A 72,089-nucleotide genomic window follows, 5' to 3' on the forward strand; every position below is an offset into this window, starting at 1 on the left:
TCCTACACATCGATGATTGGGTGACTTGCAGGATAAATGCATGGTTTATTCATGTTTTTTAAATTGTTATTTGTTTCAAGAGCTTTCTGTGGTCACAAAATTGGGATTTAGAATTCGAAACAAGAGCATGTCTTCTTGGCAACAATAGTAAGATTAAACGAGAACTTACCAGTTTGAAGTTTGATCTTTATTTTATGAGGAGTAACGTGAAGAACCCCACTAGGGCGCATGCGTGTCATTCTTCAAAGGAGCGGTGTGAAATCACAGATAATTGTAATGACTAAACATAGTAAGATTACAGAAGAGATACCAGTTGAGTATATGATCAAGGGTGGGAGCGGAGGGCACGTATTCCCTCAACGTTACTCCTCATAAAATAAAGATCAAACTTCAAACTGGTAAGTTCTTACTATTTTACTTCGGAGTCACGTGAGTGACTACGTGAAGATTTTAAAGCTCTGTGATTTCATGCCTTGGAAACGAGTCCATGCATCACATCTGCCTTGATTATGGGGAGAATAGTGTTAACATCATTAGATATCAATATGATATTGAAACAACGAAAATTTTATTAACACCAAATCATAGCCCCTATTTATGGGGTAAAATCATATATTAAAGAACTTAAAAGTGTTTCTGCAAATGTTCCAGGTTCAATGACTGGTTTATTATAAAATCGTTGGAACGTTCTTTCCGTTGACCATCCTGCAGTCTTGAGGATTTGGTCCATTGGAACATCCAACTGTATTGCTGCTGATGTAGCTGCAGCCCTGGTGGAGTGAGATTTAAAAATGTTAGTATCTACTCCCGCCTTTATTAGGACCTGTTTTAGCCATCTTGAGATGGTCTGGACTGTCACTTTTTTGTGTGGCTGTTTGTGGCTGATTAACAGTGCCATTTCTTTGCCTCTGATGTTCCATATATAATAGTAAGTGAGTTACTATACAGAGACGATCATCCGTCGGGTAGGCCCGGAACTCTATATTTTGCCCTGCTGATCCCTGTCTGTTCTGTTTAATTAATTCATGGATATGAAAAGTCAAATTCCCAGATGAAATAGTCAAGTTGTCCAGCCTTAGTTTTTGTAGTGACTGGACCCTCTGTGCCGTGACCAAAGCCATCAGCATGACCGTTTTCATCGTTAGTGTCTGTAGGGACAGAGCTGTAGGTGGAGACCAGTTTCTCAACACTATGGTCAATATTATGCTCACATCCCAAATTTGGGTGTACCTGGTTCTTGGGGGATTAGTATTGAAAAAGCCCCTCATGAGTTTGGTTACCAGGGGGTGTGTCCCTACAGAATGCCGCTCTGTTCCTTGCCACAGGTAGTTTGACAGAGCACTTCTGGTGCAGTTGATGGCACTATAGCTGAGGCCCTCATCATAGTGGAGGCTTGCCAGAAATTCCAGAACAGACGGAATGTTGTTTGATCTGTGGTTGAGGTTATTGTCGTGACAGTACTTCCCCCATTTCTTGATGTGCACCAAGTACTGTTTTTTGGTGGACTGTCTGTGGGCCGATGCAATCATATCCATTGTTTGGTCCGTCAGTCCCAGGTGTTGTAGTGGCGCTTTCAAATTCTACAAATTAATAGGTTTGTATGATTATGACAGGGGTGACTTTCCTGTGTTACCGGATGGACCAGTAAACATGGTCTATGATGGATGGTGATGCATGGTTCTAATACCATGTCTAGTATCACCAGGAACCATGGTTGAGTAGGCCAATCGGGTACTATCAAAATACCAGACGCAGAGTCTTGTTGTATTTTTCTTAATACCTGACTGATGAGGCAGAAAGGAGGGAATGCATAAATAAACAATTTCCCCCAATGCAGCGAAAATACATCTGTTGCTGCTGCCCCAGGGTCTGGTTCCCATGAGACATAATTTGATAACTGGTGATTGAGCCTGGATGCAAAAAGATCGATATCTGGTGTTCCATACCGTGCTGTAATTTCAGCAAATACATTTTTATCCAACATCCATTCAGTGTTTTCATTGAATTTGCGTGACCTGGTGTCTGCCACTAAATTTAGTTTACCTGGTAAGTAGGTAGCTGATATCCAAATATTTCTCTGGATACACCATTGCCAAATTGTGTTGGCCAGATTGTCACATGATGTTGATTTATTTCCACCCATATGGTTGATATATGCTACCACGGTGGTGTTGTCAATTTGTAGTCTAACATGCTGGAGATTTAACCCAGAACAATATGACTTAAGGCCATGGAATGCACTTCACATTTCCAGGTAGTTTATGCCCAGTGTTTTTAATAATGATGCCTCCTGTGCATTCCATCTCCCTCCACAGCTGGAGATGGAATTGGTAGCTCCCCAACCAAGTGCACTGGCATCAGTTTGTAGTATCATAGACGGGTTGCTGATAATTAGTGGATTGGAACAATACTTGATGTTGTGTTTCCACCATTTTAGTTCCAATATGGCCTCTGTTGGTAGCTTCATTGGTCTGTCAAAATGGCCACCATTAATTTTGAGTGCTCTCTGTAAATTTCGATAGTGTAAAGGTCCAAATTGTGTGGCTGGAAATGCAGCCACTATTTTCCCAATTATTCTAGCTACCAGTCTAATGGATGGTTTGGTGATGTCAATGATTTTGCTGCAAGCCTCTTTTAAGGCAATAACCTTTTCTTTCGGCCAAGTCACTAACATGAGAACTGAGTTAATGGTGAACACCAGATAATCCATTTTTGTTGAAGGCGTTAATTTAGACTTAACTGGATGGATGATAAATCCCAGTTCTTCAAACAATTGTTTTGTGGCTGTTACTGCTTGTTTAGTCAATTCCAAAGTTTTGCCAACAATAAATATGTCATCTAGATATGCCATTACCATGTGTTTTTCTTTTCGCAGTAACGCTAGGGCTGGTTTCTAAATTTTTGTGAATAACCTGGGGGCTGATGTCAGCGCATTAGGTAGTGCCCTGTATTGCCACAGCGGACCCATCCAGTTGGATTTTAAATAACTTCTGTGGTCACCTCTTATGGGTACTGTCAAATCGATGATGATGCAGCAACCACCATCTTTCTTGTTTTTTATAAAGATATTGGACACGAATTCCTGTGATTCGTGTTGGGTGTGTTCAATTACTCCTTTTTTATATAGCCGCTGTAGTTCAGCATGTGCTTTAGATTTCTCTATGCCTGTGAGCACGAACATTCGGTTCGGTACATGCTGTACTGGAGGGTTATGTTTTTGTATAAATTCTATGGTATAACCCTGGATACTGCTTAGAATGTAAGTGTCGGTAGTTATCTTATTCCATGCATCCAAATAATATCGTAATCTCCCACCAACTTTCATGCTCCCTTTAATTCTTAAGGAACCAGACCCACCTACCTCCATGGTTACCAGTGGTAGGTGTGTTATTTCTTCGGCATCCTTCTTGGACGTTGAGGTGCCGTTGTCTGGGTCTGTTGTTGGGTTTGTGTTGAAGGCTTGCGCATTTTCCAGGACGGTCGGTTTGGGCCATGGCCTAAAAAAGACCGATGTTGGGTGTTCCTGCTTGCTCCGGTTTGTATTTGCCTACTGGGGGGTCCGTAGGGGTGATATTTTTGGCCGTAGTAGCTTTTGGTTGTTGCTTTTATGAGCCCAAGTGTTTTTGCCTCTTCATCAAGTTCTTTGACTTGTTTTGGTAGATCGCCTCCAAATAGTAGAATTGGCGGTTTGGAGGTTCCAGGTTTACAGAGGCCGGCAAATTTGGGGTCTAAAGCTGGTTGGATAGCACTTTTCCTGATGTTGTTCAACTCATATTGTGAGTTGCAGAGTAAAGCCAGTGCATCTTGTTGGTCTTGGGTCATGTTTTGCTCCTTCAATGTGCGGGCAAAAGCTGTAATTCCTGCCGTTAGGACTTTTAGGACTTTCTGAATTTTCAAGTCCTTGGTTCTAATTGATGTCCCCACATGTTTCCAGATGCACTGGTTTACACTGGGAACATTTCGCGACGTGCAGTTCCCTGGAGGTAAATGTCGTGCCATGGTGTCTGAAAGTGCCAGTGCCTGCAGTTGGTTAAATGACATATAGTCAATGCTTGCCGCTATTTTCAGCTCCAGGTCTTGGCCAGTTTGGTCTGGTTGTATAAACTGGGACACAATGTCCAGCATGTTTTCTGTCAACCCAGGCATACTGGGGGTATGTTATTCACTGCCCTCTTCAGGGTCAGCCCAGAATTGACCCTCTGTGCTCTCCTCTGATGAGGGAGAGACACTGTGCAGCCCCACAAGGGGTACTGCTGTGGGGGTTACTAATTGCCCACTGTGGCTAGCCTCCATCTCCCGGAGCCTGCCACTTTGGAGTATTTCCTCCAGCAGCCGCTCCAACTGGCTCTTATGCTCTCGGGCATAGGCCACTCGCGGCTGTTCCTGATCCTGCAGCCACTCCAACCGGCTCCAATGCTCACGGGCACTGGCCGCTCGCGGCTGCTCCCCATCCTGCAGCCGCTCCAACCGGCCCCGGTGCTCACGGGCACTGGCCGCTCGCTGCTGCTCAAAGTCAGACTCATCGGAGTCTGGCATTCGGTCCGTTTTTTGCTTTGCTTCGAAGTCTGGCACAGCTGTTCCCATTTCGGGAGATTGGTGTGCCGTCGGCTGCTGCTGTTGCTGCTGGCTGTCCGCAACTCCGCGGTTCTCCCCCGCCAGCTTTTTCGCAGCCTTCTATCTCGTGGATCTGTCCATCTTTCCACCTGCAAGGTAAGTGGGAAAACGCAGAGTCTCCTTACCTGCTGTTCCCGGCTTTTAAATTCTGCCGCTAAAGGGGAATGTCCTTCCCCCTGCTGTGACTCGTTGCAATGCGTGTAGCGATATGACACGCATGCGTCCTAGCGGGGTTCTTCACGTAGTCACTCACGTGACTCCGAAGTATAATTGCCTTTGAGATGGAAATCCAGATTAAAGTCACTGTCAGATGATGCTTCTGACCTCTATTTGAATGCAAAGTTAAACTTAAGCCTCACTAACAAAGCGTCTGAAGAAGGATCTCGACCTAAAACGTCACGTTCTCCATGCTGATTAGAGGGATAATTATCAGTTACCCTCCAACCCACATGTCTGTGGGTTGAAGGAGAATCAGGGTGGAAAAGAGCAGCACAATGGCGCAGCTGGTAGTGCTGCTGACACACGGTGCCTGAGACCCAGGTTCAATCCCGACCTCAGATGCTGTCTAGACACTTTCTTTCTGGGACAGTGTGGGATTCCTACGGGTACTCTGGTTTCCTCGCACATCCCCAATTGGCCTCTGCAAATTGCACCTCGCGTTGAAGGAGCGGTGTAACATAGAACTGGTCAGCATGACAAGGTGGCTTCTATCCATGTTGTATCTTTTCATCAATTCAATCAATCAGAAATGACGGCTTGTGAGAGAAAATGGGTTACAGGGATATAAGTAGAGAAATGGGACAAAAAATGTGTAAAAAATGTGACAAATGCTAGAACGGTCCCGACCTGAAATGAAAACTGATTTTTTCATTCCACATATGTGGCCTGACCTGCTTTGAGGGTTAATTGACGTCTGTAAATTGCCCCTACAGTGTAGGATAGAACTAATGTATGGATAATCACTGTTTGGTACGATACATGGCCGATGGAACTGTTGCCACGATACATCTCTAAACTAAACTAAACTAAACGGTCCTCCACTCTCCCCTCAACTATTCACTAAGCAAAATGTGCTTTTTGATGGAGCCCTGAGTGTTATATCAAAGAATATGGAAAAGAGAACATTCAACTGTGCAGCACAAGAACAGACTCTTTGGACATGATGCCAAGGCCATCACTTATACATAATTCATGTCCCTCCATTCCTTGCATATCAATAGGCCTATCCAAAAATATTTTAAATGCCACTAACACACCTGCTTCAACTACCAACCCCTACAGCACTTAAACATTACCCCTCTCACCTCAACGCAATGCCCTCTAGTATTTGATATTTCCATCCTGGGATAAAGATTCTGACTGTCGATCCTATCTATGCTTTTCATATTTATATATACGTACTTCTATCAAGTCTCCCCTCAAACTCTGGCGTTCCAGAGAAAACAATCCATATCTGTCCAACCTCTCCCTGTATTTAATACCAATCCAGGCAACATTCTGTTGTTTCTATCCGTCAATTTATTCACCTCTGCAAACACTTATTTAACTTCTATTTATATAGCATAAGGGACATCTAATTAGGAATGGTGTTTGGATTGGTTGCTTGCTTGAGATAAAAGGTTTCAGACACCATAGAACCATTTTCCACAAACGGTCAGCAGCCCAAGCTAACAAGGAGTGAGAATTTGGCAAATGAGAGGGTTGAGGATAATATGAATGACGTTATCAACAGCAAAAGACTAGCAGAGTTAGTTAGTGAAATTGTTGCAATACAAATTAAACCTGATGAGAAAAGCAGTGGCAGTGGTTCAATTAATGTCCAAAATCTAATTTCCCTGATTGAAATACTAAATTACAAAGTCCAGACATGAATTAATGCAATTCAAAGAAAGTGACCTTTAGCAAATGTAACTGCCTACAAATTGTTTAACCCTTGGTATTACGGTGCCAACGCTGATTTTAGGGATCCTGAAAGTCCTGAAACGTTAGTTTTGGTTAATTTGATACAAGCAGACACCACACATACAAACCATACCACGCGCACATTTTTAGTTTGTGCATTTTCTAATGTATTTTCTTCAAACAATTGCAGTACAGACTTGGCTGTTTAATGACCAGAGAAAATAGATAACGACAGCAAAGTATACAAATAATGGTTAAATATTTAAAAAGAAGAAGGATTAGAAATGAAGTTGGGTGGATTTATTTCAAAGGTTAATAGAGATTTAAAATGTTATCAGCGACTGTATGTTATAAATGGGAAATAAGGTGCACTGCTGGGGAAATGTAGACCTAATACTGCCATATGAATGCTCGGAGTTTGTTACATCTCATCCTGTTGCCAGAGAGATAATCGGTATATGCTCTTAGCATTTGCATTAGTTAATCAGCTTGTACTGTAGTAAATGTCACAAATGCCTTTTGATATTACCTGATCTCATAATTTTTTTGTAAATTGGAAAACTTGTGCAGGGGAATGAAACATTTGATTTTCGATACCCAGGGGTAAATTCTATGTCATCAGAAAGCTGGGGGTAGAGGGATCCAATGTTTAGATTATAGACACAAAATGCAGGAGTAACTCAGCAGGACATCTCTGGAGAGAAGGAATGGGTGACGTTTCGGGTCGAGACCTTTCATCAGACTGATCATGTTTAGATTAGTTTAGCGATACATGAAAACGTCCCTTTCAACCCACCAAGTCCGTGCCGACCAGCGATCACCCATACACTAGTTCTGTCCTACACAAGGGCAATTTACAGAAGCCAATTAACCTACAAACCTACATGTTTTTGCAATGTGGGAGAAAACCTGAGCACCCGGAAAAAATCCATGTGGTCAAAGAGAGAATGTGCAAACTCCGTACAGACAGCACCTGTAGTCAGGATCAAACCCAGTTCCCTTGCACTGTGAGGCAGCAACTCTACCATTGCACCACTGTGCCGCACTAGCTTAGACCAAACCCAGAAGTAAATGCAGCATCCTTGCCTGTGACTTCTCAATCTACCAACTCCGGACCACCTGGATTTAAAAACACCAAGGAAGGTCATCGTTATTTCAAGAAGCCTAAAACTACTTTCCACACATGTAAAAGCTGTAGTCAGTGATTCCATCCTTCATTCACCTCCCACGGCATGAGATTTACGCATTTTCTATGTTGCAATTGGGTAATTGAGTTGATGTGAACCCAAGCTATTTATGAAATGATCTTGCTGGAAAATGTTCAGGAAACATGAGGCTTCATTACATGAGATTTAAGTTTTCTCAGATCATTGCACATATTCAAGAAGGAATTTAACATTTTTTTTCTAAGTGATGGAGCATGCATGAATGTGGAGCAGGGACTGAATTTGGATGATCAGCCATGATCACGTTGAATGGTGGTGTCGACTGGAAGTCAAGTGACCTATTTCTCTATATTTCTATGTTAAAATTAATCCGGGATTTAAACCCGCATAATCGCAGACACTAACTAACTCGTTTTATGCCTGTTTCTTGTTGGAAGCCATGTGCAATACACTAATACTAATGCTACCACAGACCACATACAGTGTTATTGACTAAGACGGACTTTCTTCATAATTGGATTTTAAAATTAATATTTTCATTGAGAGCATTTATGATTGCTTCATGATGTTATATGTCTTTGTTCCAATCTTTGTTTATATTCCATATGTTTAAAATACAGTCCTAATTTTAAACATTTTTTTATCTTTCCTTTTAATTTGGAGAGGTTTCTTTAATGTAATTAGATGCACGGTCAGTTTGTTGACATCGCAATTGCTGTATCCTTGAGATGACAGCAAACAGCAAATAATATGGGAAAAGGAAAATGGGCAAATCCATGGACTTTCCTAAAGTACATCGGCCTTCTGCAAAATCTGACGTATTATTTTGTGAAGAACCAAGTTGAGTTTTCAGCTTTGACGTCTAAGCGATTGCCTTAAAACAAGAAACTCAAAGCAGGATGTATTGGTGTGTGAGGAAAGAGGACAAATACTTGTTTGAATGTTGCCTTGTAGGATGGGTCAGTGAGAAGGTCCTCCTTACTGCCAAAGACACCAGGAGATATATATGGAGGTGGTCACTCAGAACCTAGACCCAGTTAGAATCCACTGAGGTGCCAAATCAAGAGGAGATGGATTATCCACTAGATCAGGAGAGCTGGTTGATTCACCCTACACTCTTTCATGGCTGTGAGAACTTGCAGATAGACATCTTCAATCCATGCACTTCAGCTTTCCATCCATCCAGCTACCACTGACACTCAAAATCACCTTCAACAACGATCCATTCAACTCTTGCTATTAGTTCAACTCATTGGTCCTTTCTTTCCCTCCTACCGCAGATGAGCATAGAACTTCAGAGAAGCAGTGAATGAGAGGTGGTTCTCCGAATATCTCACAAAGGCAGAGATGCTGCGTTAATACTTTTAATTAAATGTTAGAGGATGAGGATCTGAGCATTATTGGTATTGGTATTGATATTAGTTAATTATTGTCACAGGTATCCAGACACAGTTAAAACTTTGTTGCTATTCCATTCCTTCAACAGATGTTGCCTGCACTGAGGTCCTCCAGCACTTTGTGTTTAACTCAAGAGCATATAGTACTTTGTTATTACACAGGTGATAGGCTTCCTTTGACATTTTTGCTGTGAGGTTTGTGTTCACTAAAATGATTTGTTCTTGTGATTCTAGCCTAGCTGAAAAATGAAGCCACTAAACGATAGAGAATTACACGTCGATATCTCAGTGAATGACAAAGATGCAGGACATCTTTCAATCATTGTCTGTGTTTATAGATCGGGTGGTGCCACCACTGTGGCTGCCTCGCCAACAGTCTGTTCATCCACTTCTCTGTTTTTATTATTTTAAGTATGTCTGAATGTTTGTTTTAATGTTTCTTGGTATGTCTTATGTGGGGGGTGGGGGGGGGGGTGGGGTGGGGGGATCGGGGGGAAACTTTTTCCAGGCACTTACCTCGACGGAGATGCGATTTTTCTCCGTGTCGCATCTCCATCCCCCCTGCGGCCTAACAGCATGGATTGGTGCGGCCTTTCCTGGAGTCCGGCCCGGAGCTGCGAGCCGCGAGCGCAGCGCAGCGCAGACTTACCATCACGGAGCCTGGGATCCATTGCCGAGGATCACCAGTGAAGGAGCTCTGACCGCGGGGCTGTGGACTTTAACACCATGAAGCAGCGGTCTCTGGTAAGAAGAGGCCGACTCGGGACTCCAGTGATCCAATACGTCCCAACGCCGGAGTTTCGATCATCCTGACGAGCGGGCTTGAACAGCGGAACGGCAAGTGCGGTCGGTTCAGCCCCGACCAAGGGTGAACCAAGGAAAAAGATGAACGGACTTTATTGCCTTCCATCACAGTGAGGAATGTTGATTCCACTGTGGTGGATGTATATGTTAAACTTTATTTTATGTGCTGTATGTATTTTTGTTTTCCACTTAGTATGGCTGTATGGTCATTCAAATATCGGCCCTTCGAGCCAGCACCGCCATTCAATATGATCAGGGATGATCATCCAAAATCAGTGCCCCGGTCCTGCTTTTTCCCCATATCCCTTGATTCCTTTAGCCCTAAGAGCTAAATCTAACTCTCTTAGTTAGATTTAGTTTAGTAATCTAACTCCCTTGGCCCACCGAGTCTGTGCCGACCAATAATCCCCATACACAAACAATATTATACATACTAGGTACAATTTATAATTTTCCTGAAGCCATGTATCCTACCATCCTATATATCTTTGGATTGTGGGAGGAAACCGGAGCACCTGACGAAAACCCACGCGATCACAGGGAGAATGTACAAATTCCATACAGAAGGCACCCCTGGTCAGGATCAGACCTGAGTCTCTGGCTCTGGAAGGCACTGAATCTACCGCTGCGCCACCATGCTGCTCTAGACTGTTGCTTTGATATGAAAAATACAGACTTTAAACTTGTTTATTTGCTGAGAAATAAGTCAGCAAATTAATTTTATTATGTTCATTAACATTATAACGTTATAAACATAATGTAACAAAGTATTATCAACATTATTAACATCACAATATTATAACTGGGCTATTAAGTGATTGGAAAGATGAAGATCATAAAAAGCTTGTGTTAATTATGGTTTTAATTGCACTGTAAAACAATAATGGAAAACTAATATTTATGAATAGTGCAAAAGATAATGCTTTGTCTTTGAGAGTGAAGGACAGCAAATGATGAAGTAGTGGTTGGAGGGTTGAGGCCTCAAGAGAGGAAGAGTAAACAGAATGGAGGAAGTGGGAAGCTGTGGAGGTGAGTTGAGGAGGGATTGGAATATAGATGGAGAGGGAGTTGTTGAGTAGAGGGGTCGGTGTGGAGTGATGACTAGTGTGGATGAAAGGAGAACAGGAGGAAAAGGGGAGAAAACGGAAAGTTAAATGTAGGAGAACAGGGTGACAAAGCAGGGATGGAGTGGATGTGGAAGAGGGAGAAGGTGGGCAGAAGAGGGATTGGGTCAGAGGTAGCGGAGCGGAGGGACATTTGTGGAACAGCGGTGGGGAGAGGACAAGGGAAGGCAGAGACCAGGGGAAGTGGAGTATTGACACAGGCTTGGGGAAGCAAATGGAAGCAAGTGAGAAGTGGAAGACCTTGAAGTCAGTGGGCAGAAAGTGAGCAGAAATCCAAAAGCACCTAGTTGAGAATCCAAGCATGGAATTTGAAGAGTCCTTGCTTTAGCACCCTGTATCTCATCACCATTTATTTTCTCTCTCACGCTCGCCCTCCTTGTTCAACCTCTCTCCCTCTCTCTCAATTGCTATGGCTTTGTGAGGGAAGACTGTGGTTGGGGTTGGGGAGGGGGCAGCGGTGGGGCACACTGTGCTGGATAGGTTTTAGACTTTAGAGATAGAGCATGCAAACATGCCCTTCAGCTCACTGAGTCCGCATCCATCACCGATTATCCCGTGCAGTAGCACTATCCTACACACTAGAGACAGTTTACAGACGGCGATTAACTTACAAACCTGTATGTCTTTGGAAAGTAGGCCGAAACCAGAGCACCTGGAGGTAACTACACACAGATAGCACCCATGGTCAGGATCGAACCCGCGTCTCTGCCGCTGTAAGGCAGCAACCCTACCACTGTGCTACTGTGCATCCCCTTAATTCCCATTGTAGTTCCCCAGGTGGTTTGTATGTTACAGCCATAAGAGTACAAAGCTATTAATAAAATTGTCCACAGAAATAAACGCAACCTGTACGGCTTAGCAAGTGTGTGCTGCCAAGTTTGCTGGTGATGGTAAATTGCCTACCCGCAATGTAAATTAATGGTAAAAAGTAATAAAGGGAAGATGATGAGAGAGAATAAACTGCAGCGACACAAAGGCATAAAGAGAGGGAGAATGGGGCTGCTAGGATTGCTTTCCAGAGAGCTCGCATAGTCCTGATGGGCCAAATGGCCTCTGTCCATATTGTTATACTTAAACATTGCACTAATTGCCAATTCTTATTGTCACTAGTAAGAAGCACGTGCTACAAGCACTTCCCCTTTAACTGAAATGTTAATGAGCCCTTTTTAGATATGCTAAATAGGTTTCAAAGATGAAGTCAGAGGTTAGTGTTTTGCAGCAGAAATGCAGAGTGGGGAGTAATGAATCACTCCTTGGCATGAGAATCTGGTGGTTGAATACCAAAGACATTCGAACTACAGGTGCTGGAATCTTGAATATAACACAAAGTGCTGGAGTAACCCAGTGGGTCAGGTGATGTCTGTAGATGGAATGGATTGGCGATGTTTCAGGTTGGGACCCTTCTTCAGACAAACACAGGCGGAAACACAAAAGGTAGTCAATCTCCACTTTACTTCCTCATCTGAGCATAACATTCAGTGAAAAAATATATAGTTCGACAGATGCAGGTAAAATAATGAGTGAGAGTTCACATGACAGAACCTGCATGTTGGTGATGTTGGCCTGGGAGAACTGACATTAGTTTGCTTATATACATGTATCATGTATTTTGTGTTTTATGACTGTTGGCAGATCAATTTCCTTTCTGGGATAAATAAAGTCCTATCATATCGTATCGTATCGTTACCGTTCCAGTGAGTGTGGAGAACTTTGCAGAGAGAGTGGGGGTGGTATTTTTCGAGATGCTTCATGCAGGGATTCTCACAAGCTTCTTGGAAGCAGAGACCACTGCCGCTCACTACCAGACCATGCGTTTTGAACCACTACATAAACTTACATGTTCACGTATCAAAATTCAACCTTAGTGGTAACATAGGTCTTAGATAGATGACAGAATGAAAACATTTAGTTACTGGATGAAATCACTAGAGCGGAGCTGAAATTTATTTGGGAATAAATTTAACATGCGGACGTATTAAGAGAGACATTCCATTGCAAAGGTTGTTTTCAGGCCTCTGAAATGAGGAATGCTCAACAATTGAACAAGGAATTATGTGGTGAGAGCCAGCATGGGTTTTGACCTTCATATTGTGCAATTGTAGCTCTTTCCCTGCTGAGTAAATTAATTAAAGATGTAAATACAGCTCAGTTACTCAGAACCAAACCAAAAAGACGAACTGCCGGGTGCCTATCACCACATTAGAATTTATTAGTAATAACTGATTGATATTCACAACCAAAAAAGGACATAAGATAATTAAAGATCCATTCATTTAAAGTATTATCAGGAATTCATCATTAATGCAATCATTTGCAATCAAATTCAATTATAATACTGAAGACCAAACTCAATTATAATGAAATGTAAATATTTTTAATTAGTTTTGAAAATAGTTAATACATATTAATCTTTTAGAATCTTATTTATTCATTCCTTTTGCTCCTCTATCTGCTCCTTTTATTTGCTCCCGACAGTTTAATTTTCACACTTTGTCTCAAGTTGTCATATTCCTGCTGATTCTATATTTTATCTTTGCACTTTGCTATCCTTCTGTCTCTTTTCTTCACCCCCCACTTCCCTCTGCCTCCCACACCTCTGTACTACCTCCTTTGCCCATCACAGATCAGTGGTGGCATTCCAAATACCGAGTCTAATAATCGTGTGTTCAAGTTACCAGAGCCTTCATCACAGGTCGGCACTGCCTCACAGCCCGAGAACCAGGTTTGATCCTGAATATGGGTGCTGTCTGCGCAGAGTTCGACCGCATGGGCTTCTCGTGGGTGCTCCGGTTTCCTCCCACATTCCACAGACGTACAGGTTTGTGGGTTAATTTGCTATGGTAAATTGCCCCTATGGTGTAAGATGCAAAGGTGGGATAACATAGTGGGTTGCAAAGGGATGTTTCCACCAGTGGGACAGTCCAGGACTTGAGGTCATAGCCTCAGAATTAAAGGACATTCTTTTAGGAAGGAGAATTTTAGTCAGAGGGTGGTGAATCTGTGGAATTATTTGCCACAGAAGGCTGTTGAGGCCAAGTCAATTATATATTTCAGGCAGAGATAGATAGATTCTTGATCAATACAGATGTCCGAGGTTCTGGGGAGAAGGCAGGGGAATGAGGTTAGGAGGGAGAGATAGATCAGCCATGATTGAATGGCGGAGTAGACTTGATGGGCTGAATGGCCTAATTCTACTCCTATCACTTATGACCTTATTACCTTATAACATGGAACTAATCCAACCTAACATCAGTGCATCCTGCTGAGTGAGATATGGTCTTTTACATTAACCATTTCACCGAGACCAAGCGCAGGCTTGCTGATCGTTTTGCTGAACACCTCAGCTCAGACCGCCTAAACTAGGGGTACCCAACCTTTTTCTTCCCGTTTACCCTTGGCAACTTTAATAGCACATAACAATGTTATTTCACTTATTTATGGCCAACTAATGATACTGGAATACCAGAACCAAACACACATTCAACAGGGCTGCCAACATTGGGTGAGAGTTGGGAGTGAGAAATTGCGAGAGGCCAAGCCCGAGGGAGCATAGCGACCGGGGGCAGGGTGGGGGGCGGGGGGTTGGAGGGAGGGGTGGGAGGAGGGTGCCCCCCCCTCCCATTAGTACGGAACTTTTGCATTTTTGCAGCTTGAAATTGTGCAATATGGTGCATACTGTAGCGAGTCTTTTAACCTACACTTGATTGCAATATATATGCTTTAAATTTGATTAGCTATGAATAAGGTTAGAGTAAATTACATTCCTAATAACATTCCACAGTAGAGCCCAGGCTCCGATCAACAGGTGCAGCACACGAATGGTCTTAGTAGATTAATTATGGAAATCAAATTATAATCAAGCACTTTGCCCATGTTGACCAACCTGGGTCTCACTGCACACCTGGTATTACTCCTGACCCTGACTCCAGTTGCATACATCTCGCATTCCTGACCCTGAGTCCAGCCTTACACCTGGCTCCCTATTCTACCCTGATCATAGCTGCTTACCTGGTCCCAGCTTTGACTGCACATCTAGTACTATTCCAGACCTTGACTCTGGATGCAAACTTGGCCTTGCTCCTAGCACCTTTGCACTGACAATATATCTGGCCCACACATAAAGCCCCATAACTGACCCCCTGGACTTAACCTATTATGTTCAAGTCCACAGGTGCTTATCTAATGCGGTAATCTTTTATGGGGCACTTCACAGACCAAATTATGGATAACAAAATTTGCTACATTTATTGGGTTCCTTGTTATCTAACATGCTAGTTACTTTGTCAAAAAAGTCATCAGTTGGTTGAACACAATTCCCATCCATAAAATTATACTCACTCAGCTGTATAAGTATTCTGTTACCATTTCTTTCATTTTGATAACAAACTGTCCTGAAGTCATTTTCACCCCCAATAATTTCAGTATTTTGCTGTCTTCCTCTCAGTTGGGACTTTTCCGAAATGCAAAGTTCAATAACTATATATTTAAGCAATATTATTCTATTAAATGTGATCTTGAGAGTACATAATATTTTCTGTGGTATTCATAACACAACAATGATAAAAAGATCTTTGTTTTGATTGCACCTACCAACATGCATACATGATTACATTACAGTTAATATGTACCAAGGGTAAAGTTTTGTTCCAATGCTCCCCATTCCCAATTACTTCGACATTGAAGTGATTGAAATCCAAGTGAAGTTTAAATGACATCATAAAAGTAAAACCTCCGGAATGGATGATATTCATTACGTGGTTGGTTGGGGTCAGTATCAGTACAATTACTATATTAAACTTTGAATCTTCAGATGTCCTGGTTCAAGCTAAAACTAAACACAAATAATAATCTCCTCACACATTCCCCTGCAAATATCTCTGTTACTCCTTTAAAATATGCCCCTTCTTTGAACAAGCACTTAAACATCACATCTGAATCAGTTTCCATCTGATTACACTCCTTGAGGATTATCATCTACGTGTTCAATTAATAAAACAACGAGATTGTGAACATTTCTATTCAACCTGTCAAAGGAATTTGTGGGGGGGGGGGAGTTAGAAATGGTCAGTGAGATAAACAAACATAATAATTGAGTGACAAATGACAATAGTGCTACCTTCCCAATATTTAACTGAAGGAAATAATGGGTTATCAAGGCTGTATGTTGTGACAGACAGCCTGACACCTTGCATGTCATTTAATATTACACTTATCCCATCCCCCTGGATATTCTGGATTAATGAATGAAGGTTTTGTAAACTACAGGTGCACAACCTTTTATCCGAAAGCCTTGGGACCAGACACTTTTCGTAATTCAGAATTTGTCGGCCTTCGGAATGGAATTTTTTTAGCGTAGATTTTAATGGCTGGCTCAGTGGTAGAGTGCTCAGTTCATATCCGCAAGGTCGCGAGTTTGCGCCTTGATCCCAGCAGTTACTCGGTCGCGAGTTTGAGTCTTCAATGTCGTTTTTTCTTGCAGAATAAATGTCTGTATGAAATGCAGTGTGTTGAATGAATTCCTGAATTTGTAAATGTGCCCGCAGCATTGAATCACCTCTCGCACTCATGTCACCCTAGCGGGGCTACATGCCCTTAGGCGGCCTAGCTCGGGGATTCTTGAATCCCCGAGCTAGGTCGCGAGTTTGCGCCTCGATCCTGGCAGTTACTCGGTCGCGAGTTTGAGTCTTCAATGTAGTTTTTTCTTGCAGAATAAATGTTTGTATGAAATGCAGTGTAGGAGAGGTGTACTGACTGTGTGGGCAGAACTTTGGAAGTGATTGCCCACCAGTCTAAAAAGCCGCTGTGTCTCCCTGTCCCTGGGATAGCAGGGGGCGATCAAACAGCACAATACCCCCCTCCCCCTCCAACTCCAGAGGAATTCGCTCCCCGATGGGCCGCTATGGCGACAAGTGGCAGTTTGCCCACAGCCCGAGCTGCGCCCCCTCATCCGCCACCCCAAGAACAAGACGTACCTTGCACACCATCAGCTTCTGCCCCTACGTGTTCCTCTGGAGTTGGAGCGGGGCTGGGCTGGAGTTGCTGCTGGCTGTGGGTCTCTGGGATTTCCGTGCTTGCAGTGGGCCTGGGGGTCGGTGTCCCGTTGGTCCTGACGTCTCCGGCCATCCCCCTGGACTGGAGCTGAGACTGGGAACTGTACCGCCCTTGCCCCCTCCCTCTGCAACTGCAAACAACCCCACTCTCCTGCAAGGGCGGTACAGTTCCCGGAGGATGGCAGGTGGCCGGAGACGTCAGGACCAACAGGAACCCGCTCCCCGATGGGCCCCTACGACGCCCCGAGCTGCGCCCCGTCATCCGCAACCCAGGTTCCTCTGTAGTTGGAGCGGGGCTGGGCTGGGCTGCTGTTGGCTGTGGGTCTCTGGGATCTCCGTGCTTGCAGTGGGCCTGGGGGTCGGTGTTCCATTGGTCCTGACGTCTCCGGTGACTGGCACTGACCTGCTGGTATCGCCGACGTGAAGACAGTGCAAAGCCCCCGCGCAGGTGCAATGAGCGGGGAGCTGGAGAGGGGAGGGAAGGGGTCACACACATGGCCAGGAAGCAGAGGGGTGTAGGTGAGGTGAAACTTAAGGGAGTGACAATCTGCTGCTGCCTGCCCGCTGAGTTAAAAAGTTCCCACGCAAGACTCACGATACACTGTGTACCGTGAGTCTACCGTGGGAACTTTTTAACTCAGCGAGCAGGCAGCAGCATATTGTCAATTATTAACCCTCCCGCGCAATATACCCTCACCTTCTCTTTTATGAATGGGGATTTAGTTCCCCTTTCTTCGAGGACCGACCGGAGGTTCCGCTGTCACCTCTGCGGGCCGCCCTCGGTGAACGTTTTCAAGGACCTTTCTTCAAGGACCGAAAAAATGTCCGCTATTCGGAGGTTTTCGTTATTTGGATCTTCGGATAAAAGGTTGTGCACCTGTAATTACAAATCAGGCTTATTACAATCAATAACATTAGCCAACTCCGAAACATTAAGCGCTGAGCATTGGGATCCAGACATCACGGATAACTGGCCTCAGTTCCCCGCTCACATCTGGCAGTGTTCTCCGTGGAGCGTTTTTGAAAGGGGGGAGGCTGAGCAATCACTGATCACTGGCCTTGGGGGTACCCGGTGAGGGAGTGGAGCAACCGAGTGGGGAGAGGGTGTGGAAGAAGGGTGTCCCCCCTCCCAGGGTAGGAACTTTTTGAAATTTGATGTATTAAAATCATGTTTTAATGCATTGTAGAAGTATGATTTCAATGTTTTTTGTATGAAGTATTTTTAAGAGGTATTTTTAAGGGCCTGTTTTCACACTGTATCACTCTATGACTACATTATACCTCCACCATGCATGAATGCTTCAAAATCAAGTGATCGAGTTTTATTGCCATATACTCAAGCATAGAAACATAGAAAATAGGTGCAGGAATAGGCCATCGGCCCTTCGAGCCAGCACTACCATTCAATATGATCATGGCTATTCATTTAAAATCTGTACCTCTTTCCTGTTTTTTCCCCATATCCCTTGATTTTGTTAGCCCCAAGAACTAAATGTAACTCTCTCTTGAAAACATCCAGTGAATTGGCCTGCACTGCCTTCTGTGGCAGAGAATTCCACAGATTCACAACTGTGTGAAGAAAGCTTGTCCTCATCTCAGTCCTAACTGCCCCCCCCCCTCCCCGCCCCACCTTTATTCTTAAACTGTGACCCCTGGTTCTGAACTCCCCCAACATCGGGAAAATCTTTCCTGCAGTTGCAGTAAGTGAAAATCTAGCAGGCAAGCAGGATGCTTTCTCCAACCACCCCCATTTGAAGTCCACTATCTTCCACCGTTTCTACCCATTGCTTGGTACTTACTTCCGGCAGCCACTGGTTGTCCTCCAGGATGCACCGAGTCACAGCCTGATCCATGCCGGTCACCTGGGCGAATTTGGCACAGAGACTCTCACGGCAGCTGCGCAACGCTTCTACGCCTCCGACGGCCCGGAACTCTTGCACTGAGGCTGCTCCATGGTCGGAGCTGCAGTGAGCGACTCGCCAGCCCGGCAAACACTCGCCAACCCCGCTCCCCGTCCGCATCTGTCCCCATAGCTGCTTCTGCTTCAAACAGCCATGGCCCATGCAGTTGATATGAGTTTTGAAATTTTCGTTGATCACAGAATTTCTCACAACAGAGCGAGAGAAATTTGTGATCAGCGTGAGAAATTGGCGAAATGCGTGATTCTCACGCTCAATGCATGGGAGTTGGCAGCCGTGCCTCTCTATCCCCTTTTTTTTTCCTTTTCAAAAACTTTATTCGATACAAACATATAATACAACACATCAAAACATAATCAGAAATTACAGTATAACAGATAATCATTATAGTACAACAGTGCATTCATTGTTTACAATACTCTCAAACCCACGCAGTGACCAGTGCCCACGAAAGGCCTCCAAAGTCCCCAGTGGACACCGCGTGTTCCCTCTCCAGGAACACACGCGCACGGACATAGGCCCGAAAGAGGGGCAGGCAGCCGACCCCAGCCTGACCATCGACCGCCCGCTGCCTGGCCACAGAGTTAGTCCCCCTCTCTCTCTCTCTCTCTCTCTCTCTCTCTCTCCCTCTCTCTCTCCTCCTCTCTCTCCCCCACTATCTCCCCTCTCTCTCCCCCTCTCTCTTCCTCCCTCTCTCTCTCTCTCTCCTCTTCTCTCTCTCCCCTCCGTCCGCTCTCCCTCGTCTCTCGTAGCTCTCTCTCCGCCTCTCTCCTCTCCCTCTCGTTCTTCCCTCTCTCTCCTCTCTCGTCTCCATCTCCCATACCTCTCTCTCTCATCGTCTCCTCCGTCTCTCTCTCATCCGTGTCCTCTCCTCCGTCGGTTCGTCTCCGCTCGTCTCGCCGGCCCATCATCTCCCCTCGTCTCTGGGCTCTCCTTCTCCTCTCTCGTCCCCTTCATCCACCCCCTCATCCCGTGCCTCTCCATCCGGTCGTCTCTCTCATCTCACCTCCATCTCCTGTCCTTCTCTCTCCCTCTCTCTCCACCCTCTCTCCTCGTCTCTGCTCGCCCCCCCCTCTCCTCCTCTCTCTTTCCTCTCTCTTCCCCTTCTCTCCCTCCCCTCTCTCCCCCTCCTCTCTCTCCTCCCCTCTCCCTCGCCCGCTCTCTCCTCTCTCCCCTCTCCATTCCCTCTCCATCCCGCCCTCTCCTCCTCTCTCTCTCGCCCTCTCTCCCTCGTCTCTCTCCTTCAACTCCCCTCTCTCCTCTCCCTCTCTCTCCTCTCTCCCCTCTATCTGTCCTCTCCCCCAGTCTTTCCCCTCTCTCTCTCTCCTCTCCCTCTGTCTCTCCTCTAACCTCCTCTCTCTCCCGTCTCCCCCTCTCACTCTCTCCCCTTCCCTATCTCTTCTCTCTCCCCCACCCCCCTCTCTCTCTCTCTCAACCTCCCTTTGAGAGTCTGTCCCTTCGGCACAGAGACTCTCGCAGCAGCGGCACAACGCTTCCGACGCCTCCGACGCCCGGGACTCTTGCAGTGCTCCATGGCCGGAGCTGCAGCGAGCGATTCGCTAGCCCCGCAAACACTCGACGGCCCCGGCTCCCCGCATCTGTCCCCGCCCGCTGCTTCCATCCCTCCCTCAGCCCCGGCTCTCCAACACCCGCGGACCATGCCGTTTATCTGAGTTTTTAAATTTTTGTTGATCACAGAATTTCTCACCACAGAGCGTGAGAAATGTCTGGTCAGCGTGAGGGCGTGAGAGTTTGCCTGAGGGCGTGATTCTCACGCTCAAAGCGTGAGAGTTGGCAGCCCTGCATTCAATGAGAAAAAATACGTACAAATCCAGAATCAACAAATTTACCCGCTGGGTAGGCAAAATTAACCCCCTGGAGGTTGGGAACCCTTGGCCTAAACCTACCTGATCTCCTGGTTGCTAAACACTTTAATTCCCCCTCCCATTCCCACACTGACATTTCTGTCCTGGGCCTCCTCCATTGTCAAAGTGAGGCCTATTGCAAATTGGAGAAACATCTCACATTTTGCTTGGGCAGCTTGCATTCCAGCGGTATGATTTTGACTTATCTATCTCTAAGTATGCCTTGGTTTCGGTCTCTCTCCATCCCTCCCCCTTCCCAGTTCTCCGACCAGTCTGACTGTCCTCCTGATTACATTTTATCTCTGTCTACTTTGTTGTCACCTTCTCCTAGTTAACAATGGTCTATTCTCCAATTTCCTTGATATTCATCGCTTTTGATTTCTTACACTTCATTATCTCTGTAACTTACTCCCCCCTGATGCTCAGTCTGAAGAAGTGTCTGGACCCGAAACATCACTCATTCCTTCTGTCCAGAGATGCTGCCTCTCCCACTGAGTTACCCCGGAATTTTGTGTCTATTTTTCTTCCTCTCCACAGGATTAAACAGTTCCTAACCATAATTCGTAAAAATAACACTGGGATTGCTTTGTCAGTATCCTTGACATTGTCTATGCTTCAATCAATGCCAGCTAAACATATTATTTATTTCTGTTCCGATGACCTTGCTGAGGACATTTTAGCTGCTGTGTTTCTTAATATTACAACAATGATTACACTTCAGGGGTACTTCAACCTGTTGTGAACTGCTTTATTAAGTCCTGGGGTTCTGAAAGAATCAATATAAATGATTTATTTTTTCTTTCGCTCTACTTTAAAACAAATCAATAATCTCATACAGGCATCTAAATTTCCCGTGTACACAAAGTTTGAGTTTGTGAGTAGGTTGAAAAGGTTGCTAAACTGCCTGAATAGAGCAAAGGTATGTGGTCTGCTTTTATTTCATTTAATTTAGGGATACAAAATGGCCGTTCTGAGTCCTCACCGACCATTGATCACTCGTACACTATCTTATCCAACTTTTGCATCCTGCACACTGGGGACAAGTTACAGAAGCCAGGTCTTTGGAATGTGGGAGGAAAGTGGAACACCCAGAGAAAACTCACACGGTCTCAAAGAGAATGTGTAAACTCCGCAAAGACAGCACCGGCAGTCAGCTTCGAAGCCGGGTCGCTGGCACTGTAAGGCAACAACTTTACCACTGCACTACTGTACCACCCACATCTTCACGATGTTCGATATGAAGAGTACCTTATTCATGCAGAATTCACTCTTTTTAAAGTGAAGGGATATTTTAAATCAGTTCATGACAACCTCCAGACATGTACGTGGCAACTGAAGCCAAAGGTTGGGCTTGGCAACATCAAGACATTCATTTTCTGTCACTCGACTAAAAGACACTAAAAAGGAGCCTTGTGAGAAGAGGGATATAATTTCAAAGGGAACCTTCAATCAAACAAATCACAACCATAAATGATTTAGAGCGAGATTAGGCAACATAATCCATGACTGTTTTGTTACTTAATGCATTCAGGAAGCCTGGAGAGACAGTAATCATCTTGACCTTGACTTTAAGATGATCCAAAAAGAAACAGAAATCATGACAGCCCTGGATGATAAAGATCACAGGATGCTGAAGTTCTTTTGAATTTTTTGAAGTACTTTTTTGAAATAATTTTTTGAAGTAAACAGCAATGCAATGCATTAGATGTAGTGGCCGTTTGCTCATGAGTCATTTGATACTATTCCGCAGAATAGAAGAATCATGAACGAGGTCAGGCTATGAGGTATTAGAACATAGAATATACAACAGTACAGCACAGGAACTGTCCCTTCAGCCCCAATGTCTTTGCCAAACATGACGTCAGGTTTACCTCCTTTGCCATACCCTACATATCCATGCACCCATTCAAAATCCTCTTAAATACTCCTATTGCATCTGCTTCTACTACTACCACCTGGCTGTGGCTTCCAGGCACCTACCACTCTCTTTGTATCAAACTTGCCCCACACATCTCCTTAAAACTTCCCCTTCTAAATTAAATGCGATGCCCTCTAAATGCTATGCCCTGTATGCTCACCTCTCAGTTGGACTGAGTGGTGAGCATAAGGAAATAGAGAAACCAGATGGCAGTGACACAGTGGCACAGCGGTAGAGTTGCTGGCTTACAACGCAAGATATCCTGGTTCGATCCTGACTACGGGTGCTTGCCTGTACGGAGTTTGTACGTTCTCCCCGTGATGTGCGTGGGTTTTGTCCAGGCCCCAGTTAGCTCCGGTTTCTTCTCACAATCCAAAGATATACAGGATTGTAGGCAAATTGGCTTGATATATTAATAAATTATTCCTAGTGTAAGTAGGATAGTGTTAGTGTGCCAGGATCGTTGGTCAGCGCAGACTCAGTGGGCCGAAGGGCCTGATTCTGTGCTGTATCTCTAAACTAAACTAAACTAAACTAAACTAAACTAAGATGAGCTGAATGACCTCTTGCATTGTATATACTATGTAGTTGTTTGCATCCTGAATCCCATGAATGTGTCATAAGATTTTTAACTACAGTTTGAACAATGAAACCTATGGAGGAGTTACATGACTATTTCACTATAATTTACTGGAAGTTGTTCATAGTGTTAATAATTTTAAAAACCTGGTAAAGATGCACACTCCGCAACTCCTTGCTGAGTGCAATTATATTCACATTTAAAATATCACAGTATGTTGCATGTACCATTGCTAAGCTTCATACATTTCCTACCCCATTGATATTATACCATTCTGATATAAATCTGACACAGAAGCATATTTATTATCACATGTTGATCAATCATGATTCTTTTATTCTGCGGAATAGTATCAAATGACTCATGAGCAAATGGCCACTACATCTAATCACATGTTGATCAATCAATCACTGAATCCCCAAAGTATTCATCTATTGATGTCTTCGGCAGGATTGGCTGGAGAATAATTTCCTCTGTTTAATATTTAATGTGCATATGATGACTTAAATTACTTCACTGGAGACGGTTATATCAGTTGTACACTGCGATCTTTAAATGTTTGTTTATGCTTTCATTTGTGCAAATGACATAGCATGAAATTACTGTTAATGTATTGACAGTTGCTTAATAATAAGTAGACATGTTAACTGACCTTCTGAATGTGATTTGCTGCCATATTAAATTCCTTGCTGTGTGCGTAAGTGTAGCAACCTACAACTTATAGATGACAAAATGATAGGATATTGAGTTAATGTACAGTCCTTGCAAACCACTCAAGTTGTTTGTCCTTCTGCATAAATAGTCAGATTGGGTCTCAATATTTCCAACTGTACTGGCAATTCTCTGCTAAACCAGGTTTGTCAAGGAAGACTCTCTCTAACTTCTACAGGTGCACAGTAGAGAGCATGATGACCGGTTGCATCGTGGCTTGGTTCGGCAATTTGAGCGCCCTGGAGAGGAAAAGACTACAAAAAGTAGTAAACACTGCCCAGTCCATCATCGGCTCTGACCTTCCTTCCATCGAGGGGATTTATCGCAGTCGCTGCCTCAAAAAGGCTGGCAGTATCATCAAAGGCCCACACCATCCTGGCCACACACTCATCTCCCTGCTACCTTCAGGTAGAAGGTACAGGAGCCTGAAGACTGCAACAACCAGGTTCAGGAATAGCTACTTCCCCACAGCCATCAGGCTATTAAACCTGGCTCGGACAAAACTCTGATTATTAATAACCACTTTCTGCTATTTGCACTTTATCAGTTTATTTATTCATGTGTGTATATATTTATATCATGGTATATTGACACATTTGTCTGTTTTGTAGTAAATGCCTACTATTTTCTGTGTGCTTAAGCAAAGCAAGAATTTCATTGTCCTATGCAGGGACACATGACAATAAACTCACTTGAACTTGAACTTGAACTTGATACGCTGTGTGTCTGTGAGTCTTAACCTACCTACCCATCCCTTTTCTTGGTCTAATGATGCACTATACACTTCTAGAAATCACCTGCAAACACACTCACAGACACAGAACCATAGGTACATGGATACACATGCTGCCAGAGGAGATAAGTGAGGCAGTTAGGTGCAATGTTTAAGAAATATTAAGATAGGTACATGGATAGGATAGGTTTAGAGGTATATGGGCTAAACACAGGCAGGACTGGTGTAGTTGGGACATGTTGGTAAGTGTGGGCAAGTTGGGCGGAAGGACTTGCTTCCACTCTATGACTCTATGTGTGCATTCACATGCGCACACACAATTGTATGGTTACAATAACACACTCACAATTCTCCATATATCTGGTGGATCATAATTTACTTTTGTAATATTGGGACTTCATGTTATGTAATGGATAACCATTATGCTGGTAATAAAGTCATCACTAATTCAACGTAGAAGCAGGCCATTTGGCACGCCATATTAATGCCAATCTTTTTGCCTATCTGCACTCATTCTAATTGCCAGCACTAGTCTGTACCCTTCTATCACTTGCCTATTTATGTGCTTGTCAAAATATAAATTTAGTGATCATATTTGACGCCACCATCTCCTCCAGCAGCGAATTCCAGAAATTAATAACTTTCTGTGTAAAATACATTTCCTTCAACTTTCTTTTGAAATTCCTTAAATCTATGGCCTCTTTCTGAACCCCAAATATGGGAGCAAATAGTGATGACTCTCTACCCTATTTATGCTTCTATTAACCTTATATACCTCTACCAGGTCACCTCTTAGCCCCGTTCACTCCAGGAAAAACAAACCTAGCCATCCAAACTCTCCTCCTAACTAAAGTCCAATTCAGGCACCATTTGGGTAAATCTCCTCTGCTTCTTCTCAGTGCATCCATATTCTTCCTACAGTTTAGTTTCGATATACAGCGTGGAATCAGGCTCTTCAGCCCATCGAGTCCACTCCAACCGACAATCACCTGTACATTAGTTCTGACGTACATATTCGGGACAATTTTTACAGAAGCCAATTAACATACAAAAACTGAATGTGGAGGAAACCAGAGCACCCGGAGAATACCCAGGTTGTCAGAGGGAAAATATACAAACTCCGTACAGACAGCACTCATTGTCTGGATTGAACCCAGGTCTTTGGCCCTGCAAGGTAGCAACTCTGCTGTTGCACCACTGTGCCGCCCTTTAGTGTTGGACATGAAATGCACACAATATCAAACTGCAGTCTAACCAATGTTTTGTAAAGATGCAGTATAATGTACGAACATTTATATTCTATTTCCAACCCATGAACGCAAGCATGCCATTTGCTTTTTTGACCGCCCTACCTACGTACTGCCACTCTTGGGGAACTATGGACTTGAACCTCAAATGTTCATCCTTAGTACCATGCCGTTTACACTATATGTCTTATCACTATTATCAAAATGCATGATCTCACATTTGCCAAGGTTAAATTCCATTTGCCAATGACCTGTGCATCTTTTCCACTGACATAGATCATGCTGAACCCTTGGACCCTTCCTCACTATCCACAGCGAAACCAACATTTGTGCCATCCACAAACTTATCGAACGTAGCTCCTGCATACACTTCTACGTTGTTGATAATACAACCAACAAAGGTTGCAGGACCTGAACCACTTTACTGCACTTACCTTCTGCCTCCTATTACCAAACCAGTTTTGGATCTCTCATCCCCTTCTTGCCCTCTTCCTCCACCCTAGTCGTTTTACCAGTTCCATAGTTCTACACATTGTTTCTTTTGAGATTGCACCTTCCCTAGCCAACAATGGACCTACCAGGCACCACCCTGCCTGAGGTTATTTGTGGCCAGCCCTGATTGTACCTGGTCTTATTTCGCCTCTAGATCTTCACCTCCCCCCCATTCCTCCCCCTCCCCTCCTTTCAGTCTAAAGAAGGGACCTGACCCGAAACGTCACCCATGCTTTTTCTCCAGAGATGCTGCCTGACCCGCTGAGAAACTCCAGCACTTTGTGTCCACTTTCAGTACAAACTAGCATCTGCAATTAATTGTTTCTACATGTGGATCCAATTAGCTCGCTCACCTTGGATTCCATATACCTTGAACTTTTGGAGCAACCTACTGTGCAGTTAGAGGGTCGCTCCAAAAATGGGCATATAGTTGCCTGAAGATAAGAGGTTCTTGATTATGCTACAATTGCCTTAAATTAATGATGAGATGTGTCCATGTGCATGTCCGCAAGGTGTTCTGGAAGCATATAGCAATTCAGTAAACCCTTTGTAAAAGTGTATAGATGCCATTCATTTTTGCTTTTCTCAAACCATTCACCCTCTTCCACAAGATGGATGATATTTAAGCACATTCTCATTAATGAGATATATTGGCTATAGGTTTCAATCCTTTATTGATATGATCATGTATTTATGTGATGTTAATGGGAACATTAAATACATCAGTTCTAAATCTATGGTTTAAACAACATAGTCAGCCAAGAACAAAAAAATAATAATGGACTTTCTCTCAGGCTTCAAGTAAGAGAAAATGAGCAATTTGTCTTTTTAAGTGTTTTATGATGTTATTAATTTTGACATGGTTTCAGTTACATTTCTGGATGTGCCGTGATAGTGTTTGAGAATTGTTTTAGGAAAAGCAGCAATTGGAACCAGCCACACAAACTTTGTTCAGAAATTTTAGTGATTGAGGAGGAACATTAACGAGATGGATATGACTCAACATCGAATGGGATTCTCTTGAAGGTGTTCAGCCATTACACTCTTTGGCACGGCTATTAATGTTGACCAAACCCATCCTCAAAATGTATGCTCGGAAATTACGCGATGGTTGAATATTTCATTTGGAGTGTGTAAGAAGGAACTGCAGAAGCTGGTTTAAACCGAAGATAGGCACCAAATGCTGGAGTATCTCAGCGGGACAGGCAGCATCCCTGGAGTGAAGGAATGGGTGACGTTTCAGGTCGAGACCCTTCTTCAGACTTCAGATTGGTGTCTCCAGAGATGCTGCCTGGCCTGCTGAGTTACTCCAGCATTTTGCGTCTATATTTGATTTAGAGTCATAGATAGAGTCATAGAATAATACTTCATGGAATCTGGACCATCGACCCAACTTGCCCATGCCAACTGAGATGCCCCATCTACACTAGTCTCACCTGCCTGCATTAGGCCCATATCCTGCTAAACCTTCCTACCCGTATACCTATCCAAATGTCCTTTAAATGTTGTCTACTACCTGCCTCAACTATACCATCTGGCAGCTCGTTCCATATACCCACCACCTTCTGTGTGGAAAAAGTTGCCCCTCTTTTTCCACTCACCTTATACCAATGACCTCTGGTTTGTGATTCCTCCACCCTGGGTAAAAGACTCTGTGCTCCTACCCTATCTATTCCAATCTATTTGGTCAAACATTTGTCAAAAATATTCAGATAATGGGAACAGATGTTCTTTATTGAAATTAATATCAATGCTCCAGAGGCAGGTGGAAAAGCCCACATGCATCTGGGGGTTTTTCCCAACTTGAGTGACACTACACATTTATTTTGTGAGGCAGTTCAACAAGCTAATCACTCATAAAATGCAATTTCCAAGACATTACAGAGGCATGACATGCTAGGATGAAAAATTGATTATCCTGTACACCTCCAGCACTATTTACAGCATCACTTTTCACTTGCAAAGGAATGGACAATATCTCATGTGGCCAAAGTACACCCTGGTGTGTGGGCAGAACTAGAGCGGGCAGAATGATCCCAGCTATTTCCAGCCTAGTTTACCTCAATCTGAACGTTTGAACATCGGCTCTTCTGTTTGGAAATACCAACGTGCCTAACAAGCCGAGGGGGATCGAGCGTGTTGTGGATATAAGTTTATGTTCATAAGTCATAGGAGGCCATTCAGCCCATCGGATCTACTCCGCCATTCAATCATGGCTGATCTATCTTTTCCTCTCAACTGCATCCTACTGCCTTCTCCCCATAACTACATCCTTGCTAATCAAGTATCTGCCAATTTCCTCCTTAAATATACCCCATGGCTTGGCCTCCACAGCCGCAGATTCACCACCCTCTGACTAAAGAAATTCCTCATCATCTCTTTTCTGATGGTACGTCCTTTTATTTTGAGGTTGTGCCCTCTGTTCCTAGACTCTCCCACTAGTGGAAACATACTCGGCACATCCACTCTATCCAGGCCATTCACTATTCACTAAGTTCCAATGAGGTCCCCCCTCTGGAAGGGAAATATTCAACTAAACTAATTGTCTTTTTGTCCCCTGATGTCTTGCTCCAATGAACGCCCCTGGATCTGTGAAGTCTAACACTGAGATGGATGAATAGGACCAGGAGGATTAACAAGAGCCCAAGAGAAACTCCACTGTGTTCTGGATGGGTGATGGCCGATACAATGAGGATGTTGCCTCACTTCTATATTGCTGCTGTTGTGGTCACCATACTCTGGGAAGGATACTATTGCACAGAAGAAGGTGCCGAGGAGATTCACAATGATGTGCCTTGGATGTAATGATTACTTCATGAAGAGATACTGGATAGGCTGTTTTTTTATGCTTGGAGCAAAGGAGGCTAAGAGGGAACCCGATAGAATTATATACATTTATAAGAGACATAGATAGTGTGTATGGTAAAAACCTTTAGCGCATGGCAGAGATGTCTCAGACCAGAGGGCATGGGTTAAGGTGAGATGTAAGAGATTTTGCGTGGATCTAAGACGGCCTTTTCACTGCCAGCAGCATCAGAGAATTGCTCAGCTCAGTTGAGTCAGAGAAGTTGGTGGGGTGAGGTGGGGGGTCAAGAATATATTAGTGCAGTAGAGATGTGAATCATCTGTAAATATATGGAAGATAGACACAAAATGCTGGAGTAACATAGCGGGACAGACAGCATCTCTGGAGAGAAGGAATGGGTGACGTTTCAGGACGAGACGCTAGCATTTTGTGTCTACTCCAGGATTGTGTGTCTATCTTCGATTTAAACCAGCATCTGCAGTTCATGCCTACACCAGTAAACATATGGAGTTTGACATTGTATTTATGGACAATATCTCTGACAGATAGCCTGTCAATGAGGAGCAGGGGAGCCCAATGATAGCTATTTAGAAAGATGCAGAGATAACAGTACAGGAGGAGAGACAGAAGTCATGGAAATGATTATCTACAACGAGGCAGAGCAGATGAATGCAGTCCAATCCAGCTGGGTAACTGCGCAAGTAACGCATGTCTGAGGTGTCAGAGATAAGGCCAACAATGATGTTTAGAGAGCAACCTAAAGATTTGGATGAAAGTAATTTCTGCCAATAATTTTCCCCATAAGCTTCAAAAGAAGAAAAGACAAAAGAAAGAAAAATATACCTGAAGTGAAAAATCACTCATATTCAAGTCAATTGCCACCAGGGATATCAATGTGTTGTCATGAGAATGTCAGGTATGGGATACTTCAGTCATAAAATGTCCATTGTTACGGAATGGCAAAGGTCTTGATTTTGGAGTAAAAGTTTCATTCAACGAGAAATTTGAGTTTAAGCACCGATTAAAATTGAATCATTCCTATTCCCCATATATTCTATGATTGAAACTTTCCTGGCTGCCAGTATGGTTCAGGGCCTCCTGATGCTAATATGACTTCATTAAAATTCTGCAATATTGTACAATGTTTAAAGTGGCTTGTGTTGAAAGGGAAATTGTAACCTATGGAGGATTCTTGTTCCTTTGCTATGGTCTTGGGATTGCCTTTGCAGTTCTCATGCTAATGGAAATTCTTACATTTTTCTCGCAAAAATAATCTATACAGTCTTACACAAAAGAAAATAAGAACAAATAATAATGTTTTGGGACATTGAATAAAATTAATTGACTGGATCAATGTCTGTAAAATGTAGTTGTACAGCCATTGGCATACAGACACTGAATGCTAATATTGGCAGTGCAGTTCCAATATCTTCACATAAATATGCCATCACATAAAATGAGTCGAGTGTTTTTATTCCTTCAATGTTAGATTAAATAGAATAAATATTGCAATTAGAGTTTAGAGTTTAGAGATACAGCATGGATGTAGGCCCTTCGACCCACCGAGTCCACGCTGACCAGTGATCCTCGCACACTATCCCACACAGTTTTTACAATTTTTACAATTATACCAAGCCAATTAACCTACAAATCTGTACATCTTTGGAGTGTGGTAGAAAAACGGATATTGTGGAGAAAACCCACGGTCACGGGGAAAATGTACAAACTGTGTACCGACAGCACCCGTAGGCAGGATCGAATCCAGGTCTCTGGTGCTGTAAAGGCAGCAACTCTACTGCTGCACCAATGTGCCACTGTTCAATCTTCAATTGATTGAAGAGGGGAGGGGAAATGACAGTGGGATATGCAAAATTATTTCAACGAGAAATTAAAATGTTAACATTATGATTGAATCATTCCTATTCCTCTTAGGTTCTTTGATTGATATTTCTTTGGCTGCCAGTATATAGATTGTGGACATTCTGATGCCAAAATGATTTTAAACTAGATTATTCAGGACAAAAAAACTATTCATTAAATTTCTGATCGATCTAATTTGGTGCACAGTTCTGAAAGAGCAGAAAGAATTCCAAGTCCATTAGAAGAGGGTTATAAAGGTAGGTCATGAGAAATGTGGATCATTTGTGGATGGAGACTAGGGAAACTGGGGTGGGTTTTAGCACTGAGAAGGTTAAGGGAAGACTAGATAGTGATATTCAAAATTATGAATTAATGTTTTGGAAATATGAAATGTTTTCATTATCAGTAGGATTAAGAGTCAGGAGTCAAGGGTCATCATTACCCATAATTTGTCAAACAATGGTGGTGTCATTGGAGAAAAGATTAAGATAAATCACAAAGGAAATAGGGGTAAATAAATGTATTTCACTATGATTATTCCTGATGTGTTGTCTACTGCTGGAAAGGATGGGATTCGTTTCACCGATAATCTTCTAAAATAAATACCATTCCGAAATACTGAAGTGTGAAAACGCACACCTCCACATTCAGGGACAGTTTCTTCCCAGCTGTTATCGGGCAACTGAACCCATCCTACCACAACCATAGAGCAGTCCTGAACTACTATCGACCTCAATGGTGCCCCTCGGACTATCCTTGATCGGGCTTTGCTGGTTTTACCTTGCACTAAACGTTATTCGCTTAGCAAGTATCTACACACTGTAAATGGCTTAATTGGAATCATGTAGTCTTTCTGCTGACTGATCAGCACTCAACAAAAGCTTTTCACTGTACCTCAGTCCACGTGACAATAAACTAATCTAAACTAAATTCTGAAATATTGGGAAGATTGTTGTGAAATTGGGCTGATTAGATCACTCTTTCACCGACCCCGCAAAGGCTAAACAGCCTCCGGGTTATCTGTTTGAGTCTACTCTCAATGATTTATGAGCTGTAGAAATTATTGCAGCATAATTTCCTGACTGTAATTGAATCCTATCAGATTCTAAACAAGAATTTCCACAGAGTCTTGGGATAAAAGTGACCTGCCTCTGGTCCAGATCATGAAAGAGACAGACTGTTCCTTTGATTTATACAAATATCACCCTTTATGATCCAGTCACTGAACTTGCACTGGTTTTCAAAATAAATCATGCATTTGAATGTGTCCCTATCCAGCTCTGAACATGCGGGTAACATCATTAATACGCAGTAAACTGCTTCTTACCTCTAATGTACTCATTGAAGTACAGCAGGGAATGAATTGAAAGGTTTTCCCACCTGGCAGCAATTGATAATCTGCTCCTGTTCTCACTGTGCTCAACATCACTCACTCCTCACTGGAGCCAGGGTCATTAAATTGAGCTGAATTCCCAGTTTGAACTTTTTTGTCATTTGTATTCCATGACAGCTGAAAGAAAAATGGAGCAGCTGCCACACATATAATTTTTACCTTCAGATCTGTGGAGGAGGAAGGTAAACAGCAAGGAGAGGGGAAATGAGTCTATATTACAATGGCAAGGTGCTCTATCCATTATTCCAATTCTATATGGAATATTTCCAAGTACTTATTTGGCTGCAAAGTGCATCCGTTCATCTTGATGCCATTACAGGCACAGGATGAATTCAAGTTATTTTATTCCTTTCTCTCTTGCTTCCCTTCTTAACCTAGATAATCTACTTGCCACTTGCTTTACTGCAAGGCAGAGAGAACAATAGACCTAATTGTGGATGGGAGAATTGTTGTGGATGGGGGAATGGGATGGAAATGAATGACTTTTGCATTGCATTCTTCGACAATAGTTCCTTTCCAGCTGTTATCAGGCAAGTGAATCATCCTGCCACAACCAGAGAGCAATGCTGAACTACCTCTTCGGTGACCCTCAGACTATCCTTGATCGGACTTTACTGGCTTTACCTTGCACCAAACGTAATTCCCCTATCATGTATCTGTACACCATAATGGCTCGATTGTAATCATGTATTGTCTTTCTGCTGACTGAATAGCACACAACAAAAGTTTTTCATTGTACCTCGGCACACGTGACAATAAACTAAACTGAAACTGAAACTATGACTCTATGATGTCAACTGCCTGGAGGTGGATTTGAACCTCTGACTCAAGGCCAAGTGACCAACCCACTGAAAAACACTGGCATGAGATACAAGCAGCCAGAGAGGTCCATTCTCCAGCCCTATAGTAAAGGATAGCACAGAAATCCCAGGACTATAGTAGTTTATCAGATTTGCCTGTTTGTCTTCTGGCCATTTTTCAATGTTCACACATTGGAAAATACTATTTCCTTACACAGAAAGTGATGTTACCCCATAAAGGCATTTGAATGGTTATATGGAGAGGAAAGGTTGAGAGGGATAAAGGGCCTAACTTGGGAAAGTGGGACTAGTGACATTCCACACTCAAAAGACGTGCAGGTTTATCGGTAAATTGGCTTCTGTAAATTGTCCCTGGTATGCAGGATGCGAAACCGGGATAACATAGATCTGGTGTACGATATGATTCGATAAAACTTTATTCATCCCCGGTGGGAAATTGGTTTACCAACAGTCACACTAAACTAGAAGGTACACGAAAAGTTGTATTAAAAATTAAATTAAAGGTGAAAACAAAAAGAAAAAGACAAGCGACTGTTGTCTGGCTTCCGTGTGCTGACCGGAACAAATGAACAAACAAACAAACACAGACTTATTCCCTGGGCAGAGGATTCTAAACTAGTGCCCCCTCCCCTGCCCCACACCAGGTCCTCCATTGTTCTTCACGGCAGTCCCCTCACGCAGGGTCCCAATTGTCTTCCCCTCACGCTCATCGACCGCTGATCATGGGTCAATCGCGAGGCCCCACCGCCGCCGAGGTTCCTGCCACCACCGAGGCTCCTGTTGCCGCCGAGACTCCCGATGTCCTCGTTGCCGCCAAGGCTCCCATTGCCACCGAGGCCCCACCTCCGCCGAGGCTCATGTTGCCGTTGAGGCTCACTCTGCTGCCAAGGCACCTGCTGCTGTCGCTGTGACTCCAACTGTCGTCGCTGCTGAGGCTCCTTCGGCCCAGACAGGCTTCGCCACCAGGCTTCACAGCAGTCCCCTGGGAGGCCTGTGGGGCAAGTCGGGGCTACCAGTGTGCGTTCTAGTCGGTGACACGGTTGTTCGGAGGATCGGGCCCGCACGACTCGCCGGGCACGGATAGAGTGATCGTTGCTCAGTGTGGACCCAGTGCTTAGAAGCTGTTTCCATGCTGTATATCAAAACTATACTAAATATAATGAGGCGATTATGTTTGCCATTTCACCATTTTTTTCACTGGGTGAGTATTCTATCTCTTCATTCTGGTTCAGTGCAAAATACATTAAAATGCATCAGTTTGTTGGAAAATAGAATGTGCCAATCAGTTTCTGTGACAGGAGGGAAAGATAAGCAAGTGCTGAGGTGAGCTGTGGAATATTTCTATGGTCATACAAGGTGCTGTTGTTTGGGAGCTTACCCAGTGCATCAGAATGATCATTAGCTTGGCCCATTGCAGTTAAATCTCATTAATATAGTTGAACTATACCTAGCCAAAATCAGAAACTGTAGCATAAGAGCTGAAACCTTTAACCAAGCACAATATCTCACACGATCCTCTCTGAAAGCAGCAACAGTCTGACCCCATGGAAGCTATTTATCAATAAATATTTATCAGTAAATATATATTGAATATGACTGTGGTGGAAGGAACCGCAGATGCTGGTTTAAACTGAAGATAGACACAAAGTGCTGGAGTAATGCAGCGAAGCAGGCAGCATCTCTAGAGAAAATGAATAGGTGACGTTTCAGGTTGGAACCCCTCTTGAGAATAAGACGTTTAGTTTAGATCAGTTTGGAGATACAGCACGGAAACAGGCCCTTCGGCCCACCTAGTCCACGCCGGCCAGCGATCCCCGCACATTAACACTATCCTCCACACATTAGGGACAATTTTACATTCACACCCAGCCAATTAATTGACATACCTGTACATCTTTGGGAGGAAACAGAAAACCTCAGAGAAACCCCACTCCAGTCAAACACCGTACAGGCAGCACCCTTAGTCAGGATCGAACCTGGCGCTGGAACTCTACAGTGCTGCCCTTGCATTGTTTATTTGACTTGCATTTTGTGTGTGTATTAAAGGAACACTTTGAGTGAGTGAGTTATGCTGTGTGGTTACAGGGCCCACAATTATTTTCCCTTGCTTGAAAGGTTTAGCTGGAACTGAATGGATTCTCAAATTCAGACCTCCGATGACTTGATGCATCGTACTTCCCTAAGGCGGAATAAAAAGCACTAAAGGGGGTAGATTGAACAGGAATTGGATGAAGTGCAAGTGTACACACTTATTGAAAAATGTGGCATTTTGATGAGAACACTAAACCATCCGAGACCCTCAGGACACAAAGCTTTCTGCCATGTGGTGTTATATTTTTTACTGACAATGGCCCTGGAGGATTCTCGAGGCCGAACTGGTTTGGTGATGCTCCAGTGTGTTGCCAGTCAAACTGCAGCAAACCTGTGGTTGATTACAATCCGCTGAATGGTGAGTAATATCAAGTGATGGGCCTCCTGAAGAGAATGACGTGTGGCCCTTTGGGAGAACTGAGGACGTGACTGCGATCTGTAGGATAAAATAACCTGCTTCAACCAGTGTTGGAGTTTAGATACAACATTTTGTCCAAGTGTAACTTTAATCAATTTTGTATCAAGAAACAGTGACCAAAGGAATCAGATGGGTTTCTCTTGTGGTAAATGACCAGTTAAACCTACCCTTATCAATAATATTATAAGCAGAAGAATAGTTTTATGCATTCTTTGCTCTTTCTCAGTAATCCGTCTCATCACCCATTGTTAATTGGGAATATTTAATTTTCCAGCAGGTCATTTAACAATTTTTGTGTTGTCACATGATTTATTATCCTTTCATTTTCATTTCAGAATTCAAATTAATTACACAAATCTGTGACACTGCAATTTATGTCATCATTCAGAAAGTCAATTAAACAAATCTCAAAAATTAAAAACTGGCAAAAGGGGCGGAACCATGGCGCAACGGTAAAATAGCTGCCTTACAGACCCAGAGAATCTGGGTTCAATCCTGACCACGGGTACTGTCTATACGGAGGTTGTACATTCTCCCCGTGACCGTGTGGGTTTTCTCCGGGTGCTCCAGTTTCCTCCCAAACTCCAAAGATGTACAGGTTTGTAGGTTAATTGGCTTCAGTAAAAATTGTACGGGGGAGATCGCTGGTCGGTGCGGACTCGGTGGGCCGAAGAACCTGTTTCCACGCTGTATCTCTAAACGAAACTGAACTAAATTTAAAATATATCACAGAAAAGCACTGGAGGCTGAAGCGTACAGCTGGGCAGTCAGTATGTGTTAACGGAAAGGGGAGGTTATGATGTTTCATCTACACTCACGAGGAATCACTGTGAATCACATGCAAACAGATTTGTGCCTGTCTTCATTTCAAGAAAGGAATGAGATACGACACTTGATTTATTCAACGGTTAGAGATGTTCAGAGCAGTCAGGCATTCCGAGACATGCAGAAAGACAAGTGTTCTTTGCCTCAGACCAGGAAATAATCAGGGAGTTAGAATTCTGTCGTGGAGAAATAGAGAGGATAAGATTTTCTGGTCTGCACCAACCTATCATTACCAGCCTGGCAGTGGAGTCAAGGTGACCGCAAACACCCAACTTTATCAAAGTATTCGCAGGCTAAGTCCTAAATTAAGTATTTGATGCAAAGTAAACATGATGGAAGTCTCAGTTCCCATGAAGATAGAATAAGATGTTTCAATCATTCAGACAGTCGTATTGGTTTATTATTATCATATGCACTGAGATATAATGAAAAACTTGGTTTTGTATGCTATCCAGGTTAATCATATCAAACAGGAATGCACCAGGTCGTGCAAAAGAGAAAATAAACAAACTAAGGGGGGGGTGCAGAAAGCTGGAAGGGGTGTGGAGGCAGGGAAAGCCCCCTCACCTGTATCTACCTACCACTTGCCAATCTTTGGCCTACCCCCCACCTCTCTTCCAGCTTTCCCCTCTCCCACTACTAACCACAATCAGTGTGGAGATGGACCTCAACCTGAAATGTTGCCTATTCATGTCATCCAGATAAGATGCTCTCTGTGATGAATCTGTAGGAATTGGTAAGAACCATTTGAGACCCATGCCTAATTTCTCAAAGCATACTCCCCTCACATGTGCGGACGTGGCGTTGAAGGACGAGATGCCGAAGTGAAGAAGTGGAAGCCAAATAACCGAACGGAAATGACGGCGAATATCCAAATAACCGAAAGGGCGGATCGCCGAAAAGCCAACTAACCAAACGGAAATTATGCCGAAAAGCCAACTCACCGAAAGGGCGGATCGCGGAAAGCCCAACTAACCGAACGACGCATCGCCGAAAACCCAAATAACGGACATGACGTCGCCGGGGGGCAGGACTTGTCAGCGATTGGTCCAGACCCCCGCGTCCATCGCATCACTGGTCTCAGGGGTACCGGTGAGGGAGTGATCAGTGATCGCTCAGCCTCCCCACTTTCATAAACGTTCCGTGGCCCATGACTCATATCACTGAACCGGCTCAGGGAGCTAAGATATTCTCCCTGCCAGTGATGTGATGGACGCGGGGGTTTGGACCAATCGCTGACAAGTCCTGCCCCCCTGCGACATCATGTCCGTTATTTGGGTTTTCGGCGACGCGTCGTTCGGTTAGTTGGCTTTTCCGCGATCCGCCCTTTTGGTTAGTTGGCTTTTCGACGTTGTATCCGTTTGGTTATTTGGCTTTCACTTCTTCGCTTTGGCATCTCGTCCTTCAACGCCACGTCCGGGTACTCATGCCAGGAATCTGTTTTATAAATGTACACTGCACAAGCTTCAAGGTCAATCAATTCTTGCTAGGGCATGGAGATATGATTGAGTTACTCCAGCACCTTATGTCTTTAAATTCATGAAGACATTTGATGACAGACAAAGTTCTACCATGGGATTGCATTCTGTCTGAGGACATTGGGGGCCGTCAGGGGCTAGACCTTTGCATTAAACTGCATCAGCCACTGTTATTTTTAGATTCTGCCTGAAGACTACAGGGTAGAGTGGGGCAATAGGATCAGACCTTTACATTCAGATGGTCAGCATGGGAAGACCCAGACCATGGGTCAGTTCAAGTTGCAAACCTGATGCAGCACAATCTCCAACTTGAAATGCCAAATCTACTATTCCCAAAGGGGTCATTCTTACCAATCAAGTTAAACTCTGATTGGGTATTAGGTCATTGTACAGTACAGTACAAAATGTCTGTGCTGAACATGATGCCAAGTTATACTCCTCTACCTTCACGTGATCTATGTCCCTCTATTCCCCGCATATCCATGTGCCTATCCAAAAGCTTCTTAAATACCATTATCATCTGTATCTCCACCAACACCTCTGGCAATATGTTCTAGCACCCACCACGCTCTGTGAAAAAAAACCTGCCCTGCACATCTCCTTTAAACTTTGTCTCTCTCACTTTAAAGCTATGCCCTCTCGTCCTTGGCATTACCACACTGGGAGAAAGATTCTGACTGTCTCATGCTTCTCATAATTTTATATGCTTCTATTTGGTCTACCAGCTTCCAACAAGCCAGATAAATCAATCTAAGTTTGTCCAACGTTTCCTTATAAGTAATAATCTCTATTTCAGGCAGCAATCTGGTAAAAACAATTCTACACCCACTCCACATCCTCCACATCCTTCCTGTAATGGAGTATTGTGTTGGGAAAATGATACACTTCCTTGCAAAATAAATTTTGACTTCCAATCTCCTGTTTAAAAGGCCTCTCTCATTTCACTCAAAGAAAATGTGACCCTGTCAACATCACAACTGCATGCATCAGTCTGTATGGTTAGAGAACGTCTTTTACTTGATTAGTTCTGATGATCTTCTGTAGAGGTTAGAGCTAATCTCTGTTTTGGGTTACAGTTAATCTCTGATCTAAAGCTCAGGAAATTGTAGATAGGTGATTGATCATAAAATATGGCTAATAACTAATATTTCATACATTTTTCCCATTCATCTCAGGAGAGCCCTTTCCTAAGCAAGCAATAAGAATCAAACTAGTCATCTGTACCAAGAAGGTGGCCTGTTTTGATTGTGTAGGAAGGAACTGCAGATGCTGGTTTAAACCAAAGATAGACACAAAATGCAGGAGTGACTCAGCGGGACAGGCAGCATCTCTGGAGAGAAGGAATGGGTGACGTTTCGGGTTGAGACCCTTCATCAGTCTGAAAAAGGGTCTTGACCGGAAACATCACCCATTACTTCTCTCCAGAGATGCTGCCTGGCCCGCTGAGTTACTCCAGCATCTTGTGTCTATCTTCGGCCTGTTTTAATTGTTGGGCTTCAGCAATACCATACTTAATTGACTAAAGTCTTGTTGCTCTCCTCTCGCAAAGCTATCGCCAAGATACCAGAAGTGTTTAACAACAGAGTAAAAGAGAGTACTGGAAAATTGGAGAGCTTGATCAAACATCTATCAGATCTCCACTTAAAATTAAATGCTAATTTAATGATTGATAACTCTTGACCATGGTAAATACTGTATCTTTAAATGGAATGCATTGTTGCATTACCAATGATTGAATAACTGAATGTGTAATCAGACACCAGAAGGAAAACTGTATCACAAGACTGCAATAAAGTCACCACCAAAGCAATGGGTATGTTTTATTTTCCACCGCATCAAATAATTGTTCATATTCAATCCTTGTAGTTCAATGATCGCAGGTGGTTTGAACATCATTAGTTACAAGATGCCAATATTTAATGTTGTGGCTCTTTCCATAATTCCATTATCTTTCATTTTCCCTTCCAGTGACATGGCAGTGGCAATTTGGGCAGTGGACAGGTGCTATAGACTTGCACGGGAAGGTAGACGCTCCCGCCTCCACGAGTCTCGGGCAGATGGGGCTCGTCAGCCTGGGAAGGCAGTCCATCTAGGAAAGGGAAAACTCTGATTTAAAACCTCCACTGCCTTGTGGCCATATCCAGTCATGGAAAAGGCTCCAGGAGTAAACCTCACGAAAATCTGGAGTCGGAGCCCCTAAGGCAGTTTGTCGTTGTCTAAAACCTCGCTCTGGCAGCTCCTGCGATGGCGCTGGTGCCAAACTGTAACGGTCCTGCTGTTCCTTTGGATCGATCAGCGACGTGGAGAGGGGGGACGTGCTGCATGGGCAACAGCCTGTCCTCCATATGACATCGCCCAGGCTTGCATCCGACCAGGATGCATCACCCATGGTCAGTCATGACTGAGAGGGGCCTACTGACTTGGCAATATTGACAGTAGGCCATTCAGCCCACTTAACTGTTGTCATTCACTTGTAAAGTCCGATCTGTATTCAGTTCCCTTAAACCACATCTACTCTACATTAGTTGAAACCTGCCTGATATATGAGTTTGATGGTTTCAATTAGCTCATTGCAGTCATTTTGGGACAGGGTGGAGAGAAGGTGATGTTTATGCTAAAATACTCTAATATCAAGTCTAACGTCTTATATCAAGAAGTGAAGCTTTGTGATCCCAACCATGGCTATATTTAAGACCGTTTACCCCATAGTTTGAATACAATTAGTAAATGAACTTGGATTCCAAGGAAGCAGTTTTTAAATATGGATCTCCTTCAAAAAAATATGAACAGGCCATCGCATAGACAGTAAAAAATATATAACTGCTTTCATAATGACAGTCATCGGCCCGATGAAGGCAGGAAGTCCATCCGCCCTCTTTGCCAACTCATCTAATTGCATTGATACCTTTGGGGAACAATCTTCATCCCAAGACCTCTATATAATTCATCTTTCTCAACGTCCTGTAAGTTACTGTATACTTTCCTCTTGCATTTGATCTTCAAAAGAGAAACAACTTACACTTATCCAGACCTTACCTGCCATTTATCTGCCATATTTCCAACTGATCTTTTTGAAGGCGTTCCACAATATTGACAAATTCACCAATGTTTGTGTTATCTGCATGCTTACCAATATCCCACCAAGACAATGGTATTAAAGTTCTTGAGGCATTGAGTCAATTTCTTGTGATCTTGGTCAGACCAGTGGCCATAACAAGCTGTGATGCATCCCATAGGAAAAAGGCCCTTCAGCCCAACTCATCGATGCCAACCAAAATGCCCCATCTAAACTAGTCCCATAAACAAGTGTTTGGCCCATTCCCCTCCAAACTGTTCCTATCCATGTATCTGCTCCAAATGTCATTTAAATTATCTTTCTGAGATCAATCCTCAACCTCCTGCACTCCAAGGAATAAAGTCTAGCCTGTGCATCTTTCTCCTATAACTCAGGCCCTCAAGTCCTGGCAACATCCTCGTAAATGACAAAATTCTTCCTAAAAAGCATACTCAACAAGGTGTTGGAGGAACCTAATGGGTCAGGAAGCATCTTTGGAGGAAACGGACTGATGGCGTTTCAGGTCAGTACCCGTCACATGACAATAACAGTACCTGCAGCTCCTTCTCCAAGAAGCACACCACCCTCATTTGAAAATATATTTACAACCTTTTCTTAACCGCTCTTTCCAAACCTTGACACTCCATGTCCATCCACATTGTGGGAGTCTTTTGACCAGGACAGCAGAAGTCATGACGACAGTTCACCACCAGCTTCTCAAGGCAAATAGTGATGACCAATAAAGACCGACCTAGACGGCATTTAATGTTACCTCCACTTGTCCTTGAGAGTAAATGAAAAGAGCATTCCCTGCCTCTAACTGCGGTAGGCAGCATTGGAATCTATCTTCACGCCTTCACAAATTGGTCCACTTCACTTGGGAAGTTTTATGTTCATGAATCATGCCTCAGCATTTTGAAGCACTGCAATAAAATTCCTGAATCAGACATCAAGGTCTTTGAGATGAGGAAAATCTTTCTGCAGAACTATTGAGCAAAACCATTTCAGTAAATGAGATTCGTAATGCTACACAGAAGGCTGATTTTTCATCTGAAAAAATATATATTGATTGAAGCTTTTACTTGGAGTCACCCTTGTTTAGAAAATTGCATTTGTTTCTTTTTCCAAGTCCGATACACATATGTTGGCAATTTGCATGCATGCACATATGTGTAGCCACATGCATCCATAATCCACACTAATTTCTACACTAACCCTCAGACACATACAAAGACACGCACAAAGGGACACACACACACACATCCACAATGGATCCATACAACAGTTCATATACTCACAGACGAACATATCTGCATGCTTGCAGCTGCATACACCCACTGCCACTCTTATATCTAAGAACAACATACAGATCCTTGCATACAAAAGCCATACTTGCACTATCTACATAAAGCCATGCACACGTCGAATCGGCAGGTAGGCAAAATCAATGCTCGCATTTATATCAAGAGGACTGGAATACAAAAACAGAGACATAATGCTGAGACTCTATATGGCACTGGTCAGGCTGCATTTGGAGTACTGTGAGTAAATTTGGGCCCCATATCTGAGGAAAGATGTGCTAGCTCTGGAGAGGGTCCAGAGGAAGCTTACAAGAATGGTTCCAGGAAAGAGTGGGTTAGCATTGAATGTGCGTTTGATGGCATTGGGCCTCTACTCTGAAGTTTAGAAGGTTGAGGGGGAACCTCATTAAAACTTACAGAATAATGAAAGGCACAGATAGAGTGGGTGTGGAAAGGATGTTTCCACTGGTGATAGAGTCTAGGACCATAGGTCATAGCCTCGGAATTATAGGGTGCTCTTTTAGAAAGGAGGTGAGGAGGGGCTTCTTTTTTCAGAATGGTAGTTAATCTGTAGAACTGATTGCCACAGAGTGCTGTGGAGCCCAAGTCATTGGATATTTTTTAAGGCAGAGATAGACAAATTCTTGATTAGAACAGGTGTAAAGGGTTATGGGGAGAAGGCAGGTAAATGGAATAAGGAGACGGAGATCAGCCATGATTGAATTGTGGAGTAGACTCGATGGGCCGAATGGTTTAATTCTACTCCTATAACTTGTGAACTTGTGAACATCAAAGTGTGCTTGCACTGCCCAGGCAACATCACCACACCAAAACACACACGCACACACACAGTACACAAATGGTCTCACATCTATCCAGCATGCACATCCCTGCACTCCCCGGTGTCCACTTCTGCGCACAAACACAGGTGCACATCCATGCATATGCACACATCCATTTTCATAAACACACACACACATACATACATACATACACACATGCACTCACACATACGCACACGCACATATACACACACACATATGCACACACATATACGCACACAATCACATATGAGCACACATACGTGCACATACACACAAATGCACATACACGCACACATTGGCACACACACAGTTACACTTTATTTATTACGATCTGAAGCGAAAAGCAATATCGCTGAAGGCTCCTTACTGCCGCTCACAATGGGATCAAAAATTCCATTGCAGTGCGGGGACTGAATGCTGGATCTTTTCAATATTGACAGCTCAGGCTCGCCGTCAATACATTGTCTTCCAAAACAAAACTTAGGATCAATGCACTCACAACACTTAATGGTGTGTGTGTCTGAATGGATACCATATCAGTAATCTGATTTGTGAAATGCTTTCTTTATGTATGAAATGAGCAAAATTAATGAAGAAGGGTCCTTAACAATTTACTATAGATTAATGAATATTTTTAGTTTAATCCGAGCAAATTCATATTGCGTCCCAATGCTTTTTGTAACACTTCATCATAAATCACAATTAACAACAAACCTTGTCCAAGGGTAATTTTGATGCAAATCACTTCTTATTCATAATAACTAAATTACCCATAATGTATGAGGGAAAATCTCAAGGTGCAGAATTCCTCACAGGACAAAGTTAATTTGCAATGCAGTTTAAATCTGAATATCTCGTAGGAGCTTATCCCTTTGACTCTTTAGGCTTTCGACTTCAGGGATACAATGTGGAAATAGGCCCTTCGGCCCACTGAGTCCATGCTAACCAGTGATCACCTCATACACTAGCACTACCCTACACACTAGGGACAATTTTACAGAAACCAATTAATCTACAAACCTGTATGTCTTCAGAGTGTGGGAGGAAAACATTGCACCCAGAGAAAACCCATGTGATCACAGGGAGAATGTACTAACTCCAGACAGAGAGTGCCTGTAGTCTGGATCGAACTTGGGTTGCTGGCGATGTAAGGCAGCAACTCTCCTGCTGCGCCACTGTGCCGCCCCCTAGTGTTTGAATATGTAGAGACTTTCTATAGCCCACATCACAAGAACACATATTTTTAATTCATGTATTGTTTTTTTTTAATATATAATTTCTGATGCTTTATAAGTGATATACTAAGATTTTATATGTACTTTATGATAATATTTAATATGCAATGCATTTTATGTAATGTTGCCCCTTGTCTGGACCTCGAGTCCATAATAATGTTTATTATTATTTATTATTATGATGTCATTAATTGATATGACAAGCTATGAGGAAGCTGCTTTCCAAATTACTTCAAAATCATAACCCACAAAGAAGAATTGTCCAGTTTTTTGTGTCTATCTTCAGTTTAAACCAGCATCTGCAGTTCCTGCTTACACATACCATACCTCACAAAGCACCTGCACTATCAGGAGCTTTTCTTTAAACAAACTCTTGACTTGGTTTAGTTCAAATTCTTGTTTCTGAGTGAGTTTGCAAGATTAAACTCTGCTCCTGGCTTCCATCTGCCTTCCTTCACCAAGTCACTTTCAGATCCAATTCATCAAATTGCCCTGGAACACATGAACTCTAATCTTTCATGCCAGTTTTCCATGTCACAACTTCCAAAACACTTTTCTAAAATCCATTATCCTCTTCAGCATACTGTTACACCTCGAAAAATTCACTCACATTAATCATACAGGAACTTCCCATTAAAAGTCATGATGAATTTCCCTGATTAATTCCCCTATCTAAGTGCAAATGCATTTTGTCCTTCAGAATTTTTCCAATAATGTCCCACTGATCTTACCACTGATCAGAAGCTGCTCCTAATTTACTTTTTCCTAGTCTTATCTTATATTGAAATCACTTGCCCCATTTTGCTCCTTTAATTTCCAGTTTATCCTTGTTCTTCTCTGTGATAACCTTAAAACATGGAAATGCAATCTTCACTATCTTCACGTTCATAAATTCATGTTAGAGGAACAAAATGAGGCCATCAAGTCTACTTCCCCATTCATTTATGGCTAATCTATCTGTCCCTCTCAATCCCAATCTGCAGCCTTCTCCCCATAATCCCTAACACCTTCCTAATCAATAATCTGTCAATCTCCACCTCAGAAATATCCATTGATTTGGTCTCCACAGCCTTCTGTGGCAATTAATTCCCAGTATCTCCAAAATTCTGTCCCAGCGACACGCCATCAATTTACCTGGCTACATTGCCAGACTATCGATGCAATACTGTCTCTTTTGAAGTGGGGCCATCTCTTAGCAAAACACAAAGGGCTGGGGGAACTTCACGAGTCAGGCAACATCTTTGGAGGGAAAGGATAGGTAATGTTTCAGGTCGGGATTGCACTGACTCTAAAATTTCTCCTGAAGACTCTTTAAAAATTTTGTCCCCTCCAAGGTGATCACAGTTAATATTGGGATGATTGAAATCCCCTACTACTTAGTTTAGTTTAGAGATACAGCATGGAAACAGGCTCTTCAGCCCATCGAGTTCACACCGGCCATTGGTCACCCATTCACACTAGTTCTATGTTATCCCACTTTTGCATCCACTTCTTCCACACTCAGGCTTAATTTACAGAACCCAATTAACCTCCAAACCCGCACGTCTTTGGGATGTGAGAGGAAACTATAGTATCCGGGGGAAACCCACGCAGTCATGGGAGAACGTATAAATCCCACAAAGACAGCACCTGAGGTCAGGTTTGAACCCGGGTCTTTGGTGCTGCGAGGCAGCAGTTCTACCCGCTGCACCACTGTACCGCCCCACTGTTACCCTATTATTTCACATCTCCCTCTATATTTTACTTCCATATTTGCTCTTACATCTCCCGTTGACTGTTTGGTACAGAGCAATATATAATTAACTAACTGCTCAACCTGAACAACAAAGCCCCAACTATATGGCCTAATTTGGAAAACTTCTTGGATATTACACTTCCTTACTGCAGTAATATTGAATAAAAAAATGCAAAGGGCTGAAGTAACTCAGCGGGCCAGGCAGCATCTCTGGGGGACATGGATAGTGACGCTTTGGGTCAGGTCCCTTCTTCAGATCAGCTGAGTAACTCCAGCACCATGTTTTTTTGAAAACAAACATCAGTAGTTCCTTATATCTCAATATTGAATAACAGTTCAATATGAATCATATTTCAATTTTGAATAATATTTGTGTTAATAAGCCTGCAAAAGCTGCGGCAAGCAAGAATATCATTGTTCCTTTCCTGGGACGTATTGCAATTAAACACTCTGGATCCTCTTGACACTTTGACTCTTGAATCTTGGGTTTTTCCTCCTCCACTTCTTGTCATGCCTGAACACGATGTAATAGAATAATGAGTTGCAATCCGACCTATCATCTAATCACATCTCTGTGAGAGTAAGAAAATGATATTTCAAAATGCACTTTCTTGTCTTCTCCTCGCATCAAAATAAATTAGTTTAGTTTCGAGATACAGCGCGGAAACAGGACCTTCGGTCCACCGAGTCTGCGCCGACCTACGATCCTTGCACATTAACACAATCCTACACACACTAGGGACAATGTTTACATTTACCAGCCCAATTTACCCACATACCTGTACATCTTTGGAGTGTGGGAGCAAACCGAAGATCTCGGAGAAAACCCACACAGGTCATGGGGAGAACGTACAAACTCAGACAGCACCCATAGTCGGGATCGAACCCGGGTCTCCAGCGCTGCAAGTGCTGTAAGGCAGCAACTCTACCGCTGGGCCACCATGCCGTATGTAATTCAATCTTGCTCCATCTACTAGTGTGACTTAGTTTCCTTCTATGTTGTCTGGTTCTCATACCTTGCTGTCCTGCTACTGCACACCATTCACCAGCTAAATTAGTTTAAACATTCCACAACAGCATGAACAAACACCCCCATAAGGATGTTTAAGAAAGAAATGCAGGTACTGGAAAAATCGAAGGTAGACAAACAATGCTGGAGAAACTCAGAGGGTGAGGCAGCATCTATGGAGAGAAGGAATTGCCGATGTTTCGGGTCGAGACCCTTCTTCAGTCTGATGTCGTGGGGGGGGGGGGCACGGGAAAAATAAAGGAAGTAGGCGGAGAGGGTTGGACTTGTGGGAGAAGTGGGAAGAGGGAGGGGAAGGTGGGAGAAAGCAAGGGCTATCTAAAATTAGAGAAGTCAATGTTCATACCGCTGGGGTGTAAGCTACTCAAGCGAAATCCCTGGGGTGTAAACTACCCAGTGAAGCCCAACATCCCCCATAAGGATGGTAGACAAAAATGCTGGAGAAACTCAGCGGGTGAGGCAGCATCTATGGAGCGAAAGAAATAGGCAACGTTTCGGGTCGAAACCCTTCGTCAGACTAAATCCAGACATAAATGCTGCCTCAGTCGCTGAGTTTCTCCAGCATTTTTGTCTACCTTCAATTTTCCAGCATCTGCAGTTCCTTCTTAAACATTCCCCCATAAGGATACCAGCTTAAATGCAATCCTCTTGTTCTTTTCAGGTGCACCATTCCCCATGAATCTATAGTCCTCCCTCCTGCACCATCTCTTCAGCCACACACTCACCAGACCTATCTTCCCATTCCTATATCCACAAGCAAGCAGCACTGAGATTTACCGAGAAATTAGGTCAATGGGAGCAGTCGCCGCTTGCATTGATTATGGAAGGATTCTTGTTGCTTTAAGACTGCTTCTTCTATAAGTAGCAGAAGGGTTATTAAAGTGAGATTTGAAAGTAGCATCAAATAAATTCCAGTTGAACATTAGTATCTTGGGGAGGTTGAACTGACTTCTTAAATCCCTACATCAGTAACAACCTTAAATTCTGAAAATCACTTTAATTGAGAATCGTTAATTGATTTGGGAGTTGTTTTACTGCACAAGATAGTATTCTCTGGATTATGGGTTCCTTAGAATTAGTAGTAAAAACATTTCACAGTGTAGTAACAAGATTAGTATAGTTTCAAAAGAAATTTTAATAACTATTTCAATTCAGACGAGTTGGGCTAAGTCATTGGGAATTATCTATCGTGCAATGAGATGTCTCCCCATCTAGTTAATTAACTACAACAATGAGCTTTTAGACTTCACACTGTTATAGATGCATTAGTTTGTTGAGCTGCCTCAATTTCTTTGCCATATTTCTTCATAGTCATGCATAATCTTCCCCCTCATTAAACCCAGTATTGCCTTCTGAACTGGAATCTTGAATCAGTTATGATCCATTTTTATTCACTTTGAATGACTGTCCTTTGAAGGTCAGTGATAATCTTATTACACTATCAACAATTCCATGTACAACAACAGCTAAGCAAACAGAAGAAAAATATATGGCCTAATTTGCAAGGGTCCACTAAGCATGAGAGAAGTGCCAAAAACATTCAGGAAAAGGTATGATGCAATGTATACTTCACATTTATCAAAGCAAAGTAAAGAACTAATTTTAACCCACAATAACTGCTAAAATCTGGGCTTGTGGGCAGTTAAAATGGCCACAGCATCCTATCCCTCTGACCATTCTATCCTGGGCCTTCTCCATTGTCAGAGTGAGGCCTACACAAATTGGATTAATGGCACCTCATATTTTGCTTGGGCAGCTTCCAACTCAGCGGTACAAAAGTTTATTTCACTGAATTCAAGAACTCCTGCATTCCTTCTCTCCCCCTTTCCCTCCACCATAGTCATCCTACTGGTTCTGCTGGCATCCCTCTTGCTATCACACCTTACCCCGCCAACAATGGGCCATTAAAGGCTCCACCCTTCCTGAGGTCATCTGTTGCCGGCCCTGATTTGTTCTTATCTTGCCTCCAGTTTATTCACCACCCCAGATTGTGCTAACATTGCAGAGAGTCCAGAGGAGGTTTACGGGAATTATCCCAGGAATGATTGGGTTAATAATAATAATAATAATAATAATGGATGGGATTTATATAGCGCCTTTCTAATACTCAAGGCGCTTTACATCGCATTATTCATTCACTCCTCAGTCACACTCGGTGGTGGTAAGCTACCTCTGTAGCCACAGCTGCCCTGGGGCAGACTGACGGAAGCGTGGCTCCCATTCTGCGCCTACGGCCCCTCCGACCACCACCAATCACTCACACACATTCACACACATTCACACACAGGCAAAGGTGGGTGAAGTGTCTTGCCCAAGGACACAACGACAGTATGCACTCCAAGCGGGATTTGAACCGGCTACCTTCCGGTCGCCAGCCGAACACTTAGCCCATTGTGCCATCTGTCGTCACATGGGTTAACATATGATGAGCATTTGACGGCACTGGGCCTGTACTCACTGGAGTTTACAAGGATGAAGGAGGAAACTTACCTGATAGTGAAAGGCCTGGATGGAGTGGATGTGGAGAGGATGTTTCCACTAGTGGAAAGTGCAGGAGCAGAGGCCATAGCCTCAGAATAAAAGGACGTACCTTTACAAAGGAAATGAGGAGGAATTTATTTAGTTAGAGGGTGGTGAATCCACAAAATTCATTGCCACAGGAGACCAATGGATATTTTTTTTTCAGAGATTGATAGATTCTTGATTGGTACGGGTGTCAGGGGTTATGGAGAGAAGGTAGGAGAATGGGGTTGAGAGGGGAAAATAGATCAGCCATGATTGTATGGCAAAGTGGACTTGGTGGGCCAAATGGCCTAATTCTGCTCAGAGAACATATGGTCACTTGACATCAGTACATCCTGTGCTCAACAACATAGATTCAGAACACAATAATACAACAAACTGGCTGTGTGAAATTTTGACTAGAGAGTTGTGCAGGAAAAGGACAGAAAGTGCAGAAGAGTGAGCTAGTTTTAATTCATTTTGTTTTTTTGGCAGCCAGAATGAGCAGGAATTCACATCCAGAGGTTCGAAGGGAACGTATGTTCTTCCCTGATATTAAAATGCAATGGCCCCTGTTTCAACCAGTGTTTGTGACAATTGATTCAAAGTTCCAAGATATCTCCCAGAAACAAGTTTCTGTTAAGCCTGATCATCAAATTCTCAGTGTAAAAATGGTCTCTCATCACAAGCAGCCTAACTCACGGAATCAGTCTTTTCCAACAGCAGTAAACACTTCATAGTCGGGATCAACAAGTGTTGGGTGATTTCAAAGGATTCAAATGTCTTTTATTGTCACATGTACCAATTAAGGGCCTGTCCCACTTACGCGACCTTTACAGGCGACTGCCGGCACCCATCATAGGTTGCTGAATTTTTCAGCGGCGACCAGAAAGGCGTTACGACTCTTTGGAGACCTCTCACGACCAAAGGAGACCTCTCACAGGCGACCCCTGGCAACATGTTGCGGGTGACCTCTCACGACCACAGGAGACCTCTCATGACCATTCAGCCTATGGTCGTGAGAGGTCTCCAAAGAGTCGTAGCATCTTTCTGGTCGCCGCTGAATTTTCAGCATGTTGAAAATTTCGGCTACCTAAGACGTGTGCCGGCAGTCGCTTGTAAAGGTTGCGTAAGTGGGACAGGCCCTTTAAGACACAAATTACCATAGAGCCATACCAAAAAAGCAACAAGACACACAACTACATAAAGTTGACATAAACATCCACCACACCGGATTCCCCACATTCCTCACTGTGGTGGAAGGTAATAAAGTTTAATCTTCTTCCCTCATCAGTCGGGGCGATCGAAATTCCCGCGTCGGGGCGATCGAAGTTCCTGCGGCTTGGAGTTCCCAATGTCGGTCTCTAACCAGAGACTGCGAGCTCCACAATGTTAAAGTCTGTAGAGCTCAGAGGTCAATCCCTGGCAAAGGGATCGGGGGCTCCACAATGGTAAGTCCACAGGCACCCGCGGTAGAGCTCTCGAAATTGGTCTCCAGCAAAGGCCGCCTACTCCTCGATGTTAGGCTGCAGTGTGGACGGAGATACGATACGGGAAAAAAATTGCATCTCTATCGAGGTAAGAGATTAGAAAAAGTTTCCCCCACCCCCCACATAAAACAAGCTAAAGAACACTAAAAACATACATTTAACAAACACTTAAAAAAAAAAACGAAGAAGAAATTGTCAGACAGACTGTTGGCGAGGCAGCCATTGCTGGCGCCACCCGGTGATTCGAATAATTACTAAACAGCTCACAAGCTACTGGAGGAAACAAAGCAGAAACTTTTTTATCATTAATGTTTAAAAAGGAACTGCAGATGCTGGAAAATCGAAGGTAGACAGAAATGCTGGAGAAACTCAGCGGGTGAGGCAGCATCTATGGAGCGAAGGAAATAGGCAACGTTTCGGGCCTGAAGAAGGGTTTTGGCCCGAAACGTCGCCTATTTCCTTAGCTCCATAGATGCTGCCTCACCTGTTAATTTTCTCTAGCATTTTTGTCTACCTTACTTTTTTTATTATTCATTGGCTTTTAAAATGTCAGGGTATTCTGAAACACTTTACAAACAATTTAAGTGTAGTCATCATTAGACAGTATAATTCATCCAGCAGATTGTTTATACACAGCATGTCAAGCAGGGAGTTAGATAAATGGACAGCATGCTTATTTTTTAAACTACCCTTAGACTTAAGTAAGGAGTATTACTTTAGATTAAAAGTTATCCAGGTGCTCCTTTTACTGATGAACATAGGGAGTTCTGTACATGATGTTAACTGTTGAAGCATTGGTCTTTCTGAATAGCAGCTCTGCCATTCCACCATCTCTCTGTTTCTTGTAGCACCATATGCATCCACGAGGATCTAATATCCAATACTAATAACCGGTGCAACACTCATTATTCTATTAGCACATGTTATCAGAGATTAAGGAGAGGTCTGAAGAAGGGTCCCATCCCGAAATGTCGCCTATCCATTTTCTCTAGAGTTGCTGCCTGACTTGCTGAGTTAATCCAGCGCTTTGTGCCTATCCTTGAGATCTGATTGATACTTTTGTGCTTCAGGCTGTTTTATTGGTGTTGTCAGTTTACAGAGAACATCGTCAGTGGGAAACCACAATTGTGTAATTCTTAACACAAACCTTTCAATGGCAAATCTTGGTGGGGATCGAGTCTTATTTTCTTACTCTAATGAGACCATTTGTCTTGCATGGGACAAACGTCTGATAACTCAACACATAGCAAGGGAAAACATTACTTTAATGCACTGGCAAACATTATCTGAAGTAAATTCATCAAAGAGAAAAATATTGGCATTGCAATCAATACTGACATTAGAACACGCTTACTGCAAAGAGAGATATTGAAAACATTTTGGAAATGTGATGAAATGCCAATGTGTGACACAATGCCATACACATTTTGACAGAATATTTTATAAGTGGCTCACATTGGCAAAAGACGATTTTTCCAATTTTTGACCCAAGTTCTGTCCCGAACTGTTGGCTTGGGCAGTGGCACAGCAGTAAAGATGCTGCCTTACAGAGCTAGATACCCGAGTTTTATCCAAGCTATGGATGCTGCCCGTATAGAGTTTGTACATTTTCCCTGTGACCGCATTGGTTTTCTTCGGGTGTTCCGGTATCCCCCCACATTCCAAAGATGTACAGGTTTGTATATTAATTGGCTTCTGTAAATTGCCCCTAATGTGTAGGACATAGTGTGAATGGCATATGTCCATATTCTCCAGAGATGCTGCCTGACTTGCTGAGTTACTCCAGCACTTTGTGCCATTTTGTACATTCACCAGCATCTGCAGTTTTTTGGTTCTTCAAATGGAGGAAAGATATGACAGACGGTAGAAAGCAGTGGAGATACAAAGGGATAAGAGTGCAAAGCTAAAGTTAGTGGCAATGTGCCCATAGGATGCAAAGGATGGGACTGGCAGGAGTACAATTGGAAGAAGCAGAATCATTATCTTAAACCAAGAGCTGGCTTGTGAAGCTAATGCAAATGGTCAAAAAAGGAAGGACAAGGACAAAGGACAAAGGACGTTTATTGTCACATACACCAAATGGTGTAGTAAAATTTGAGTTGCCATTGCAGCACACAAATAAATATAAAACACAACAATAACGAAGAATTTAACATTAAACATAAAAACATCCCCCCACAATGGTTCCCACTGTGAGAGAAGGCAGCAAAGTCCAGTCCTCTTCCTCTGTGTTCACCTGTGGTCGGGGCCTATTTGAGGCCTCCGCAGTCGCCGCAACGGCGGTCCGATGTTTCAGGCCCTCTCGCTGGATGATGGAGCTCCGGCATCGGAAGAACACTCTTCAGCGGCTTGGAGTGTCTGGAACGGCTGCTTCCCACCGGAGACCGCGGCTCCCGAAGTCCACAGGCCGCGCTGGTTTGAGCTCCAACACTGGCGATCTCGGCGAAAGATCCCAGGCTCCGTGGTGTTTAAAATCAGCACCGCCACGGCTGGACGCTCCGCTTACCCCACAGCTGCACGATTTTGGAGTCGGCGGTCTCAGCACTCCAGAGCTTACCACACAGCGGCCCGCAGTAAGGCATCGCCCGCTCCACGATGGTGCTTCAGTGCTACGCCTCCGCCGAAGCTGAAGATTCTGGCTGGTCCCGGCAGGAAATGCCGCTCCAGTCCAGGTGGTAGGCTGCGAGGAGAGGGCGAAGATGCGGCTCAGAGGAAAGACCTATCTCCGACCAGTTAGGGACTGAGAAAAATAGTTTCTCAGTTATCATTAGAGATTATGTTGAGTTTCATGATCTTCCCAACCTCTTAAAACTGACTACAGTCACGTTCCAAACAACACCATACACATATTTACAATGAAGAAACAGATCATTCTGCCCAATAGATCCATGTGTATGAAAATGTATGTATTTGAGAATGTGAATAAATATATGTGACCAAATATCTGTCTGGAGTTGTGTGCATGTATGTGTGTGTCTGCGTGTTTAGATGAGAATGTTATTGTGCATGAGTGTGTCTAGAGGTGTGTATGTGTGAGGGTGCGTGTGTAGTATGTGCATGTGTCCTGTGTAAGTGCTAATGTGTATGTGTTAATGTGCGTGTATAGGCACACGTATGTAGTAGTATATGTGCGCTCATGGAGGTATTGCATTCTTGAATGTGTTTTAAATGTATAAGAAGGAACTGCGGATGCTGGTTTAAACCGAAGATAGACACAAAAAGCTGGAGTAACTCAGCGGGAAAGGCAGCATCTCTGGAGAGAACGAATGGGTGACGTTTCGGGTCGAGACCCTTCTGAGGACAGGGTCAATAAAGAGAAGAAAATTAGGTATAGTAATTAATGATGAAAACTGATATGATCATGAGAATATAATTAGAAATATTTCATCAGGACAATCAAAATGCCCAGAACCATGAAGTGTGAGGAAGTAGATGGTACAAATGAACTAACATTGAAGATTAGGCTATATATTCAAATGAATAATAATTAAGGTCATAAGGCAAGATGCAGATGGACAGACTTTGCAAACAAAAAGAATTAGGAAACCAACATGAGACGCATAAATTGGCTCAACATTTCAAGCAGAGGAGGCTGTGAATGGTGGTGAAGGGGCAGCATGGTGTCACAGTGGTAGAGTTGCTGCTTTACAGCACCAGGGACCCCGGTTCGATCCTGACTCTGGGTGCTTGTCTTTATGGAATTTATATGTTCTCCCCGTGAACCACATGTCTTTTCACCGACATCTTCGATTTCCTCCCACACTCCAAAGACGTACAGGTTTGTAGGTTAATTGATTTGGTATAAATGTAAATTGTCCCTAGTGTGTGTAGGATAGTGTTAATGTAGGGGATCGCTGGTCAGTGCGGACTCGGTGGGCCGAAGGGCCTAATTCCGCGCTGTATCTCTAAACTAAAACAGAAATGGTAGGATGCCATATGAATGTTTCAATTATAAAGAACTTGTGGCTCTCAGTAATTGAATCAGTTTATTGTCACATGTACTAAGGTACACGGATAAGCTTTTGTTGCATGCTGACCAGTCAGCAGAAAGACAATACATGAATACAATTGATCCATTTACAGTGTATAGATACATGATAAGGAAATAATGTTTAGTGCAAGGTAAGGCCAGCAAAATCCGATCAAGGATAGTCTGAGGGTCATCAAAGAGGTAGATAGTAGTTCAGCACTGCTCTCTGGTCGATGAAAGATTATTTTTCAGTAACCCTGAGGTGATTGCGGTGCTACAGTTGATATGGTTATGTTTAGATGACCAAGCAGCATGGATACAAGATGCACAGGCAGCCCAATGCCAGTGCAGAAATGGACACATAGTCAGATGCAGCAGAAGCAAGAGAAGGAATCTGAAAATGTGCTGAGTGCAATCTCAAGATTCTTATAACAGTTGTGAGCTTTTCCAAGTTTCATCTGTTCTTGAAATTAATTATGTAATTGAACACTAAGTGTTAGATTGCTCCCGCAGTTAGTTATTATGTAGGCAATGCACAAAAAAATGGTAACAATAATATTTAACACAGTCACTGTGTTTCCTGTTCAGTGAATAACCTACTGCACACCAAAATTGCATTTACTTATCAGGATCCAGTGGCACAATACAAGCAATTTACAATGCTGTGATAGCACATTAATTATAGTGTCACAGTAGACGGTTGCAGAACGATATGAGCTATGATGAAGTGTTTAAGTGATGAATGGTAATTCAACAAAAATGGAAGATTTTTCCCACCACAGGCATCTAATATTCCTGGCTGATGCATGGCACATATAAGTGCAAACTAAATGCTCCCATCAGTCTCAAACCCAGAATTGCCCATCTCCAATTACAGCATTGTAATACTTTTCATTCTCCATATAGCAGCCATCAGTGGCTATCCTGAAGGATAATATTTCTTGGCGCTGAAGCCAATTATCTTACACTGTAGCCCCTTGCCCACCAGGTCAACCAGTCAAAGCTATTCTCACGCCGACAATCAGGAGAACTTTACCTGCAGTCTGGCATGCTTCCAGGCAGCGTGTTAAAAGGTCGGTGTACTCTAACAGAGCCCCATTTTTCAATATTTAAATTAATGCATTCACCATATTTTTTCGTAGAATTAATCATTTGCAACTCAATTATCTTTCCAGAACTCTGTACCAATGCGTGTTGTGGCCTTGGGGGAAATAAAGTGACCTTTGCCTTCCCTTGAAAATTAGTAATTACAGGAGCCTGTGTAATGCCCATGAAGTGCTCAGCCTAGATCTTATCTTCGAACCAGTTCAGTTTAGTTTAGTTCAGAGATGCAGCACGGAAACAGGCCCTTTAGTCCACCGAGTCTGCATCAACCAACCCCATACACTAGCACTATCCTACAAGCTAGGGCCAATTTACTATATTTACCAAAGCTAATTAATGTACAAATCTGTACTTTTTTGGAATGTGGGAGCAAACTGGACACCTGGAAAAAACCCATGCGATCACGGGGAGAACGTATAAAGTCTATACAGACAGCACCCATAGTCAGGATCGAACCCGGGTCTCTGACGCAGTAAGACAGTAACTCTACCGCTGTGCCACTGTGCCTCCCATGAATATTCACCCCTGTACTATCAACAATAGTTAATCAAGAAATATTTTATTTTAAATACTCTTTTTCTGCAATAGAAAAGTAGCTGATTTACTTTCATACCACTTCCATATTTAATTGCATGCAGCATTTGTATGTATTGAAATTATTATTTGGTCCATCACAAATATTTGTATCTATAACCACTCCAGTGGAACAGATATGAGTTATGTTTTATCACTGAAGGTTGATAGGAAGATCAATATGGCAGACAAAACTTTACCAATTTGAAAGTCAGTCAAAGGCATTGATCAATTATCAAAAAGGCACAAATTGCTGGAGTAACTCAGCAGGTAAGGTAACATATCTGAAGAACATGGATAGGTGACATTTCAGGTCGAGACCCTTCTTCAGGTTATTGTTGTTTTCACAGTATGTCAGTGTCTTTAGCAGAGTCACCACTGATCAGTCATCCTTAGTTGCCTTTGATAATGTGGTGATGAATTATCTCAGTGGGTCTGCAGATGCTGGTTAATAAAACAAGACACAAAGTGCTGGAGTAACTCAGTGGGTCAGGCAGCATCCCTGGAGAACATGGATACTGTAGGTGACATTGAGCAGAAGAAAGGTCCTGAAATGTCACCTATCCATGTTCTTCAGAGATGCCACCTAGCCCGCTGAGTTACTCCAGCGCTTTGCGTTTTGTTTTGAAAACCAGAGTCTGCAGTTCCTTGTTTATAGTAAAGGAGCTGATTGCCAATGGCATTCTCCTTTAGTTAAATTAGACATGCAGTCTGTGAGGTGTCAAAACATTAGTGAAACCTCACAAATTGAACAAACCCTGTTTATTGAACATGGAACAGTACAGCACAGGAAAAGGCCCTTCGGCCCACAATGTTGGTGCTTAATATAATGCCAAGATAAACGAACTTCATCTGCTTACATTGGATTCATACCCCTCCATTCCCCGTTCATACAAGGGAGATTAAAGAATAGAGGAAGACATGCATCTGGACGCTGAGTTCCTGGTGTTTCATGCTTATAAATGGTGCTATCTCCTCCCAATCCTATTAGGATCTGGACTCCATTTGGAGATAAGCTGTGTTATTTCTGGTCTAATGTGAAGTATAGGACGTCAAAGTTAATGTAAAATTTACAAAGCTATTTACTGCACAGAGTGTTTTTTGATCACTGAATACACAGGGTGCACAAATGAGATACACTCGGAGCATGTAGCAAGTGGACGAGGATGGATGTGATATGCAATGTACAAATCAACTGCTGATGTGTAGTCAGTGATGCCTGGACGTTTTATTTCCTCATTATCTGAGCAGTGAGTCACCCAGAGACTGTGCCACACGCAAAACAGAATCCCAAATGGTTATCTTCCAGCTAGATACTTATCTACGATGGTTCTTTTCTAACTCCTCTAGTTTGCTGACAAGACGGGCTCTGAAAGGGGGAAACGTAATTCACTTTTTGCTATGTTATCGTCTGCCATCTATCTTTCCCCTGCAGCCAGCCACAGTCTCTGTAATGGGGCCTGATTTGCTGGTGCCTAGCAGTAATTGTTTGGCTGCTGCTGATGCTGAAAGAGCAAACAGGTTTTGAGTTGCCAACTGCAAGAGGTCAGAAATAAATTAGCAAGTCGACAAATACATAACTGCACTTCCAATTTCCATGTTAAGAGAATTTTGTTTGCCACTGGTTTATCCCTGCTGGTTAAACAGCCAAGTGCTCCACTGATACGACTGGACTTGTATTCACTGGAATTTAGAAGGATAAGAGGGTATCTTATAGAAACATATAAAATTCTTTAGGGATTGGACAGGCTAGATGCAGGGAAAATGGTCCCCATGTTGTGGAAGTCCAGGACTGAGATGAGGAAAAACTTTTTCACCCAGAGAGTTGTGAATCTGTGGAATTCTCTGCAGCAGTAGGCAGTGGAGGCCAATTCACAGGATGTTTTCAAGAGTGTGTAAGATTTAGCTCTTAGGGCTATTAGAAACAAGAGATATGGGGAAAAAACAAGAATGCAGCACAGACTTTGGAGGATCAGCCATGATCATATTGAGTGGCGGTGCTGGCTCGATGGGCTGAATTGCCTACTCCTGACCTATTTTCTATGTTTCTATATTTCTATGATGTATGTTCAGCAACTGCATGGGTCTGTCACATCTTACCAGCACCAAACCAACCTCCCTTCCTTTGACTCCATTTAGTTTGTTGTCACGTGCACCGAGGTACAGTGAAAAGCTTTTGTTGCGTGCTAACCGCTCAGCAGAATGACAATACACAATTACAATCCATCTATTTACAATGTATAGATACTGTACATGATAAGGGAATAATGTTTAGTGCAAGATAAAGCCAACAAAGTCCAATCAATTATGGAATTAAAAAGATGGGACATCTCTATAGGAAAGTCACCTTTCTTTCATTTCAGGAGTTACAACAGACTTATGGACTCCACTCAAATGACTTTTTCAGATATTTACGACTTAGAGATTATGTTAAATCAAATACACAAGATCATAGAACTAGAGATCCAGAAACTCTTGATGAATGTTTGAATAAACATACTAATACAGATAAATTAATATCTCATATTTATAATACCCTCTTAGATAGTGAGGTCCCACCGACGGAATTATATAATAATAATAATAATATTAAATTTTATTTTCGGGCGCCTTTCAAATCTCAAGGACACCTTACAAAGATTAACAGAAGAGAAAAAAACATATAGTCGGAGAAAATATAAATAATAAGGACATCATCAATATACAAATTAAAGATAGAAATCGCTCCAAAGACACAAAATCAAAAAAATCAAAACACACAATGTGAAGAGAGAGCAGCGGCAGCTAAAGCGCGCCAGCGTCCACTCTCCCTTCCGACAGCCATCTTGGACACAAACTAACATAGTAACTACACACAGAAAAATCATCCCCCCACAGTGGTTACCACTGTGGGGGAAGGCACAAAGTCCAGTCCCCAACCCCAGTTCTCCCAAAAGTCAGGCCTATTGAGGCCACCGCTATTGCCTCTACGGAGGCCCGATGTTCCTGGCCATTCTGGCCGGGTGGAGTTGCCCCGGCGTCGGGAGAGTCCTCACAGTGGCTGGGCCACCTGGAACGGCCGCTTCCTAGCTGGGGATTGTCGGCTTCCGAAGCCGACAGGGACGCACCGGGTTGGAGCTCCCAGGCTCCCAATGTTAAAGTCGGCGCCGCCCACTCCACTCCGCAGACCCGCAGCCCGGAGGTGTTGATCACGGCGGTCAGAGCTCACCGGAGCTCCAGCGAGTCAAACCAGCGCGGCGACCCAGGCAAGGCATCGCCCGCTCCGCTCCACGATAGCGCTCCAGCGCTGTGCCGCCAACGAAGCCAAGGTGCTGGGCGGTCCCCGCCAGGAAACGGCGCTCCAAGCCCGCTGGTAGGCCACAAGGACGGGTCGACGGGCAGCCCGGAGAAAAAGCTGACTCACCGACCAGGTAGGGACCTAGAAGTAAGATTACCTCCTTCCCCCCACATTAAGAAGTCCATTTCTCCTACAAACGAAAAACAAAACTTACTAAGAACTGAAAAAAAAATGGATTAAACGGACGGCTGCTGGTTAGCAGCCGTTCCCCAAGATGGCTCCTCCTCCGAAGACAAACATGGGAAAATTAATTAGGCCAACCTATAATGAAAGATATTTGGGACGAAAGTTTACAACATATACATCGATGCTCGTTAAATGCCAGACATCTTTTAAGACTTACAACAAGCCAAAGAAACTTTCTTGACTATAGTATAATAACTGGGAAAAAATTAATATTAAAATTTTGGAAAGGTCCTATAACCCACACAATTAAAATGTGGATTATGGATATGTCGGTGACCTTACATTTGGAAAGGACTAGGCTTGTCTTAATTGACAAACAATAATTATTTGTTAGAATATGGTCTCCATTTATTGACTTTTTGAAGGGGTAAATTGGTCCAGCACGGGAATCTGACTGAAGCGCGAACTCAGGATTAGATGAATAGATATGGTTTATAACCTACGGAACTATCTCCAATGTTGTATTATTGGTAAATTACTCCATTCTTCTTATCATGCTTTTTTTTTTCTTTCTTACTTTCTATCTATAAAAAAAAATATATATATTATGAAAGTCCAATCAAGGATAGTCTGAGGGTCATCGAAGAGGTAGATAGTACCTCTTTGATCTACCTACACTTACACTTCACTCTGCTTTGGCAAGGCCACCAGCAGTATCAAGGATGAGTCAGGGTACAGGTTAAATACAAAACTCCCTCCAACAAAGGACAGCAGTGATGATCCAGAAAATTATAGGCCAGTGAGTCTTAAATCACTGGTATGGAAATTACTGGTGAATATGTTAGGGAAATGATTTACTTGTATTGAGTAAAGATAAACTAATCATGAATAACCATTATTGGATATCCTGTCTCTCAAATTTGATTGAATTGTTTGAGGAGACACAGATGATTGAACATGATAGGGATGGCTTGTTTAGTTTAGTTTAGTTTAGAGATACAGCGTGGAAACAGGCCCTTCGGCCCATCTTATCCGCAATCCCCCACACAATAACACAAGTCCTACACACGAAGGGACAATTTACAATTATACCAAGCCGATTAACCTACAAACCTGTACATCTTTGGAGTGTGGGTGGAAACAGGAGTCTCCAGAGGTGACGTCATCTACAAGCATTTGACCAAATCCCACATGTTAGGTTGAGTCAGAAGATGAAGTCACAAGGATCCATGATGCGTTATAAAGTTGAATACAAAATTGGCTTGGTCATAGAACACAGAGGTAGTGGTGGAGTGTGTTTTTCTGACTGAAGGTCCATGACCAGTGCAATTCTGCAAAGATCAATGCTGGGACTTCTGGTGTTTGTAATGATTTGGATGAAAATGTCAGTGGTCTGATTAGTGAGTTTACAGACATCCCAAAAATTGGCAGAAAGGTGGATATTGAGGAAGGTTGTCAAATGATAAAGCAGGATACAGAGCAGTATGAAACTTCTGTGGAAAAAATATCAGGTGGAGTGCTACTGCCTCACTACTACAGAGCCCTAGGTTTGATTTTGACCTTGTTTAGAATTTGCACATTCTCCCTGTGACCATGTAGATTTCTGATGCACCCTTTTGGTTTCCTTGCATATCCCAAAATGTAAATGTAATCACCATATGCTGGTGATTTAATTGTCTACTGTAAATTATCTGTTGGTGGAGCTAATTAGCAAAGTAATTAAAGGAAAGTTGATGAGCATCTGAGAAAGAATAAGAAGCAAGGATAAAAGGAGAGGGAATAGTGTTGCTTTGCTGGAAGCAAACAGAGACTTGACAGGTTGAATAACCTTCTTTTATGTTGTAATCTGTAGATGAGACACTGTTCAACGGAGAAGAAGCCTGCACTGGCTTGTATGAGTTGGATGATGAGTGGTAGGTATATTAGAACAATCCAGAGTTTCTGCAGCCACTGTTGGAAGGTTCGCACGAAACATGGGGTGAAATGAATATTGACTGCCCTGCTAAAGAAGAAGGTCTTGAAGAATGTCCTCACAAATACATACCGAAGACTTCATATGACACTGTTTGGCAACAGGAACTGACAAATTCAAGACCACACAGAGGGACTAAGTTAACGCTGTCCTTCCAGGGTAAGTATCAGATGCTTACTGGTGAGTCCATACTCACGTATGAGTTAAAATAACAGGACAAGAGGACAAATACTTGTGAAATGAAAAAATAAAGAAAAATAGTAAGATTAAACGAGAACTTACCAGTTTGAAGTTTGATTGTTATTTTATGAGGAGTAACGTTGAGGGAATACGTGAAGAACCCCGCCAGGACGCATGCGTGTCATTCTTCAAAGCAGCGGTGTGAAATCACAGATAAATGTAATGACTAAACATAGTAAGATTAGAGAAGAAGATACCAGTTGAGTATATGATCAAGGGTGGGAGCGGAGGGCACATATTCCCTCAACGTTACTCCTCATAAAATAACGATCAAACTTCAAACTGGTAAGTTCTCGTTTAATCTTATTATTTTACTTCGGAGTCACGTGAGTGACTACGTGAAGATTTTAAAGCTCTGTGATTCCATGCCGTGGAAACGAGTCCATGCATCACATCTGCCTTGATTATGGGAAGAATAGTGTTAACATCATTAGACATCAATACGATATTGAAAAAACAACGATAAATTTATTAACACCAAATTATAGCCCCTATTTATGGGGTAAAATTATATTACAGAACTTTAAATTGTTTCTGCAAATGTTCCAGGTTCAATTACTGGTTTATTATAAAATCGTTGGAAAGTTTTCTCCGTTGACCATTCTGCTGTCTTGAGGATTTGGTCCATAGGAACATCCAACTTCATAGCTGCCGATGTAGCTGCAGCCCTGGTGGAGTGAGATTTTAAAATGTTAGTGTCTACTCCAGCCTTTATTAGGACCTGTTTTAACCATCTCGAGATGGTCTGGACTGTCACTTTTTTGTGTGGCTGTTTGTAGCTGATTAAAAGTGCCATTTCTTTGCCTCTGATGATCTTAGTATACTCCATATATAATAGCAAGTGTGTTACAATACAGAGTCGATCATCTGTCGGGTAGGCCCTGAATTCTATTTTTAGGCCTGCTGACCCCTGTCTGTTCTGCTTGACTAATTCATTGATGTGAAAAGTTAAATTTCCAGATGAAGTATTCATGTTGTCCAGCCTTAGTTTCTGTAGTGACTGGACCCTTTGTGCCGTGACCAAGGCCATCAGCATGACTGTTTTCATAGTCAGTTTCTGTAGGGACAGAGCTGTAGCTGGAGACCAGTTTCTTAACATGGTCAGTACTATGCTCACATCCCATATTTGGGAGTACCTGGTTCTTGGGGGATTAACATTAAAAATGCCCCTCATGATTTTAGTTACCAGGGGGTGTGTCCCAACAGAATGCCGCTCTGTTCCTTGCCACAAGTATGTTGACAGAGCACTTCTGGCGCAGTTGATGGCACTATAACTGAGCCCCTCATCGTAATGGAGGACTGCCAGGAATTCCAGAACAGACGGGATGTTCATAGATCTGAGGGTGATGTTATTGTTGTGACAGTACATTTCCCATTTCTTGATGTACACCAAGTACTGTTTTTTGGTGGACTGTCTGTGGGCCGCTGAAATAATATCCACTGTTCGTTCCATCAGTCCCAGGTGTAGTAGAGGTGCTTTCAAACTCTACAAATTAATAGGTTGATATAATTATGACATGGGTGACTTTCCCTTGTTACGGGATGATGGTGGATGGTGATGCATGGTTCTAATACCATGTCGAGTATCACCGGGAACCATGGTTGAGTAGGCCAATCGGGTACAATCAAAATACCAGACGCAGAGTCTTGCTGTATTTTCCTTAATACCCGACTGATAAGGCAGAAAGGAGGGAATGCATAAATAAACAATTTCCCCCAATGCAGCGAAAATGCATCTGTTGCCGCTGCCCCAGGGTCTGCTGATAATGATTGGATTGAAACAATGCCTAAGGTTATCTTTCCACCATTTTAGTCCCATTTTGGCCTCTGTTGGTAGCTTCATTGGTCTGTCATAATTTTGAGTGCTCGTATTTTAGCCCTCTGTAAATTTCGATAATGTAAAGGTCCGAATTGTGTGGCTGGAAACGCAGCCACTATTTTGCCAATTATTCTTGCTACCAGTCTGATGGATGGTTTAGTGATGTCAATGATTTTGCTGCAAGCCTCTATTAAGGCTGTAACCTTTTCCTTCGGCAAAGTCACTGACATGTGAACTGAGTTAATGGTGAACCCCAGATAATCCATTGTAGTTGAAGGCGTTAATTTAGATTTAACTTTTAAATAACATCTGTGGTCACCTCTGATGGGTACTGTATGGTAAGCATCTTTTAAATCGATGCTTGCCATGTAGTAACCTTTGGAAATCAATTGCTTAGTAGTAACAAAGGTTTCCATCTTGAAATGAATATATTGTACGAAAGTATTCAAATTAGTCAAATCTATGATGATGCGGCAACCACCATCTTTCTTGTTTTTGATAAAGATATTGGACATGAATTCCTGTGATTCGTGTTGGGTTTTCTCAATTACTCCTTTTTTATAAAGCCGCTGTAGCTCAGCGTGTGCTTTTGATTTTTCTTTGCCTGTAAGCACGAACATTCGGTTCGTAGTTAACTTATTCCATGCATCCAGATAGAAGTGTAATCTCCCACCAACCTCCATGCTCCCTTCAATTCGTAAGGAACCAGACCCACCTACCTCCATGGTTACCAGTGGTAGGTTTATTACTTTTTCGGTATCCTCCGTGGACGTTGAGGCGCCGGTGTCTGGGTCTGTAGTTGGGTCGGTGTTGAGGGTTTGCGCATTTTCCAGGAAGGCCGGTCTGGGCCATGGCCTAAAAAAGACCGATGTTGAGTGTACCTGGCCTTCGAGCTTTCACCAGTTTGTCTTGTCCGACTGGTGGGTGCGTAGGGGTGCTGTTGCTGGCCGAAGTAGTTTTTAGACGTTGCTTTAATGAGCCCCAGGGTTTTAGCCTCTTCGTTAAGTTCTTTTACCTGTTTGGATAAGTCACCTCCAAATAGTAATATTGGTGGTTTGGAGGTTCCAGGTTTGCACAGGCCTGCAAATTTGGGGTCTAAAACCGGTAGGATGGCACTCTTCCTAATACTATTTAACTCGTATTGGGAGTTGCAAAATAAAGCCAGTGCATCCTGGTGATCTTGTGTCATGTCTTTTTCGTTGATTGTGGCGGGCGAAAGCCGTAATTCCCGCTGGTAGGACTTTCAGAACTTTTTGTTTCAAGTCCCTGGCTCTGATTGATGCTCCAACATGTTTCCAAATACACTGGTTGACACTGGGAACATTCAGTGATTTGCAGTTCCCTGGTGGTAAGTGTCTTGCTGTGGTGTCCAGTAATGCCTGTCCTTGTAGCTGATTGAATGACATGTAGTCGATACTTGCAGCTATTTTAGGTTCCAGGTTTTGGCCAGTTTGGTCGGATTGAATGAACTGGGACACCATATCCAATAGATTTTCTTGCACCCCATGCACACTAGGAGTATGTTCTGCACACCCCTCTTCAGGGTCAGCCCAGAATTGACCCCCCGTACTCCCCTCCGATGAGGGAGAAACACTGTGCAGCCCTACAAGAGGTACTGCTGTAGGACTTACTAGCTGCCCACTGTGACTAGGCTCCCTCTCCCGGAGCCTGCCACTTTGGAATATTTGCTCCAACAGCCGCTCCAACTGGCTCCTATGCTCTCGGGCACTGACCACTCGCGGCTGCTCCTGTTCCTCAAGCCGCTCCAACCGGCTCCAATACTCTCGGGCACTGGCCGCTCGCGGCTGCTCCTGAAGCCGCTCCAACCGGCCCCAATGCTCACGGGCACTGGCCGCTCGCGGCTGTTCAAAGTTGGACTCATCGGAGTCAACGACTCTCAGTTTTTTGCTTCGGTTTACCGCCCGGCCGCGGTGTTCATTTGGCCGGTGCGGGAGCGAAGTCGGGCACAGCTGTTCCCATTACGGGAGATAGGTGTGCTGTTGGCCGCTGCTGGCTGCCCGCAACTCCGCTGTTCTCCCCCGCCAGTTTTTTCACAGCCTTCTTGTTTCTCTTGGATCTGTCCATGCCTCCACCTGTGATAAAGTAAGTGGAAAGAATGCAGAGTCTCCTTACCTGCTGTTCCCGGCTTTTAAATTCTGCCACTAAGGGGAACGTCCTTCCCCCTGCTGTGACTCGTTGCAATGCGTGTAGCGATATGACACGCATGCGTCCTGGCGGGGTTCTTCACGTAGTCACTCATGTGACTCCGAAGTAAAATTCAAAATAAAGGTAAGAAGTATGGCACGGTGGCACAGAGATATAGCTACTGTCTTATAGTGCCAGAGACATGGGTCTGATTCCGACTATGGGTGCTGTCATTACGGAGTTTGTACATTCTTCCCATGACCTGTGTGGGTTTTTTCTGAGATCTTCGGTTTATTCCCACACTCTCTTTACTCCCACAAAGACATACAGGTTTGTCGGTTAATTGGCTCGGTATACAATAAATGTAATATTGTCCCTAGTGTGTGTAGAATAGAGTTAGTGTGCGGGGATCACTGCTCGGTGGGCCAAAGGGTCTGTTTCCACGTTGCATCTCTAAACTAGACTAAAAACTAAATTTGAGGGAGGTTTCTGATCTAATGAAATCTGTGGTAGACAAAAATGCTGGAGAAACTCAGCAGGTGAGGCAGCGTCTATGGAGCAAAGGAATAGGTGACGTTTTGGGTCGAGACCCTTCAAATCTGTGAGCTGCTTAGGGATACTACAAATATTGCATGCTCCAAGCTCATAGACAGCTGGTCAAAAGTGGTACCAAAGTGTTGGAGTCTGATCTCCAAAACCTGCTTCCTTGGACAACACCTCACTCACTCTGACATTTGGAATGACCAAGATTATTCTTATAATGTGCAAATTGCGAAGTGCTGGTGGAATTCAGGGGGTCAGGCAACATCTGTGGAGGCAACCTTTCATGTCAGAAGCCTTCAAACACCATGGTAAAGATGAGTTTGATGGTGGCCTGGGAATTGCAAGTTATGAAAAGCATGTGAGGTATCTCAGATGTAGGACAGAAGAATTGGATGAGAGGGGACAAGCTAGAAGCAAAGTGTTTGGAAATGGGTTCAGTGTGACAGGAACATTGGGTCTACCAGAGCAGTCCTGCTTGTGGATTTTGGGAAGGAGATAGAAACAGGCAGGAGATAGAAACAGGCAGTGCAGGGTTGATGAACTGTAAAGTTGGAGGACGTGTATATGGTTTGGATCCCGATTCAAAATACCTTCTGTCCATTTCCTCCACAGATGCTGCCTGACCAGGCTGAGTTTTTAGAGATATAGCATGGAAACAGGCCCATTGGCCCAGCGAGTCCACCCCGACCAGCCATCACCCTGTACACCAGCACTATCCAACACATTAGGGACAACTTACAGAAGCCAATTAACCTATAAACCTATACGTCTTAGGAGTGTGGGAGGAAACCAGAGCACCTGGAGAAAACCCATGTGGACACAAGGAGAACGTACAAACTTTTTACAGAGAGCACCCATAGTCAAGATCGAACCCGGGTCTCGAAGGCAGCAACTCTACTGCTGTGCCACTGTGCTGCCATTGCAGCATGTTGTCCCTCTTGCAGTGTGTGTGTTGCTCAAGTCTCCAGCATCTGCACTTCCCTCCATCTTCTCTTTATTCGTATTATGTATCTGTTTTATAGCATTTTACTTGTGACCTAGTTTCAACTTTAGATTTTATTCAGGATGCCTTTGAGAATGACATCCTGAAATCATTAGAATTTAATCCATGAAGACAGCAGGTTGTGGCAAGCAGCAGTCTCTAATCCTCCAGGGTCTATCTTCTTCGACTGTGCAGAAAATTATCATTTGTTACAGAGATGCAAAGGGGAACAAATTATAGATACCTTCAGGAAAACCAATGAAGAAATTTATAATCCTCCAAGTAAATATTCAATACAGAAATGCATGTCTTTTCTTCGAAGTTTGGATGCTGCATTTATGTGGATTATGGAGAGGGCATCTAGTCTTCATAGTTAGTTCAGTTCTTCAGTTTTAATGTGCAGTACTTATAGTCCTCCAAGTGAATATTCAATACAGAAATGCATGTCTTTTGTTTGAGGTTTGAGCACAGCATTCATGTGCATTTTATGGAGGGTACCTATTCTTTATGGCTAGTTCCGTTCTTTAGTTTTAATGTGCAGTACTTATGAGTTGGATATACAGTGGGGCACCATAATTAGATCTACACGGCCAAAATGACAGTGGTATGCCATGCACATATTTAATTAAATGTCATCCTCTGTGCAACCGTGCAAGATAATATCATTAGGCCTGGAAACTACTTTTTCAACATGATACTTGAGAGACATCAGAAAATGGAAGTTAATGTTAAATGCTGGTTAAACACAGCTGGAGCGTTTTATCCAGCGCTGGCACCATACCTAATGAAAGATTATCAAGAGAGCATTGCAGAGAAGATTTACCGGAATGTGGCAGGGGAGGAAAGGACTTCAGAATATGGAGAGACAAGAGAAATTTTCTTTCGTGCAGGAAAAGATTACGATATAATAATAATAATAATGGATGGGATTTATATAGCGCCTTTCTAATACTCAAGGCGCTTTACATCGCATTATTCATTCACTCCTCAGTCACACTCGGTGGTGGTAAGCTACTTCTGTAGCCACAGCTGCCCTGGGGCAGACTGACGGAAGCGTGGCTGCCAATCTGCGCCTACGGCCCCTCCGACCACCACAAATCACTCACACACATTCACACACAGGCAAAGGTGGGTGAAGTGTCTTGCCCAAGGACACAACGACAGTATGCACTCCAAGCGGGATTCGAACCGGCTACCTTCCGGTTGCCAGCCGAACACTTAGCCCATTGTGCCATCTGCCGTCCCAGATATGATATGATAGAACTTTATTTATCCCAGGAGGGAAATTGATCGGCCAACAGTCATGAAAACACAAAATACATGAAACCTGAAATTAAAGTGACGAGTGGAAGGGATTGGGGATGTGCAAAGATTGGAGAGGGGTGAGGGAGGGGAGTCAGTCTCAGCCTACCCCACGCCAGAAGGGGGAGGAGTTGTACAGTTTGGGGGTGATTGGAGATGCGGGGGTGATTTCCTCTGGTGTGCATAATGGTGTGCATTAATATATATGTAGAATAGAGAAGGTTCCCTTATAGATCGGCCAAAAACCATAAGACAACGATATGAGATATTTGTGCAATAAAGAAAGAGTAAAATTAGATTGTGTTTATTATGGAATTTATTTGGATATAAATATAGAATATATTACCATAAAACTTTTGACATTTGGAAATGTCAAATATTAAGGAGCATAGCTTTAAAGGTGAGTGGGTGAAAGTTTAAAGGAAATGTGCAGAGCAATTTCTTTTGCATAGAGAATGGAGGGTACAATCAAGCCTTCCAGTGTACAGATACAGGATATGGGGAATAACATTTAGTGCAAGATAAAGTCCAGTAAAGTCCAATTTTGGTGTTGTAGGTGATTTGTGAATTCTGGATGAGTGAATGTCCATTACCCAAACTCCTGTAAGGAAGACGATACACTCTATGTGGGGTGACAATTTAATATTATTTTTCACAGATTCAGGTATTCTGCCAGGACAGTGTTTTATTACTCATCCCTAATAATCATGCAGTACCTCTCTTGTAGTTTATAAAAAAGCATCTGGTTCACCAATGCATGAAAGGCCATGAAACAAATGCAGGTAAATGGGTCTGGTATTACTAAGTACAAAGGTCAGCATTGACATGGTGGGCTGAAGGGTCTGTTTCTGCACTGTACGACCCCTTGACTCTATAAAAATGAACTGGATTGGAGTTACATATCAGACTGAACAAAGATATCATAGACTGGTACCTGGAAATTATTTCACACACCTCCTCGCCTTTGTTCACTTATTAACTGTCATGCTTTGTCCTGCCCTTCCTTTCTTCTAGTGATATTGCCCCCCCCCCCCCCCCCGAACTCCATACGATCAGTCTGAAGGAGGATCCCAACCCAAAACGCTCCCTATCCATGTTCTCCAGGGATGCTGGCTGACATGCTGAGTTACTCCAGCACTTAGTATCTTGTTTTGTAAACCAGCATCTGCAATTCCTTGTTTCTAGTAAAGGAGCTGGTTGCCAATGGCATTCTCCTTGGTGTCATCTTAGCCCAAGATTTCTGCAGTAGGAGCCCAACTTTATAATCACTGGACTACCCATTCAGCAGATGACAAAATACTTTCATTCCATCTGAACTTCTCAGAAAGCAAAAGGTGAAGGGTTCTTCTGTTGAAAGATAGCACATTTAAAAGGGTTAAGCTTTAAGAGGAACACCTCATATTTCACTTGAGCAGCTTACACCTCAGCAGTATGAACATTGAGTTCTCTAATTTCAAGTAACCCATGATTTCGCCAATTATCCTACAAACCTGTCTCTCTCCTTCGCTCCCCATTCCCAAATCTCTGACCAATCTGACTGTCTCCAACTACATTTTATCTCTGTTTGCTTTGTTGTTACCATCTCCCAGCTAACAATGATTTATTCTATATTTTCCTTGATCACCACCCCCTTTGCCCTGTTTTCACACCTTACACGTCCTATCTATGTATCTCCTTCTCCCCTGACATCAGTCTGAAGGAGGGTCTTGACCCAAAATGTCACCCAAACCTCTCCAGAGATGCTACTTGTCCCGCTAAATTACTCCAGCATTGTATGTCTACCTACATTTAAAAGAGGGCTCAGTTCACCTCCACTTTACAACAGCATTCCACCCTCTTCAATTGGAGTGATCCCTGAAGGAAATCATCATAGATCCCAAAGATAAACATTGCTACTTGCTCTGTACAATTATTTTGCAGTTGAGTCGAAAACAAAAAAAAGCTTTTCAAACTTCTGAAAATCAAACATGTGGAAAAAATACAAGAAACATTACATGATGTGAGGGCAAAATGCAAGATGTGATTGTAAACGTTTAACAAATGCATCTCACTGCTAAAATATTCAAACATAAAAATAAACATTACTGATACAGATTGTCATTCAAGTGTTGAAGAATCACACAGCATGTTCTTTATTTTATGCATGTTCACTTTGGAAATACTGTCTGCTAAATTTTATTTTTCTTAGTTTAGTTTAGAGGTACAACACGGAAACAGGCCCTTTGGCCCACCAAGTCCACGTCAACCAGCAATCCCTGCACATTAACACTATCCTACACACATTTGGGACAATTTTAAATTATATCGCCAATTATCCTACAAACCTGTATATCTTTGGAGTGTCCGAAGAAACCGGAGCTCCTGGAGAAAACCCACGCAGGTCACGTCGCCTATTCCTTCTCTCCATAGATGTTGCCTCACCCGCTGAGTGTGTGTCTAACTGCGTACAGACAGCCCCCATAGTTTGGATCAAATCCGAGTCTCTGGTGCTGTAAGGCAGCAACTCCACCACTGCGCCACCATACCGCCCATATTCATTATTTTCAAGAATTTTCACAATCTTCCGCAGTCTAGCTTAGGACGCATAATGTTA

The sequence above is a fragment of the Amblyraja radiata genome, chromosome 33, assembly GCF_010909765.2.
Source record: "Amblyraja radiata isolate CabotCenter1 chromosome 33, sAmbRad1.1.pri, whole genome shotgun sequence".
NCBI classification, from domain to species: domain Eukaryota; kingdom Metazoa; phylum Chordata; class Chondrichthyes; order Rajiformes; family Rajidae; genus Amblyraja; species Amblyraja radiata.